The sequence below is a fragment of the Schistocerca gregaria genome, chromosome 2, assembly GCF_023897955.1.
Source record: "Schistocerca gregaria isolate iqSchGreg1 chromosome 2, iqSchGreg1.2, whole genome shotgun sequence".
Lineage (NCBI taxonomy): Eukaryota > Metazoa > Arthropoda > Insecta > Orthoptera > Acrididae > Schistocerca > Schistocerca gregaria.
The window spans coordinates 176,118,448-176,173,843 of record NC_064921.1 but is presented as its reverse complement, the minus strand read 5'-3'; the positions used below and the strand labels follow the sequence as shown (position 1 = coordinate 176,173,843).

The window sequence follows — 55,396 nt, the reverse complement described above, 5'->3', positions numbered from 1 at the left end:
AATATTAAAACTGTCAAACGATATAGTGAACTATCAATATTTTTTGCCACAATAATATCGGTTTCTTATATCAGTAATGATAGAATATAAGTAGACATTTGCCCATCCCTAGTCCAGCCCGGATTAGCACCGCACGGGCCGCTGCTGCTACACTACACTGCTCTGCATGGGGCAACAAGAGTCTCTGACGAAGAGAGCAAATGGCGTCAACACTTGGGTCGGGCAGCGCGGCGCTCTCTGATCGATGTGCTTTGGGCTCCTGGTAACTCTGACTGCAATTGGGAGCAGCAGTCTGTAGAAAGCGAACACGTTTAATTGGACTGTGGAGTGTAGTTTAGTTTACATTATCAACTTTTTTAGTTTTGCTTGTCATAGAAAATGAGTGAAGAACATACGGGTACACTGCGGGTATATCAGATCACTCGGTCAATCTGGGAGCGATCTTAGGTGAGCTCTTAAGTTTCATGGAATAGCTTACGTATCTTCAAGAACATTACCTTTAGTTTTTAGTGGCAATTCCACTTCAGACTATCATGTTTAGAGACAAGGTAAGACGAACTTTTGACACTAATTGAGGGGTTGACGTGTGGAAGGGAGTAAGTCATGAAAACAAATTTGACATAAGACATAAAAAACAGTTTCGACACTACGAAATGCGAAGTTATATTTACAAAATGGTTACACAAGCACCAAATTAACTTTGCACCACCAATCATGGGCCTTCAACGTTGTACTCCCTTCAACTGTTCCATTTCGTTGAGCGAATCTTTTATTTCTGTGATGGGCAGCTCATCCCTCACATATCTAATCCAAGAAGCAGAACTTTATCTTCACTATGTCTTTGATAACAAAATCTGAAAAATGAATTAGTTTTGACTTACTACCTTTCCCATGTCAGTGCCCCAACTGAGGAACACCAACCTCCTAGCTCTTTATTCCATCGACTAAACTCTTCAGCAAAATGGTTACCCTCATATTGCCGCTATTCCATGTAGACCTAAATACTAGAGTACTGGTCTGGAATCTTGCAAATACTAGGATCCGTAGTCCTAACACGTCAAGCATCTGGCTCTGTAAGCCGAAAAAGTGACTTTCTGTGCTAAGAAAAACAAGCATGCGTCACACATTCAGCCTGGTGCAAGACTCTCGACGTTACGCTATCTCGGTGACTTGCGCGTCATTTTCGATACTTATGTATTCAAGGAACTTTCACTTATCTTCAGAAGGCTGACTGCATCTCTTTCCAAACCTTTCCTCACGAGAAACATGTGCAGTGGTCAACAGGAATGGAATCACAGACCTCAGCGTTACTAGAGAAAAACGGTGACATTTATACCTAGCTTTTATTTTGCTGAAATGTTTTTATTATACTTAAACGCAATTAATTACATCTTTTTACAAATGTTGGTGCATAGCTTAAAAATCGTCATCATACCTTTTTAAATTATTTAAATTAAGCAAGGAATTAATAATAATAACAATACAGATGGAAGAGGATGTAGATGAGATGAGGGGTATGACACTGCGCAAAGAATTTGAGAGATCACTGAAAGACCTAAATCAACGCAAGACCCCGGGTGTAAACAACATTCCGTCAGCATTACTAATAGTGGGAGAGCCAGCAACGACATAGTTATTCCCTCTGATGTGCAAGATGTGTGCCCGCATCTCGTGGTCGCGCAGTAGCGTTCTCGCTTCCCGCGTCCGGGTTCGATTCCCGGCAGGGTCAGGGATTTTCTCTCCCTCGTGATGGCTGGGTGTTGTTTGTTGTCCTTAGAGTAGTTAGGTTTAAGTAGTTCTAAGTTCTAGGGGACTGAAGACCATAGCTGTTAAGTTCCATAGTGCTCAGAGCCATTTGAACTTCTTTTTTTTTTTTTTTTTTTTTTGCAAGATGTGTGAGACAGGCGAAAGAATCTCAGACACCTCAGACTTTAAGAAGAATGTAATAATGGCGATTCCAAACGAAGCAGGCTCTGACAGGTGTAAAAATTACCGAATTATCAGTTAAACAAGTCACGGTTGCAAATTACTAATACGAATTCTTTGCAAAACAGTGGAAAAATTGGTAGAAGCCAACATCACGGAAGATCATTTTGGGTTCCGTAGAAGTGTAGGAACACGCGAGGCAATACTAACCCTATAACGTACCTTAGAAGACAGGCTGAGGAAAGGTAAACCTACAATTGTAGCACTTATAAACTATGAAAAGGCTTTGGTAGTGCTAACTGGAGGACTCTCTTTGAAATTCTGAAGGTAGCTGTGGTAAAAAGGCTATTTACAACTTGTTCAGAAACCATATGGCAGTTATAATAATCGAGGGGCCTGAAAGTGAAGCCGTGGTTGAGTCAAACAGGATTGTAGCCTACCCCCGATGTTATTAAATCAGTAAACCGAGCAAGCAGTAAAGGAACCCAGAAAAAAATTTGGAATAGGAATTGAAGTTCAGGGATAATAAATAAAAATTTTGAGTTTTGCCGATGACACTGTAATTCTGTCAGAGACAGCAAAGTACTTGGAAGAGCAGTTAAACGGAATGGACATTGTCTTGAAAGGAGGACAGAAGACGGACATCAACAAAAGGAAGACAAGGATAATGGGACTGTAGTCTAATTACAGCAGGTGATGCTGAGGGAAGCAGATTAGGAAATGAAACACTTAAAGCAGTAGATGAGGTTTTGCTACATGGGCAGCAGAATAACTGATGAAGGGCGAAGTGGAGAGCGTATAAATGTAGACTGGCAAAGGCAAGTAAAGCTTTTTTAAAGAAGAACATCAAATGTAGGTTTAAGCGTTAGGAAGTCTTTCCTGAGGGTATTTGTTTGCGGGGGTAGCCATGTATGGGCGTAAAAGGGGACGATAGATAGTTACATAAGAAGAAAGTGGAACCTTTGAAAGATGGTACCACAAAAGAATTCTAAAGATTAAATGGATAGTTCAGGTAACTGATGAGAAGGTACTGAATAGAATTGGGTAGAAAATAAATTTGTGGCGCAACCTGACTACGAGAAGGGATCGGTTGGTAGACATCAATGGATCACGAATTCAGTATTGGAGGGAAGTGATTGGGTACAAATCGTAGAGGTACACCAAGAGATGAATACAGTAAGCATATTCAGAAGGATTCAATAGTTAGAGTAGCATGGAGAGCTGCATCAAAACAGTTTTATGACTGAAGGTCGCAACAACAATGATAACAAGAAGGCCGACTACAGCAGTGTACAGTTTGTATCCATATGCATATAAGATCTTCTTAAACACACGTAGTGTTTTGCTTTCTTATTGCACATTATTTCCGTTATGCTAAGTTAAGGCCATGTTTGAAATGCTTTAAGATTTAATTTGACAAGGACGCAACACGCCAGTCAGGTGTTTGTAATTTTTTACATTCATGGTACGTGAAGTTCGATACTCAAACATTAGTCTCCCAAAGCAGTCGATGCAGCTTTCAAAATTCCGGAGAAAATAGACTTTGAACTTTTCCGACTACCTTTAATATGCTAAAGTGAAATCGATTATTTTCGACAGGTAGTGTAGCCCTGTGGCAAACTGCTTCACCCCAGTCCTTCGTGAGTTTTTTTTACTGCCCAGTGCAGACTTTTAAACCGAGGTCTGTGTTCTACTATCATTTCCAAGTAGCGTAAAATACATAAAGATAGGAAAAATCGCTAGCACTCGAGACTGGTAGTGATAACAGCTGGATCGAGTCTTGTTTCGCTCTACAGTTTACGCTCTTGTGACATGACTGTTGTGAATAACATCAGAGTAAAATATGTTGTTCCCAGCTGGCCACACGTGGCAAAGGCTAGAACGTTTTATTTCACTTTTGACTTGCGCATAGCTGCTCTAAATGCTTATCATTGCTTTTCACCGGTGTAATTTTACGATGTATCAAAATTTCATTCTGGTTAAAACACCCCTATTAGGTGTCGAAACCTAGGTTAGTGTACCTACAAGTTATGAGCAACCGGTTGGCTGTATAATCCTATATTGAAAATGGGAATATTTAAAATTTTGCATGCCAGCTTGCAAAGGTGTGGAAAGAAATGCTACCACAAATTATACCAGGAAATCAACCTATATGAACCTTAGTTGTTTGTCTTGTCTGTTGTTGGGTGCAGTTTCACCACATCTTCAGAACACATATTGACATTCTTAAATCTGTCATTCTTAAAAACACAGTCTACAAATCTGCTCTTCCTGGACGATCTAGTATTATTCTGTACAAGTACAAAGAGAACCAGAAATCTCTGTAAAACATCTATTGTGAGAATTAAAACAGTGTTCGAGATTTATTTCAACCTAACATGGCAAGTTATCCGAGAACTATTTATCCAAGAATATCCATCCTTCCTGATGTACTTCCTCCAGGCAATATTTTCCCTTGCACTGTCTACCAGCTATTACAGTGATACTTTAAAATAGACTCGGTAGCTTCGTATTATTTCACTTGAAATGGAAATGTGTTCGCAGCGATCACACATTACCAATCAGTGATTGCAGCTGCCCTCGCTAGATTATCCCCGCATCAAACCAGACCGGTTAAAATAATACCAATAAAAAATTGCAATAAACATCTATTCTCTTCGTTCAGTGACACCATGATGGTAGTTGTCCTTTTGTTCATCAATGAGGTGTTTCATCTCACACGATAAAAACTGTTGCTGTCATTAACGCCACACAGAATCGTAACGTCTACGAAACCCTGCAAATGATATTGACGGGAGTTATTTGTTCATTTTGAATAGATTTAACAACTACGTTTACGTGAGACAATCGCATACGTGCAAAAGCTTCACTTACAGAAGACAAATAAAATAAACTACTATTTGGATCGCCATAAACTGTTTCTCGTAAGAAACTGGAAAACAGTGTATGACTCCGTTTATTATAAGAAAACAAAGAACACTTAATTTTCGATGATCAATAATTTATATTCTTCTTCTCTTCGTCCACGCCAGTGCCTTTATGGACCAGCGTATACTTTATGGATCACCCCAGATCTATTCGATTGGTCGCGTTGGCTAACGAGTTCAGCCTTCGCTTCGATACAAGAGCTATTGACAGCCCAGCAGCCCAGCGGCCAAGCACATATTATAACAAAATACATTTCGTGATCTGTCATTAGCTGCTGTCGCTTTAGTCCTTCACTGTTCGTATATAAACATGTTACTGAACGATCACGCATGATTGGCAAATTAAAAAAGCAGATTTGGAAAGGACTAAAATCTTTGTGGCATTGTTACAATCTACTATCTGTTGAAAAACCGAGATTCAGATCTCTTCTAAACATTCACCGTACTTGGCTTAATTTCTTTTGGTCCAAAAATAAGCAAAACAAAAAAATTTGTATATAAAACACTTACCACAACTACTTTGAAAACATCCATAACAATATTAGTCCACAGACCGAGCTGACACATGACATATGCCACTGCACATCTCAACAAAAGATAATTTCAATGATACCAGAACCCTCTCTTCACCACTTCAAGATATCTCCTGCTGATAAAATTTCCTGTGAAATTACTGACATTGATCCAAGAAACTCTGCCGTATTTTGAGAACCTACATGCCTGAACAATTTAAAGCTCACCATTGTCGTTTTTAAATACATGCTGACACATTTTGCAAATATAGTGTGGTCATGTGACAATTATGTGTTATCAGTGGGACAAGGCTCATGGCAAGAGGAAAGTACTCTGTTTACAAGAACAACACAAGTACCGTAGTCTTCACTGCAAGTTTCAGCCGTCTTACTATAAGCATGGTTTGTGAGCCATTGTTGGCAGTCTTGCATAATGAGTGACTGAAATAGTTAGCAGTTCCTGCAGTTTCACAAGAAAGTTTTTAATGTGCTTTTCCTTTCTCATTTGCCTCTTCCTACAAAAATTTAATCCCACTCCGAATAATCTCACATGCCTAGTTATGGACAACTTTCTTGGACCTACAGCTGGTTAAGAATGCTGTCATGCTGTATGCTAAAAAAGATACCTAAAGGTGTAGAGGTCGCCAGGTTGCAGTCAATTGAGACGGCCAAACGTTCAGAAAAAAAGGGATGGGCTAGCCCAGCGCTCAGGACGAGAATGCATTTCTTCTCTGAGTCACGTCATTTTGTTGGAGCTGTACATGTACCCGCACAATTACTAAAGCTTATGTTACACCTAGGATGACTAAAGCACTTCGCTGATCGCCATTAAAGCTATGATGAGCTTGCGTGAACAGAATGGTCCACACATATATGTCCATACATATAGGTCTCCTTTCAATTCCTGCAACATATTAGATGCTGAGGCTGTCACAGTTACGTACAAAAGCAAAGCTTATAAATAGCTGCAACAAAAAATGGAGACGTGAATGCCAGAGCTGAAAACATCTCAACTGATAATGTTATGAGAACGATGGAGACAGCATGCTTAATAGAAAAGGGAAATTGCTATAAGATTCTCAAGTTGAATATATTTTTTTCACGTAAAGAGATGCACGGAATACCTGGGATAAAAAAGGACAGCAGTCGATAACAGATTACTTTTTTTGGAAATCAGAAAATAGCTGTAATATTTACAGATGTGACAATATACAGGAGCGAGGCAGAAGTGAATACAAATCATTATATTTTAGTGGCAGTGATACAGGTTAAATCATAACGGACGAAGTACATCACTTCCAAAAACCATGTGAAAAGGAAATGGAAAATATATTTTCTAGAAGAAAATGCCCTCAAGAAAACATACAGCGAGAGCCTGAATTAACTGTGAGGCCAGCATCTATAGATAGAACAGGAAACTGCAGAGAGGCCCTAAAATATACGTCAAAGGAAGGACAAAAAAGAGATTGAACTACTGGAACGGCGATATAGATAGATTGATGAAGAGGATAAAAAGGCATATTTGAAACGGTTACAATACAGGACAACTGAGAATAGAGAGGAATCCAAAATACTATCTAAACAAGCTAAGAAAACTGTGTTGGAATATTACTCTAGAAAGCTCTGAGCTACCCATTCTGTAACTGGAAAACGATGTCCATGGTAGATGGAAATTTGCTAATAAAACGATAAAGAACTTGAATAAAAGTATAAAAGACGATGCATTCAGCTCATATGAAATCCATTCACATAATAATTTCAAACTACCTATAAATTTCATAAAAATGTCATTTTTTGGAGGCTCCAATAAAAAGCAGAACACCTCACAACGCTAGAGCTGACTGCTGTCGCTGTTGTGATTTTATTGAACAAACACGTGCTGCCATCACTATGTCCACTATGACTTCTCTGGCATTGTTAAGTGATAAGATGTTACAAAACGACCTTTAAAATCGCTTTTTCTTATGATACGGAACCAAGTGTAATTACGAGCGCGCTTGCCTTTTGTAGCTAAAACGTTACTAGGAGAGCATACTTATTCTCACACAGTCTACATACGCCGTTAAATTTCTTCAGGCTTATGTGGCACAGTGGGACACCGTAGTACATGAAGAGCTTCCAACTAACGGGCGATATTGGCCATCATACATTGTTCAATTCCGTTTCTGTGTTCTCAGCTGAGTGGGGAAGGTCTGCAAAGGTAACCATTCAAAGTTATTGACTCTCACAGTTACGAGTGGCACTCAGTGCCACAGTAATATTTTTCATGCTTACTGCATCGCTCGAGATCAAATTGAGAACTTAGTACAACTCACTAGACAACAACTATCAAAAATGACTTTCAGCTTCTCAAAAGAAGTTATTCAATTAATAGCAGAACAAGAGGCACAATATATTCAATATTCTACTCAAGAGTGCTGCAAATGATTGAATGTGTCCCATTAGCAAGATTTAAAGGTGAATTACAAGAGCCAGACGTTGTGGCCGAGCGGTTCTAGGCGCTTCAGTCCGGAACCACGTGACTGCTACCGTCGCAGGTTCGAATCCTCCCTCGGCCATGGATGTGTGTGATGTCCTTAGGTTAGTTAGGTTTAAGTAGGTCTAAGTCTAGGGGACTGATGACCTCAGATGTGAAGTCCCATAATGCTTAGAGCCATTTGAACCATTTGAATTACAAAAGTCTATTTAATCATAAAATGCAGTTGAGAATGGGCAATAGTTCAATTTTCACACTCTTTGCTGGTCACAGTTTTGTGATTGTAGTGAATATCATTAGTGCTGTGTTCGGCGAGTCGACTTCTGCAGATAACCTACTTGCTCATTGGTTACCCTCCGCTGGTTCAGAATTGAGTGGAACCATATCATTCAACACCTGAATTGAATAATAAGGACAAAAAATAATTGAAGCCACACATATATAGTAGCAAGACAATATTATTTGACTTGGTTCTTGAGATAACACAATGACAGTATGAACCATCCTACTCAGATGTGAGTAGTTAAAAGCACTCTCCAGTCATTAATGTCTGATAGCTATAACGGTTTTAAAGATGTAAATGATGTCCTTCCTTGATGCTGCTGTGGAAACGGGAGCCATCACTATCCACGACACTGTCTGATCATCATTACCACAGATGATACGACTTAAACACTCGTGTTTTGTACTGCTGCCTTGTGTTTGTTCCTCTCTCACGGGTGACTTTTCACATGAGACAGACTGATTCTTCAGCACTGTGTGTGTTTTAGACCGGGGACCTAGAAACGACGGAAAGGTTTCGTCGCGCCCTAGCTCTCAGTGCTTCACAACCCCACAACAGGCCACAGCAGTCTACCCATCCCGCCGCCGCTCCACACCGAAGCCAGGGTTATTGTACGATTCGGCCCCAGTGGACCCCCCCCCCCCCCCCCGCCCCGCCCCGCCCCCCAGGAACGTCTCATACCATACAAATCTAACCCCAAACATTTGTGTGGATTATGGTATACGCGTACATGGAGACAGTGTTTGCGCATCAATCGCCGAAGTAGTGTAGTTGAGGCGGGCTAAAGGGAACCAGCGCGCATTCGGAGAGGCAGATGGAAAGCCGCCTTAAAAACCATCTACAGGCTGGCCGACACGCCGGCCTAGACACAAATCAGCCGGGTGGATTCGTACCGGGGTCCGGCACGCCTTCCTAATCGGGAAGCAGCGCGGTAGACCGCGCAGCTGGCCGGGTGGGCAACCTTCAGCATTAGGCCCACCAATCTGCCCCACAGAGAAGCATCCAGACCGGTTGCTTTTCCTTACACATCTTAATCATTTGTATGGCTCATGTTCTTACAAAAATTTGCTATATTACTACTTTATCTATTTTTGTTTTTATCCGTCTATATTCAACATCAGTTTAAATGTTCAAATGAATATGGAACGATGTCGTATTAACGTTGCCTCCCAATGGCTTCAGATACATCAGTCTCTCTGTCTGTTAATTGATGTAATAGAATATTAAGTAACATTTTGAAAAAAAATAATATGATGTCATAGCAGGATTCTTACAATGTTTTCATGGCTATTTTCATTGGGAAATTGTTTCAAACAGTAACAGAGTTCTTAATATAGTAATGGGGAAAAATCGCAACACCAATGGGTTGTGCGGCGAAAAGAAAGTTGATAAGCGTGTTTCTACATCTGGAAGATGACGTCTACTCAAATTTCATGCCAGTCGCTGACGAATGGCACCACTACGAGGACTCCAATCAGGTTTGCTTTAAATACACGCTATAACTGTCGTAAGCATTAGTAACCTTTGAGATTGGACGTGGTGAGTTGAAGTTATTCAAGAATACCTTTAAGGCGACAAAGACGCCTTCATCAGCACTTCACTGAATTTGAATGAGGTCGTGTAATAAGGCTAGGAGAAGTTGAATGTTGTTTTGCTATACTGCAGAAGAACTTGGCAGGAATGTAGCCACTGTGTATGATTGCTGGCAGAGGTGGTCACGAGAATGTACGATCGAAAAAAGACCGAACTGCAGATAGCCACGTGGCACTACCTAAAGGGAAGACCATCATGTTTGGCCGGTAGTTTTGGCGCATCGTACTGCATCTGCACCAGGAGTTTGAGCAGCAGCTGGAACGCAGTGACACAACAAACTGTTACAAATCTGTTACTTAGAGGACAGCTCCGAGACAGACGTCCTATAGCGTGCATTCCACTGACCCCACACCACCGTTGAGTTCAGTGGGGTCAAGCGAGGGCTCATTTGAGGGCAAGGTGGTGGTCGTATTTTATGATGAAAGCTGGGTCTGTCTCAGTGCAAGTAACGGCCATGTGTTTGTTGGAAAGAGGCCGAGTTAGGGCCTGCTACCAAAATGTCTATGTCTTAGACATACTGGACCTACACCTGGAGTTATGGTTTCAGATTGCGATTTCATATGACAGCATTAGCACTCTAGTGGCTATACCACGCACACTGAACGCAAAATTGTACGTCAATCTGTAACTGAACAGAATTCCATGGGGTATTTTCCAACAGGATAAACCTCATAACGCTGTTGTAACCAAACATACTCTAGAGAGTATCGACATATTGCCTTGGCCTGCTTGAGCATCAGATCTTTTTCCTGTCAAGCACATATGGGGCACCATCAGACAACAAATCCAGTGCCACCCAGAAACAGCGGTAACTGTCCCTGTACTGACCGACCATGTTCAACAGGTATGAAACTCCACTTCACAAAGTGAAATCTGGCACCTGTACGACACAATGCGTGCAGTTTTGGATGCTTGCTTTCAATATTCTGGCGGTTACACATGTTATCAATGTACTAGCATTTCACGTTTACAATGGCTCATCTCACATTTACATCATCCTGTGATCCAGCTATGTTAATCACTTAAATATGTTACCTAGACAAATGTATTCTCGAAATGTCATTACTCTACATTAACTATTTTTTATGTTTGCGATTTTCTTTCCGTCACTGTACCATTCCTCAGTATTAGTTGCAGTAAATTTCCCACAACATTTATGGTATCTGTCAAATCATAGAATCAGAATATGATTTTTATGTTTTAGCTTGACATGTGTTACAGATATGCTTTGCGTCGACTCTGAAGAAATAAAATAGGTCTTGAAACTATGTTCCATACATACTTGCCGCAATGTATTGTCGGATTTTCACACCAAAGATATTTTCAGATACAAATACTGGTGCACTGCCACATTTTTCATTGAAACCACTCAGCTTTTATCCTCACTTTTAAATGTTAAGAGGAGCTGGACAAGTCTGCGAAGAGATATGCATGAAAGATAGACAGCAATGGCGGCGACCAGAAGGAGGAACGCTATGACGTCGAGCAGCAGCCGCTGCCACCAGTGCAGGTCGAGGGCGGCACTGAGCATGTGCGGGGCCCCCTTGTGACGTATCACGTACTCCAGCCACCACACGGCGCGCTCCAGAGTCCACCCAGTGCTCGCGGAATATCGACGACAGAGTCCTCATGCTGTCCATGTACCTAAAAAAAAAGATACAGATCAGAAAATGACATTTCAGAACGAAGAATATGAGTATATTCATCTCCTTCTGTAAATCTTTCAAGTTGTTAAAATTCTATATCGATTTAGTAATTATGCTTACCTCAGAATAGTTAAGCGCTTAATCTAATGTTCCTTGAAACAGAAACAAATGTTTTTCTTGATGCAATAATTTACCAACAGCCGTATATATTGTAGGAATTTATTTTATTTTATGAACTTCCATGTGCTATCAGTTTTGGCATTATATTGGTGCCATCTTCAGGCCCCACTCGTCATAGTCGTAAAATCGCCATACACGGAAGGAGCCATGTAACTGGATCCCTGAATCAATCGTCCTGTAACAGCTCTTGGTGGCCAGGCGACACAGACCGAGGCAAACCGCTTGAAACATTTTGTAGTTAGCATCTGGACAAACAGTTGCTTAGGGTAGTCAAGATAAACGGGACACCTTATACACACACACACACACACACACACACACACACACACACACGCACACGCACACACGGGAGCGCGCCTTACGCCATCTCATTGCGAGGATCCGTAAGCCCGCTTGATACCACTCTATTGCCCGACGTCGGAGCCAGCGTCTTACATAATCAATAACCTCCCCAACATCCACGTACTGCTTCCCGTGGAACGTATCTTACATTGGGTCAAGTTCGCCCGTGGTAGCTAAATGGTCAGCGCGACGGAATGTCATACCTAAAGGCCCGGGTTCGATTCCCGGCTGGGTCAAAGATTTTCTCCGATCAGGGTCTGGGTGTTATGTTGTCCTAATCATCATAATTTCATCCCCATCGTCAAGCAAGTCGCCGAAGTGGCGTCAGCTCGAAAGACTTACACCAGGCGAACGGTCTACCCGACGGGAGGCCCTAGCCACACGGCAATTGTTTTATTTTATTGGCTCAAACAGATGGAAGTCGGAAAGTGCGAGATTCAAGGTGTAGGGTGGATGAGGAGGAACAGTTCAGTGAAGATTTGTGATCTCCTCTGTGGTGCAAAGACTTGTGTGAGGCCTTGCGTTGTCATGGAGAAGTTCGTATGCATATGTGTGGCGACGAACGCATTGCATCACTGAGAACTGACTACGGTCGGCCGGCACGCAGGATATCCGACAGGTTAGCGCGACCTTGTTGCTATGACAATAGGCATCCCGCCCAACGATTCACCGTGCATTTGTTCACTGACAGGTCTCCACAGACATCCTGCAAGCGCTTATGAATATCTGCAATGCTCGAGTTTTCCGCCAAAAGAAACTCAAGGACAGCTCTCTGACTGGAAATCACACCCCTTGCAGACGACAGTCTGAAGGCTATATAGAGCGCAGCCACATATCGGAACTTCATGAAACTATAGGAGCTGAAGGGGGAATATTCCACGTTGTCTCAAAAACAAAACATAAAAAATTTCAACAGAAAATGGTCGATAAAAAAGGTGTTTTTCATTACTTACTGAACGCGCCTCCCTGTGATAGTGCTGCTTTGAGTCGATATGTTACACGCATTCAAGTCTGGGCTACTGCTGATGTTACCACTACATGCTTTTGGTTTAAGGAAAGTATTGCTGTTTCAGTCTGCTGCACTCACTTGAGACGAGAATTTTCATTTCCGATGTAGTGGTTATGCACAGTAAATTCTTTCATTTTTATTTGGCTTTTTGATTCAGCTCCAATGGCCAGAACGTAGATTTTGCGAACGAGTTTAATTCCTGTGGCCAGGCAGGCTAAGATATCCACTCATTCCATCAAAATTTGCACCATTACTCTAAGTTTGTATTCTTTCTCAATTAGCAAGCAGTTGGACTTACGGAAACTGTTACTTGAAGTCCTTTTCTTGATATACGAGGCTTGAATGAAAATTAATGCCTCCACCTTCGTTAATTGGGTTTACATGGGAATATTTTAATAAAATTAATAAAACGCAAAAATGATCCTTAGAATGTGATGTTTAATTACCAACATTCACATTTTGACCTAATGACCAGCCAATTGGATACATTTCTGCCAACGATGAAAAAGGTTTTCTGAAGCTGTCACGGAAGAAGCCGACACTTTGTTTCCGCAACCACAGTCTCACAGTACTCTTAATGTTTTCATCAGAAGCATAATGGTGCCCCGCAGATCGTCTTTCGGTATTAGGAAGAGATGAAAATCAGACGGTGCCAAATCTGGACTGTAAGGAGGATGCCGTACGTTGGTGAGATTTAGTCTCTGAGGTTCTGCTGTGATGGCACGTGAAGCGTGTGGTTTGGCATTGTCATGCTGCAGGAAAACATTTCCCTTTTCCTTTCGGACACTTGTTAGCCCTCGTTTCAGAGTTCGCAGCATTGTGATGTAACGCTCTGAATTTATTGTTGTTCCACGAGGAAGGAAATCAACATGGATAACACCATCTGCGTCCCAGAACACTGTGGCTATGATTTTCCAGCTGAGGGCTGGGTCTTGAATTTTTTTCTGGAGCGATTCTTCGGGTTGATACTCCATAGACTGAAGTTTCGTCTCCGGATCGTAATGGTGTACCCACGTTTCGTCTCCTGTCACAATTGAATGGAGAAAGGCGTCACCTTCATTCTCTTAACGCGAGAGGAGTTCCTGGCAAATTTCAAGTCTGTGCTTTTTCATTTCAGGTGTCAGCATCCGGGGCACCCATCGTTCACAGATCTTCCGATAGCCCACCAAAGCAATAATGTGACACACACGTGCTTGTGAAATGCCGATTCTGCTTGCAGTTTCTCTCTCAGTGATACAATGATCGCCATGAATCAATCTGTCAACATTTTGCTTGTGTAACTCGGTGGTTGCTGTCACAGGACGTCGTACTCTTTGTTTGTCATGCAGGTCAGTTGTTCCCGCCTCAACATCTTTAGACTTACTCGCCCAACGGTGCCCAGTATTCACATAAACACAATCACCATAAACTGCTTTCAATCTCTGACGAATCTCCTTTGGGGTGACACCTTCTGCTGTCAAGAATTTAATGACTGCACGTTGCTTAAATCGTGTGGACCGACCGTATGCGCAGGGTTCCCAACTTTACACTGTTAAAACACAACCGTTCAATGCTAAGGCTTCCCGCCAACTGGAGCTGTAGAGAAGAGGCTACGGAACAAGCCAGTACCAGCCGTATATCAATGCTGCCAACTCTTGAAGAGTTACATAGGTGAAGGCATTACTTTTCAGTCAACTCTCGTATTTCACTTAATTGGTTCACGTAATATTGAGTAATAGCCTTCGGGGTGTTATTGATTGTCCTGTGAGAGATAGTTTCATGAACGGAGTGAATTTGGAACGATTATTGTGTCCATATAACCGCTTTCTTCCGATATATATTGCTGTTTTTCAGCAGTTAAACGTCAGTCGCCGAACAGGAAAACCGGCGGCAACATAGACGGCATTTAATGCATTGTCTTTTATCAAATATTGAATAAATACAGTCTATTTATACTATCAGCGTCCTTAAGCAATGCTCACGTATGTTGGTACATCTTCTCGCAGAAATGTATATGTATTTATTTATTTTGGGTGGGGAGGGTGTTTTGCGACAATGCCTAGCAACAGTGTGATATCATATTGCCGATTATTGACTCAGAAAATGCTCTGTGTTATATGAGGTTTGGCGTTCGCCAGCTCTGGTATAAAAGTATTGCTGGATTTTTTTAAATTTTATTTCTACTGTGCATGTTTGCATTTACCGACATGGTTAAAACTCATTAATGAACCTCTAGAAAGAAAAATTGCATCTAGGTTTTATTCAACAAACGAATAAACAACACTGAAATTGCGAAGAGCCAAAAGTGTCTGATGTCAGCAGTGTGGCGGAATCTGCAAAGCTGACGGCCAAGGGAAGCTGGAAAATTTTACTACGAAGCGAGCTCCCACTCATTTCTTCGCCCTGGAAGGATAGAATACTTCGTCGACTACGCCGAAAAAAAAGGAGTGATAGTTCAACTGAACTGGCAAAAGCATATGAAATGTGAAGAAGCAACGCAAATTGATTCTGGCTCATCATTTGTGAGGAAAAGACTTTGTGCAACGGAGATCAAGGCTAGAGCTGCCAAAAAGAAGCAATTTGTAACTGCTGCAGTGAGGAAAGAGGGGCTGGCATGGGACAGACTCCAAATAAAATGGACTAAAGGGCTATGGAGAACTGTGATATTTTCAAATGAAAGCCGATTTTCCATGATGAGTGACAGATCACAGATCGTCAGGTGTGAACCCATTGAAAGGATAGATCCTGACTGCCTTGTGAGAACCATGAAATATATTCCACTGATAATGGTATGGGGAGCAATGACATACCAAGGTGTTGGAAGGCTGTATTTTGTTCAGGGGACGACAGACAGTGATCAGTACCTAGTTGTGATTTGGCGATCTCTGATGTTCACTGTATGGGTTTTCCGACAGTATATGGCTCCATGCCACTCATCAAAAAACGTCAATTTTGGTTATTTTTGTAATAGCAGTTTCCAATGTTATTGCTGTTATATATCGTGCAAATCTATCATTTCAGATTCGTTATGCTATGCCTGAACTGAGTATCACAGAAATTCTGTAGCCGAGACATTCGCCAGACCTTAATCCAACTCAGAATTTGTGGCTACTGCTCAGTAGAAGAAGCCTGCGACAAAACAGGAGTTGTTCGAGGCGACTGTGAAAGTGTGGCACCATCAAATTGACATCAGCACCATCAGAAAATTGATCGACTCCATTCCTAACAGAGTGAAGCTGTTGTAAGTGGCAAGAAGATCCAACAAAACACTAAGATCGTTTAAAATATGGCTACTGAATAATGCACTTGTGGTACACAATATTTTACACTGTGATCAAATTAAATGGATATTTCATCAAAATATTTAATATTTGAATTCGATATCATCAGTGATATGGCATGTCGTTATATAGATATGTACGTACTGCTGTCATATTTCCTTGAATTAAAATATTAGAAACAATCTTTTTATTCATAACAATGTTCCTTCTCACTTGTATACTGTCCCTACTTAACAAATATTCAAGTTTCAAAGACGAATTGGTTCTTGAAAGTTTTGTTCCAAAATTCTATGGGAATGTACAAAAATTTTGAACAGTAGTATATGTTTATTTTCTGCGCTAAAACATCATTCTTGCTATTAATCATTTAAAGTGATACAGTAGATTGTGTTCCACTGCACCTTACATTGCGAATGCTAAATGTTCTTGCTACATCGTATTGTCATACGTATGTCAAATGGCAGCAAGCAAGCACTCCGTCTGCAAGCCACAAGTGGACCATGGGGACCATCCGACCGCCGTGTCATCCTCAGCTGACGATGCAGGTAGGAGGGGCGTATGGTCAGCACACCGCTCTCCCGGTCGCTATGAGGGGTTTCTTTGACTAGAGCCGCTACTGTTCGGTCGAGTAGATCCTCAACTGGCATCACGAGGCTAACTGCACCTCGAAACATGGCAACAGCGTAAGGTATCTCAGATGGTCACCCATCCAAGTGGCGGCCACGCCCGACAGCGCTTAACTGCGGTGATATGACGGGAACCGGTGTATCCACTGCGCCAAAGCCGTTACCTAATTAAATGGACCTGCGGGGAAAACGGCTTCACACAAATGATGAGCACTGTTACCCTAATATCAAATAGTAGAGAACTGTTAGGTTCCTATATTTTTAAAATTAAGTAGAGCAATGATTAGACAGCTTGGTTTCATTTGGAGGGGGGCATGAGTGCAACAATGAGACGCTTCTCCGCGTAATGCCACATACCAGTTGGTGTGCAACGAAGTTAATCATCCAAGCACTACTTGGCTAGCATAATGAGGAAATTATTGCGAACAAAATATGCTTTACTTATCTTTCTCTCTTGCTTCCTAGTCGTTGTCCAAGGTCGGGTTCGTTATGTGATGACTGAAATACGTGCCTCCCCCCCTTTTTCGTCATTTACTTACATAAGATCAACTGCTCGAGACAAGTGAAGCAAATGACAAACAACTTCAGACGAGTTGTGGAGTAAATTTCAAGTTGTAAGTTAATAACAGACTGAGTGGCACAATATCTTCACTGGTCGAAAGCTAAATAGCGTCGCAGAATTATCGCTCAAGGCCCATACTTACAACCTTGCATTTCTCACGACAGTTTTATCAAACAGAAAGTTTTAAACCTCAGTAATTTAATAATCATTTCATAAATTTTGATAAAAGTATATATGTTTATAAAAACATGAAAATTAACGCTACAAAAATAGAGTATGATATTCGTTATTCATATTCACTCAATTTTATAAAAGAATATTCTAGAATGCGTACGTTATTACCATCGATAACTACCGAAATAAATTACTATTGGAAAGAAAATTGTTCTTTGAAATGTGGAGACAAGCGAGATTTCAATTTTGGTATTCCAAACCTGACGCAAAAAACTTTCACCTCTAGAAATTTTACGTAATACATGCATTGTAAGTATTGTAATTTTAATGTATTTGTTTAAATAAAATGTTTTGAAACACCATTATGTATACTATTCCAGTTGGAGACTGGTAACTAAACACTGAATAATAAAGCTTAATGTCAAAAATCCATAATAAAATTTTAACAATTTCTGGAACATATTGATTACAGACTACGTATTTAATGTGGAGTATAAAACAAAAATTAATGTGTTATTTGGATCATCAGTTACGTTTAAATTACCTCTTTCGTTTTAAAGTGAAGGATGTGATGACGAATCTTTATTACTATACGTTAAACATACCTTTGATACCTGACTGCATCTCAAACGAAATGCTTTTATTAGATACAACACATGCTGAGTGAAACAATTACTTATATCTCATCATATGTATCGCATAATTCAAATATGAGTTACTACCGAGAAGCTTCATGAACATTGGCATTGACTGCTCCAGTAACGGAAATTTACCTACCCCGCCCAGATACAGTTCAATCTGACGAATTTAAAACTGAACATGAATGTATGTATTACATAAACAAGTGATCGTGCTACCCAACAAGCATCAACAACTATGTTGGAGGTATTGAAAAAAAAATTTGTCTTGATGACACCTCCCTCAACCACGCCCAAGATGGTCAGTTTAAATGTTACGAAAAAACACCTCAATGTTAGCTTACTTGGAGTCGTGAAGGACGGTCCGTATGTCCCTCAGAAGGGTGTCTTTGGTGACGTCACTGTACTCTAGCCGGACGGCGGCCCCGGTTTGTCACACCTTGGCGGCGTTGTGGTCGCAGAAGAACGGGATGACGAGCTACGGAATGGCGTGGTACGTGGCTTCATTCAGACTCTGCACGCCGCCTTGCGTAATGAAAAGTCGCACATTGGGATGGGCTGTAATACACACAAAGATAAGAATAATTCAGTTGATATTTCTTTGCCGTATAACTTTATTCTCACCCTCCAGTGAAGCTATGTGTCCTTGTATCCGACAGCTGGCTGCTGTATGGAATGAGCGCAGCGAGGTGGTCCACGTGCAAACTTGAGATAATGGCAGAAAGAAGCCCGTGACTAGTGATAGTAGTTGCCCAGTACTCCCTCTTTATCAGATCATAAATAATGGAAGCCTGTAAAACTGTGGCTGTGTTTATAAGTACATCATTCGAAATAGGGTTAGTCCGAGAGAGTTGGACCATCGGCTGAGACGGACCAGTGGCATATTTCACAAATGCGCCGCTAAAGACCAGTTTCCGCTACTTGAAAAGTAAGCTCTTATCGTGAACAAACGTTGTGCAGAAGTGTTGCTGTCATTTTAGTGTTAGTTCTGGAGGAAAATCAGATTTTCTGTCCTTGTAAGATTAAAAGAAATATCGTGTAGTTAAATAATTGGTAATATTAAGCCTTAGTTTTCACAGTATTGATGCAGTTTTTTTAGTGCGAGCTTGACAAATGAGTATGCATGAACCTAACATAAAATGGCCACCGAGTTCACTGCCAACAGACAGAAGTCCAGGTGGTCCATCTTTCCCAGAAAACTGGGAGCGATGGATAAATGTTATTTTGGAGAGATGGAGCACTAATTTTAATGTGAGACAGATGGAGCACAATTAAATTTGGCTAAAGGCATTAACAGTAATCGCACTGAAGATGGCCGCAGACATGGACTATACTTTCTTGTCGGAAGATATGTGTGTGTCAACAAATGGAGGAGTAAAATCTTATGCAGAGGCCAACTAAGCACTTCAAAGCTCATGAAAAGAACCATTCATCCCAAACAAATCAAGAAAGCTGAGTTACATACGCAAGTCAGATTCCTTTACTGGCACAACTTCGCACTCCTGCTAAACCTAAGACTTTCAAGAGTATCACCTCAAAACTGACTACTCCTAACCCAGCAAGAAGAAATATCACACGTCCCTTCTATCGATAAAACCATGAATTTTAAGAGGAAGACAGCAATTATATCCAAAGGTTTAAACTCTGTTGAAATTGTAGAACCTGTAAGAGAAAATAGAGATGGAAAAAGAAAGGAAAGAGAAAAAAGGCACAAAAAATCAACAAAGGGAAATAGTAACGGAGAAAAAAACAGAGTGAAGAAGTTCAGTCTGAAAATTCCGGCAAATAGCTCACCGGTGTAGACACTGTAGAAGATTACGTAAATAACAAAACTAATAAAAATTACGATTCGATTCCGTACGTTGCCTGTTCAGAACGATCAGCATTTGGTGATAAGTGCTGTCGAGAAGACAAAAACAGGCGAATACTTGAGAAAAAACCGACAGCTAGTTAGGGTAGCCAATATTAAGTCAACATTTTTAATAAACTGATAAAATTGTAATGGACAACATTTAATAATACAATTCTGTATTCATTACAACATATTCAAAACAAAAATATTAAATTTTTACTCACTCTTTCCTTCATGTACAGCCATTTTTAAGTGGTCCTCTCACCCAGACCACTGATCCATCTCACCCATGCACGTATGTGTGAGACGGATCACGCATGTATATTTTCATTTTACGATACCTCTCGTATTTTAAGGAGCAGTGCTTCAATAATATATTGTAGTTAAGTCTGTATGACACTCTATACAAATATTCCACCAAAAGTCAAAACAGGTGAAAAACACAGAAATTTCATGCTGAAGATAAGAAGTGGTCCAACTGTCCGAGACTCACCCTAACGGATTAAAGAAGACAAAGTGTATATATAGTCTTACGATGGCTTTGCTTCAGCAACAAACAAAAGGAATACGAGCGTGTGCATCAGCTCAATACGTGAGACATTCAGCAATTCTTCTTTTAGCTCCCGAATTTGGTGACGATCACAATCAGCTTCCTCCACTTTACATGTGATATTATATTCCGGCAATATCCGACAAAGTTCCCTCAGCGCTGGCACTAGTTTCTTTAAACAACAGTAACTTCTCAGTACTCGGTGCAAAGCTTCTTTCAATGCTCTGTCGTTCAACAATAAAATCACTGAACATCAGTTGTTAGTTGTGACTTCATTTCGTTTACAGCAGCCTGCGATGGCTGTTCATGTACGAGTAATAACTAACGTCGTCAACGGTAATGGCTGAAACGAGCTGGAGGAATAATTTCAAATGTTTCATAACAAAATAAAGCGAGGAGCGAAGCTGCTCTCAGCAAACTGTTTTCTTTCCTCTTGTCTCCATCGAACAGACCAGGCGTATTTTATGCGTGTCTCTCTGTAGTAGTATTTGTTTTGATTTATAATTTAAAATGTTAAAAATTTATGTTTCATTTAAAAGTAAATCTACTCTCCACAATTATTAAGTGCTACGTCATTTATCAGCTATGTATTTTTTTTTAGGACAACTAGCTGGATCCTTGAGCGGTGCAGATCATGGTAAAGAGACGCAATGTGTCAAAAAAACGAATTTGTGAGATTATTCGCTGATCATTTAATTGTGATTTGCGATTATTTTGAGCAAGCACAAATTACAAGGGAAGATCGGAAAGTAACGCACAATAATTTTTTCTCCCCTGGTAGTAGAGTTGGAATGTTGAAATTTCACGACGATATAGTTTGAAACGAAGGTTATAGAGATAATTTTTTTATGCAGCTCTGTCGCGAGAAACCTGAGCCACGAAACAAAAAAAAGCGCCCACGTTACTTTCGTGAAATTGTGACGAGCAGCGAAGTATAGCTCGATATTTGTGTGCCAAAGGTATAAACCGAGTGAAACTCACACGGACATGGGTGTCGTTTATGTGAACCACTGTATGGATCGCAGCAATGTCTCCAGGTGCTGTGCAACCTTAGCGATTCACCACGCTCCGGGTGTCCAATAAAAGCTGCAACCACACAGCACTTTTGAACGACTGGCATGTGCAGCTGCGAACCTTGGCGGTTCACCATTTCCTATGGTGTACTGTACACTACAGTTCACAGTATGTAAAGTTAGTGCTCGCCCCCAAGTTTCTGCTCCTGTTCGTCTGTAAATCGCCAAATTTAGGTGGGAGGTGCTCCAGCACTCACCATAATGTACGGACCTTGTACCGTCGGACTCTCATCTGTTTGTTCCCATGAGGAAATTCGTGGCCGACCAACGCTTTGCGATGTGAAGTCAGCCGTCGGCAGATGCCTGTATTCCAACCAAACGGACTTCTGCGAACAAGCATACTGAAACTCGTACCACGATGGGATAACTGTCCTGAGAACGTTGATGACTACGTAGAAAAGTAGGTGAGAGGTGTAAGTTCATTTGTAATTTTTTTGTTACCTCTTAAAATTTTTGTTAGCAAAATTATTGTGAGTTATTTTCCGATATTCCCTGGTACATATGATCTGCCCATTGTCTCAGAAGAGCGAGTCTGCTCCTCTCGCACGTGTCAGATATGGGATCTACAGAACTGAAGGCAGTGTTAAATTACTGCGGCACGTGAATGGTAAAAACTTCTGGAACCAATTTCATTTTGAACTTAACCCATTCTCTTTAGATGCGTATCAGATGCAATGGGAAGAAATAGGCGCTACCTTCAACAGTGACCGCTCTTCCATTGCTCAATGAGAAGGAAACTATACTCATACGCTAATTTTATTTTCACAAATTCTGTCATTTTATTCAAATACCGCAGCCAACAATGTGTCAATCAATCCATTTCCGATATAAATGAGAGTATGTGCTAATTAGTTGCCTCTGACTCCATAGTGAAGCATTGTCTTAATTAATGCAAATGCGTTTGTGCTTTTCAATTAAGACCACATGTAATTGAGCTCAGATTTCACCCTTTTGCTACCTATTCTCGAAGCATCGATAACCGCACGATTGGTCAACGCCTTTGAAGTGCTCTCAAGGTCAACCAGTACAAATCACATGAAATTACTGACATGTAAGGTTTTTTGCGTTAATTGGCCCCATGCTGCTAAATCTCAAATGCAATGTTGATATACTGGGAAATTTTTATTTGAGACATATAATGCAGTGTACGGAAACAGGAATGTTGTGTAATGTGCGATAAACTGAACTTAATGGTTCAAATGGCTCTGAGTACTATGGGACTTAACATCGGAGGTCATCAGTCCCCTGGAACATAGAACTACTTAAACCTAACTAACCTAAGGATATCACACACATCCATGCCAGAGGCAGGATTCGAACCTGCGACCGTAGAGATCCTGCAGTTCCAGACTGAAACGCCTATAACCGCTCGGCCACTCCGGCCGGCAAACTGAACTTAATATAAGTTGTATCGTGATCACACATTTGGTGCACGAGTGATCATGTGAAACGATTGAGAAATACGTTTTCTTGTCTCCTATTGGCAAGTCCTTTTCTGGCATCTGATTGGCTGATCGTGTAATTACTTGTTAAGAGATTCTAATTACAACTGGTACACATTGCAAGATCATAGTTAGAAGTGTGTGAATAGAGTGTTTTTGACTGTGATGGGTATTGCCAGCAATAACGGTCAAATGAGCAATACAGGCAGTCACTAACAACGTAGTGTAACAATGTATGGATTTATAATTGCCGCTACCGAATTGTTTAAGCGATCAGTGGCTTTGAACAGTAGCAGAAGTCAACACTACTATTATCGTTAAGAGAAGACTGTACGATAAAACTGCGAATCTGATGATACGTAAGTCAATAAAGGTAACGTGAAGTTGTAATTTGCTCAAAACAGTATCGATAAATATGCTGATGAGAAGTGATAGAGGACAGCAAATGTCTGGCAAAAAATGCTTGATATGTTCAACATTCAGTAGTAATGATGAGGGGAGCTGTTGGAAAGAGGCTACAATGTAAATGAAGCAACTTTATCATCTGTGCAGAAAAGACTGTTTCATCTGTGAGATTATTGTTTAGAGTGTCACCGATTACCCTTAGGCTAAGATAGATACGATATGCAGATATAGTTACGTGCCTAGGACGTCCTGCTGTGCTGACCATGATGTTCTCAGGTCGACCGGGAAGGGAGTCGTTCTCCCACTGCCAGAGGACCTTCTGGGGCAGCTCCCGGAACGCTTCAATGAATTCCTGTCGGCTCCAGTCTGACATCGCATTGCTGCGCAGATTGGTTCCTAGGCAGAAGTAGATGACGCCGTGTTCTGCCCCATCTAGGAACAGCTTGATGTCCTGACGACAATTCACTAGAGATCAGAAATGAGCTCTGTATACTCGCTGTAAGCACGTCAGCGGGTCCTATGACGTCATGCCCCTACTTACCGCCCCTGTATGCTCCGAGACTCGATTCGCCAGTGTCTGCCACTGAATACGCTTGGGAGTGTTGTCGGGTACAAATAGACTATATCAGCGTAGAAAGGATGGCGAGTACACGAGACAACGAGTATAACCAAGGACTCGTGGTATTGCCACTACATACGCAACAATTGGCCATAACATTGTATACCAATATACAGGATTAAGAAAAATTCGCGCGCTCGGACATGGCAGAGGTTATTCCTTACCTACTAACAATACAAAAAGATCTGTCACAAAATTTCTTCCTGCGTATATTTCCGGCCGTAAATGGACATTAAAGACTGGCAATCTGGCAACACTGTAAGCACATGTACGGTAACTACACCTGTCAGCATATGTATTAGTGCTGTGCTTTTTGTTTAGCACGCAGGAGGTCGAGTTTTCGAATCCACGCCGAGGCGTATTTGCTTTTATGTACCAATTTTATTATGGCGTATAATACTGTTATATACATCGTTTCTTAAGCCATACGTTTCGATCATTCACATAGTTCAGTGTTCAGTAGAGGTGAACATAACAAAAACGTGGTCAGACAAGACTGAAAAAAAATAGACAACTAAAACTAATTACCTTTCGTGGAATAAGATAACAAAACAAAAAATCAATTTCGAGATGCTAAAGATGATTGTACAGCTGAAGAACACGCCAGCCGGAGTGGCCGAGTGGTTCTCGGCGCTACAGTCTGGAACCGCGCGACCACTACGGTCGCAAGTTCGAATCCTGCCTCGTTCATGGATGTGTGTAATGACCTTAGCTTAGTTAGGTTTAAGTGGTTCTAACTTCTAGGGGACTGATGATCTCAGAAGCTACGTCCCATAGTGCTCATAGCCATTTGAACCATTTGAAGAACACATCTACTAGTCATTTGTACTATATGCAGTAAGTCTGTATAGATGTAACACATTAACGACAAGTGACAATAAGGATTTCCATGTTAAAGATTCCATGACGTTTTAAAAATGAATACACTACTCAAAGTGACTCCCCTGCACCTGAAAACACTGCCGGACCCGCTGGATCATACAGCTCTGGACTCTTCGCAACTGTCTGCCTCCACAGACACAAGAGAAGCTTCAACATGCGCTATCAGTTCTTCCACCTGTGTCAGCGGAGTAGATTTCACGTGCAACTTCAAGTGCCCTACAGGAAGATATCCGGGGAATTGAGTCAGGTGAGCCCGAGGGCTAAACAAATGGATCTACATCTACACCCATACTCCACAAGCAACCTGACGGTGTGTGGCGGAGGGAACTTTGAGTACCTCTATCAGTTCTCCCTTCTATTCCAGTCATGTATTCTTCCTGGAAACAAAAATTGACGGTATGCCTCCGTGTGGGCTCTAATCTCTCTGATTTTATCCTCATGGTCTCTTCACGAGATATACGTAAGGGGGAACAATATACTGCTTGACTCGACGATGAAGGTATCTTCTCGAAACTTCAACAAAAGCCAGTACCGAGCTACTGAGCGTCTCTCCTGCAGAGTCTTCCACTGGAGATTATCTATCACCTCAGTAACGCTTTCGCGATTGCTAAGTGATCCTGTAACGAAGGGCGCTGCTCTCCGTTGGATCTTCTCTATCTCTTCTATCTACCCTATCTGGTACGGATCCCACATTGGTAAGCAATATTCAAGCAGTGGGCGAACAAGTGTACTGTAACCTACTACCTTTGTTTTCGGATTGCATTTCCTTAGGATTCTTCCAATGAATCTCAGTTTTTTGTGGGGGTTGGAAAAATTACCCACTTACTACATCCAAAAATTCATTTAATGGGTGTAAGGAGTTGCCATTAAGAAATTCTTTTAGTTTCCTTTTAAATGGTATATGGCTATCTGTCACACTTTTGATGCTGGCATCTGCTTTACCGACGATCAACTTTATATGATCATTCCATTTTAAATCACTCCTAATGCCTACTTCCAGATAATTTATGGAATTAACTGCTTCCAGTTGCTGACCTGCTTTATTGTAGCTAAATGATAAAGGATCTTTCTTTCTATGTATTCGCAGCACATTACACCTGTCTACATTGAGATTCAGTTGCCATTCGCTGCACCATGCTTCAATTCGTTGCAGATCCTCCTGCGTTTCAATACAATTTTCCATTGTTACAACCTCTCAATATACTACAGCATCATCCGTAAAAAGCCTCAGTGAACTTCACTTGTTATCCACAAGGTCATTTACGTATATTGTGCATAGCAACGTTCCTACTACACTCCCCTGCGGCACACCTTAAAACACTCTTACTTCGGAAGACTTCTCTCCACTGAGAATGACATGGTGCGTTGTTATCTAGGAACTCTTCAATTCAATCACACAATTGTTCTGATACACCATATGCTTTTACTTTGTTCATTAAACGACTGTGGGGAATTGTATCGAACGCCTTGCGGAAGTCATCTCCCTGCCAGAGCCGTTTCACTTTAAATATTATGTCTAAATACCGTCGGACATTAATTCCAAAGTGTGGAGATGAACCGTCATGTTGGAAGCATAACCTCTTCCGAAAATGAAATGGAACATCTCGCAATACATCAGGCAAATACTTTGAGAGGAATGGACGATACCTTCGTGCAGTCAACATGTCAGGCAACAAGTAGGGACAGAAATTGCAGTCGCCAAATATTCCGGCCCAGACGTTGACGCCAAAGTGAAATTGATATCCACGGTCGAGGGTTACGTGCGGGTTAACGTCACACCAATGATGGGCATTGTGCATACTGAAGACACCGTCGCGAGAGAACGCTGCTTCATTCGACAGAAATACGGTGTTTAGGAAGTGTCGTTGGCATCCTGTTGTTGTTGGAACTACTCACAGAATTGCATCCACAGACGGCGATCTGCAGTATGCAGGTGTTACGTTAAAGAATAGTGACAGGGGTGCAACCCACGTTCGTGAGACGTCAATGGCAGTGCGTTGCGAGACACGCAGCTGCCTTGCCACTTCGCTGGGGTTCTTGGTGTATGGCCTCCAGAATAGCTTCCTCAGTAGGTAGAGTGCGGTCAGTCTGCGGACGATCTCTGTCAATGATGGTGGGAGGAGAGAAGCTGTCTCCCGAAGGCTAAGCTCCATACGGCTAAACATATCAAGTCCAAGCCCACCGTGGTGATTAATTGAATCTCCCAACAAGCGTTGTAGTTCCATGATTTTCTTTCAATTTAATACAAAAGATATCTGGTATGTTCCTTGGCCCGCACTAGCGGTTAGAGGTCAACTGGATGACGTCGACCAGGATATCTAACAGGGTCAGTAATTCAAGAACAGCCTTAATCGCATTTATTATTGTTATAATACTACCAACCGGTTTCAGCCTGACGTAGGGGTGATAGTTTCCTGCCGTTATGTAGACAGATGTGACACCACCATCAATCTACCAATGGTGTAAACGCCCAGAAGATGACCCCTACGTCGGGTTGAAACTGGTTGGCGGTATTAGAAAAAATAACTGTTCCTCAATTATTGATTAATCGTACTAATAGCTGCTTCTCTCCACAACCATGTTGTCCAAAAATCTATCTAACAGAGTATCCACGAGCGGAAACACTAGTCCGGTTATCAGTTGCTCCAAGGACCTGAAGCATATCCACATATTCATCGTCTGTATATGCCATACCTCTGCCTCACCGCTTCAGAATAACACGAGGAGAAAATACGATATGTGTACGAATGGAAATGGAGTGTCACGGGTGCGTTATTCCGCTAGCACCTAGTTACAGTCTGGGGAACAGCGCACACAGTATGAACCCGTATCAGTCGCAACGGGCTCTTCGACCTAAAGTGCATCATCTCCCTTACCGCGTTTGTTCTGCATGATTCACCCCAACACTACTAATCGTCAAATTTTCGTTTTTGATATTACTCTGTTTCACCAACGGTAATGAAAGTGATGTTTTCACATTTCCATAAAAAAAGGTAGTAGTAATAGTAACGTATGGAGATACTAAACAGCATGAGGTTATCAGACTCATTGTTAAAAGGCATAATTAGCGGTTACATAACGGTAATACATACAAATAGTAACTGAGTTTGGAAATTACACTACTGGCCATTACAATTTCTACACCACGAAGATGACGTGCTACAGACGCGAAATTTAACCGACACGAAGAACATGCTGGGATATGCAAATGATTAGCTTTTCAGAGCATTCACACAAGGTTGGCACCGGTGGCGACACCTACAACGTGCTCACATGAGGAAAGTTTCCAAACGATTTCTCATACACAATCAGCAGTTGACCGGTGTTGCCTGGTGAAACGTTGTTGTGATGCCTCGTCTAAGGAGGAGAAATTCGTACCATCACGTCTTCCACTTTGATAAAGGTCGGATTGTAGACTATCGCGATTGCGGATTATCGCATCGCGACATTGCTGCTGCGTTGGTCGAGATCCAATGACTGTTGGCAGAATATGGAATTTGTGGGTTCAGGAGAGTTGTGCGCAACGCCGTACTGGATCCCAACGGCCTCGTATCACAAGCAGTCGAGATGACAGCCATCTCATCCGCATGGCTGTAACGGATCGTGCAGCCACGTCTCCATCCCTGAGTCAACAGATGGGGACGTTTTCAAGACAACAACCATCTGCACGAACCGTTCGACCATGGATGCGGCTACCCTTGACGCTGCATCACAGACAGAAACGCCTGCGATGGTGTACTCAGCTACGAACCTGGGTGCACGAATGGCAAAAAGTCATTTTTTCGGATGAATCCAGGTTCTGTTTACAGCATCATGATGGTCGCATCCATGTTTGGCGACATCGCGGCGAACGCACATTCTAAACGTGTATTCGTCATCGCCATCACCCGGCGTGATGGTATGGGATGAAATTGGTTACACGTCTCGGTCACCTCTTGTTCTCATTGACGGCACTTTGAACAGTGGGCGTAACATTTCAGATGTGTTACTACCCGTGGCTCTACCCTTCATTCGATCCCTGGGAAACCCTACATTTCAGCAGGATAATGAACGACCGCATGTTGCAGGTGCTGTACGGGCCTTTCTGGATAAAGAAAATGTTCGACTGCTGCGCTGTGCAGCACATTCTTAGATCTTTCACCAATGGTGGCCGAGCAACTGGCTCGTCGCAATACGCCAGTAACACCTCTTGATGAAATATGGTATCGTGTTGAAGCTGCATGGGCAGCTGTACCTGTACATGCCATCCAAGCTCTGTTCTGCTCAATGGCCAGGCGTATCAAGGCCGTTATTGCGGCCAGAGATGGTTGTTCTGGGTAGTGATTTCTCAGGATCTCTGCACCCAAATTGCGTGAAAATGTAATCACATGTCAGTTCTAGTATAATATGTTCGTCCAATGAATACCAGTTTATCATCTGAATTTCTGCTTGGTGTAGCAATTTTAATGTCCAGTTGAGTATTTGGAAAGCATGTTTCTAGCGCTACTGGTGACGTTAGGATCTAACGAAATGTAACGAAAGTGATCCTGGCAAGAATGCACTGAAAACATGTTTGGAATCCAGTAGATGCAGTGGTGCAAAACCGTTCATTTGCACAACATAGGAAAGACTTCTTTAAACGCTGACCAATGGATACGATTGTACATTCATTTCTGCGTTCGTAGAACGTAAGTGCAAATATTTTGTGGAAGACCACTCTACGTGCTGTGTGACGGTTAACGCAGATTACATTTACCAAAAAAAAACTAATACGCCTCGATCCAGAATCGAACTCTCGATCTCTTGCATGCCAGAACAAAACACTATCTATTGCAAGTACTGCGCAGTACTCCTGTTATATTCTGACAGAGGTAGTTACCGTACATGTGTCCGCCCCCGGTAGCTGAGTGGTGGGGGTACAATTTTGCCGGCACAGTAGCTCAGTGTGTTCGGTCAAAGAGGCGGTGGCCCTCTGTAATAAAAAAACTAAGTAAAGAAATCAACGATCAACTTGAACGGATGTCATGTGACGCCCGCAGAGACCGAACACAACGAGCAACACGGAAAAAAAAGAAAGAAAAAAGTGGTCGGCGCGACGGAATGTCAATCCTAAGGGCCCGGGTTCGATTCCCGGCTGGGTCGGAGATTTTTCTCCGCTCAGGGACTGGGTGTTGTGTTGTCCTAATCATCATCATTTCATCACCATCGACGCGCAAGTCGCCGAAGTGGCATCAAATCGAAAGACTTGAACCCGGCGAACGGTCTACCCGATGGGAGGCCCTAGTCACACGACATTTATTTATTTATTTTGCCATACATGTGATTACAGTATTGCAAGCCTGTCTCTGTAATGCCCATTTACTGCCAGAAACAAACGCATGGCGAAATCTGTGACAAACATTTTTGTATTGCTAGTATGTCAGGAATCGCTCTGAGATGTCCGAATGTGCGAATTTTTCTTCACCCTGTATATGGAGTGTAACTAAATTCCCTTTATAGACTCTAAGGACAGATTCCTTACACCATAAGAAGAAAAAGTACCTAGTGAACATGGCCTCTAAAATGCATACCTTAAGAGCTCTGAGCACTACTTCATCTTCGGCACTGTGAAACAGATCTCTTCTATTGAACAAGTGTTGATAGCTCTTATGCCATGCCTTCTAGAGCCCTTGTTTGCTAGATCGTTTTTTTTATTTTGGTGCGAGGAACCTGGCTTCAAAGTCCGTAAAGGGAATTTAATTACACCCTGTATATGTTTGCAAGTGTGTACATATATGAAATTTTTCGAAGACTTTGTAAATTTATCTTAACATTTAATACCTAACAATAACATTAACATACGCACATCTTCGAGTCTGTAACGACAGTACAGGAAAACAAGGCGCAAGGGTGAGGTGCATTCTCTAAATGGTGATTGATTATAAATTTACAATATTCTCGGGAAAAGAACCATAAGCTATTCAACTGCTATTAACTCACAACCACAAGTTCCCATGACAAAAAGAACTCACAAATAGCGCACTTCTTTGGTTGCAGACACACGGCAGTGAAACAACTCTCTACCCTCTTTTCGTTTGACAGAGCATATATGTTTTCCCTAGGTGGTGGTGGAATAAACAAGAGTACAACCAATTTCATCCACTGGACGGAATTTGTATGTTTTTCGTCAGAGGTGTGTGTTATAGCTTACTCTCGTCAGCAAACACTCTTTCGCTTATGGAGCAAATTAGCAATTATATACACTGTTTCACTTAATTTTGGTCTTGAACCCTGGACAGTGTAACGTTAAGCTTATGTAGGCGAGATAACTGTCCTCGTAGAATTGTTTCAAGACGAAGTGAATTTGATTGTGCAGGTGAACGCTACCGGGCAGCCCCAGGGCACAACCGACCAGCCGGAGCGAAAGTTGCTGGTCAGAACAAGCCCAAAGGTGGCCAGCACGTAGTCGGAAATGGGTAAACCTCAAAGCTGGGAATCTGAACGGCAGTTGCTCGCATAACTTTGTGCAAGAAACAAAAATGTTCAAATGTGTGTGAAATCTTATTGGACTTAACTGCTAAGGCAATCAGTCTCTAAACCGAGCGAGGTGGCGCAGTGGTTAGACACTGGACTCCCGTTCGGGAGGACGACGGTTCAATCCCGTGTCCGGCCATCCTGATTTAGGTTTTCCGTGATTTCCGTAAATCGATCCAGCCAAATGCCGGGATGGTTCCTTTCAAAGGGCACGGCCGACTTTCTTTCCTGTCCTTCTCTAATCCGATGAGACCGATGACCTCGCTGTCTGCTCTCCTTCCCCAAAACAACCAACCAACCATCAGTCCCTAAGCTTACACACTACTTAACCTAAATTATCCTAAGAACAAACACACACACACACACATATGCCCCATGGAGGACTCGAACCTCCGCCAGTACCTTTGTGCAAGAGACGCACCAAAAACAGCTGAGTGTCAGAGAAGCTAAAAAAATGATTCTTACAGCTCTTTGAAATTCGACAATAATTCACAGTCAAACATTAAAGCATATCTGAGTAGATCAGCAGTCTCAGAAAATGAAGCACATACTATGATCCAACAGTATTTTCAATATCTCTAAGACTTCATAAGTTAGTTGATCACAGCGATAAACATTTTCACAATGAAACTTTGCATTAACAGCTTTTAATTAAAACCTCCTTGCGATTTCAACAAACGATATCTCAAATGATAGCATTGGCTTTAGTTATCAGCCCTGAGAGCTATGTATCTGTATCTACTTTATTTTTTGATTTATTACATTTTTAAACCTTTTCATTATGCAAAAGTTTCTCAGAGGATCCAAAATAACACAGAAAATGAATGCAGTACGAATACCTCATATCTTGTTGTACTCACGTAGTTAATTACGGAAAGTTTTACTATTTCACATATTTATTCAACTACTATCACAACCGCTAGTACAAAATGAAGGTAATTTAAGAAGCTGTCAATCGCATATGTTAGCTATCACCACAATTGAAAGGCGATCGAGTCAAATCACGTCTGTAGAAAATAAGAACGATGTGTTTTGGTGGGGATGGCCTTCATTCGACAGAAAAGGAGACAGTGGCGGAACACCATTGGAGCCAAATGAAGACTGTGAGGAGTTCACACTTCACATGAAGATCTGATGGAGGCAGATTTGCCAATTAAAACATGTAATATTCGGTCATGTCGATGATAGACTCTTTACAGTGAATGGCCATTACAATAATAATCCAACTTTTGAGGCGACTTTGACTCACGTGAGCCCTGAGTGTACTTCAGTATAGAACTCTTTCTCCGTTTGTATTGCGGAATTGAGAACAGACAGAGCATGAGTTACTTCTCTCTGTATAGCGCTGAACTCTGAATTATCTGTGCTGGTGAATATTACAAGTATTGTGATCATGAAGTGGACTTCGTTTTCTCGTATCTTTGATGACTGTTTAGTTTGGGGACTATACTACCGTTCTTGTAATGCTCTCAACGTATCGTTAACGCATTTCAGACGAGTATTTCTCCCTGTATTATATTTGCTTGTCGTAGGACAACTTTCCGTTTCCAGAATGAAATTTTCACTCTGCACCGGAGTGTGCGCTAATATGAAACTTCCTGGCAGATTAAAACTGCGTGGTAGGCTGAGACTTTTTTCGTAGAGAGCCGGTGGCCCTCTGTAATAAAAAAGACTGAGTAAATGAATCAACCATCAAATTGAACGGATCTCAACTGACGTTCGCCTAGACCAAACGCAACGAACAATACCGAAAAAAATGAGAGAAAAGTCGTTACAACGTTTGCCCTCGAAAGGCAGAGGTCCCGAGTTCGAGTCTTGGTTCAGTTTTAATCTGCCAGGAAGTTTCATCTTACTGTTTGTAGAGTTTGGTTTTTATAATTTGTGTTTATTCATATGCTGGCTTAAATATAATTCGATATTATTTTGGAATTGATTATTTTTCTTTTTAATTTTGTTGGGTTTTTGAATTTGAAAGAGATGACGTCAAGCAGAAGAGGCTTATACCCAGCAACAATGAGAGTGTACTGTTCTAGATAGGGTAGCTGATTTTAACTTATCATTTTTTAAATTTTCTTAGTGGTCCGACTCGTCGACTTTTGGATCAAAATATTACTACTTATCTCAAACTTAAAGGAACAATAGACATTTTTTTTTACTTTCTATAGTTTTTTTAGGTCGGTGTTTTTTTTTTAAATTTAAGTTTTATGTACCATGTGTTACTGACTCTTTAAATTTTGTAGTAGCATATGCCGGCGATACATCCGCCGGGCATCAAACTTTTTTGGAACTGTCCATCATTTATATCTGTTCTTTGTAGCAGCAGTTTCAAGATGAGGAGTCCTCCAAAAACACGTGTCCACAACCCTGAAATCCCAGATCAAGTGTAGGTGCTCTGCAAGACTAAAGGTGGTCGTAGCTGTTAATAAGCATTTTGATAAAAATAAACATTATTCATTATACGGTATTTCTCTGTCGTGTACATCAATAACAGTTGTTAGAAGGGAACCATTTTTACTAAATTATTCATTTATCTTATATTTTATTTTTCTGTGTATTTCATTAAGTTGAAAGTCTAGCCAATGCACTGACTGCAGGATCACATCTACAGGTTATTATCTGCAGCGAGTTAGCTGCTGGGCATAAAAGCAGACATGCGCAGTTCGATCCTATGACTACATCGAGCTATTTCTTATAAACAGCGCAGTGCATAGCTCAATTACCTAAGTTACAACTGATTTGTTCACTGAATATCTTAATACATTTTTCTCGGTTTTCAAGCCGCGACAATTCGAATGAAATTCTCGACCTTTCGATAGCCGTCTCATTCATCATCTCCAAGACAAGTGTGTACCCTGGTCTCTTTTAAAACTGTTACTGTTCATTCTGATCTCAACTGCCTCTTTTAACAGAGAACAGGGGCACAAACACAGTAGGGCGTGTGGCGGTCTTTGGATGTCGAAAAGAAGCAACGGCGAATGCTTGCGCTTGACCTTTATGGGAAGGGGGGCGGGAGCGGCAGATTTCGCCCTCGAGTCACCTGGCGTCACTTGGTCACGCGGGCGGTCGGAGATGCTTTTTCTTATAATTTTTTTACGTGGGGTAGGCCTGAAGTCTTACCACCGTCAGCGGTGTCAGCTTCCACGATAAGTGGCAGAAGGAAATTTTCTCTTTGTCACTTTCAGAGGGGAGTGGGCATGCAAGTGGGTCCTTTTCAGCTCTGGAATCGTAAATGGAAGTGGGTTGAACACTGAACTGTACACAGGCTGAACGTGAGTGAATGTCTCGGTGGACAGAGCAGGATAGATTCTTGTGTTAATGGATTATCAGTTGTTGGGGAACGTTGAACCTGTTCCGCGGACATATTTCGATGGTGCCAACGTGTACAAATTGCCGGACAACATGTACACTCCTGGAAATTGAAATAAGAACACCGTGAATTCATTGACCCAGGAAGGGGAAACTTTATTGACACATTCCTGGGGTCAGATACATCACATGATCACACTGACAGAACCACAGGCACATAGACACAGGCAACAGAGCATGCACAATGTCGGCACTAGTACAGTGTATATCCACCTTTCGCAGCAATGCAGGCTGCTATTCTCCCATGGAGACGATCGTAGAGATGCTGGATGTAGTCCTGTGGAACGGCTTGCCATGCCATTTCCACCTGGCGCCTCAGTTGGACCAGTGTTAGTGCTGGACGTGCAGACCGCGTGAGACGACGCTTCATCCAGTCCCAAACATGCTCAATGGGGGACAGATCCGGAGATCTTGCTGGCCAGGGTAGTTGACTTACACCTTCTAGAGCACGTTGGGTGCCACAGGATACATGTGGACGTGCATTGTCCTGTTGGAACAGCAAGTTCCCTTGCCGGTCTAGGAATGGTAGAACGATGGGTTCGATGACGGTTTGGATGTACTGTGCACTATTCAGGGTCCCCTCGACGATCACCAGAGGTGTACGGCCAGTGTAGGAGATCGCTCCCCACACCATGATGCCGCGTGTTGGCCCTGTGTGCCTCGGTCGTATGCAGTCCTGATTGTGGCGCTCACCTGCACGGCGCCAAACACGCATACGACCATATTGGCACCAAGGCAGAAGCGACTCTCATCACTGAAGACGACACGTCTCCATTCGTCCCTCCATTCACGCCTGTCGCGTCACCACTGGAGGCGGGCTGCACGATGTTGGGGCGTGAGCGGAAGACGGCCTAACGGTGTGCGGGACCGTAGCCCAGCTTCATGGAGACGGTTGCGAATGGTCCTCGCCGATACCCCAGAAGCAACAGTGTCCCTAATTTGCTGGGAAGTGGCGGTGCGGTCCCCTACGACACTGCGTAGGATCCTACGGTCTTGGCGTGCATCCGTGCGTCGCTGCGGTCCGGTCCCAGGTCGACGGGCACGTGCACCTTCCGCCGACCACTGGCGACAACATCGATGTACTGTGGAGACCTCACGCCCCACGTGTTGAGCAATTCGGCGGTACGTCCACCTGGCCTCCCGCATGCCCACTATACGCCCTCGCTCAAAGTCCGTCAACTGCACATACGGTTCACGTCCACGCTGTCGCGGCATGCTGCCAGTGTTAAAGACTGCGATGGAGCTCCGTATGCCACGGCAAACTGGCTAACACTGACGGCGGCGGTGCACAAATGCTGCGCAGCTAGCGCCATTCGACGGCCAACACCGCGATTCCTGGTGTGTCCGCAGTGCCGTGCGTGTGATCATTGCTTGTACAGCCCTCTCGCAGTGTCCGGAGCAAGTATGGTGGGTCTGACACACTGGTGTCAATGTGTTCTTTTTTCCATTTCCAGGAGTGTAGTAAGGCGTCTTTTCTTTGGTCGCTTATCTTTAAGCTAAGGCAGTTTTCTTAAAGAGTTCTGCGAATCGCTCATGTACTCGTCCAGCATGAGAAACCTAACCACCACTTAAGGCATATCTTCTAGAGAATCTGAAGTTCTTTAATGTTAGAGTTTCAGGTAGTGCCCCATGCGCCACGGCCATATAAGAACCTGGGCTGTAGTGTCGCCTTGAAGAGTTTCAACATTGTTGACAGGTTGAGATCTTTGCTCAGATAAGTTGGCATCAGGGCATATTACATCTTTAGTGTCGTCTTTTTCTTCTCCTTAACGTGCATTATGAAGAGATTCTCGAGCCATACACCAAGGTTCTTCCTGGGTATCGCCGGCATTGGTGGCCGAGCGGTTCTAGGCGCTTCAGTCTGGAACCGCGAGAACGCTACGGTCGCAGGTTCGAATCCTGCCTCGGGCATTGGATATATGTGATGTCCTCAGGTTAGTTAGGTTTAAGTAGTTCTAAGTTCTAGGGGACTGATGACCTCAGATGTTAAGTACCATAGTGCTCAGAGCCATTTGAACCATTTCCAGGCTATCCTGTCCTCGTTGATCATTAAGTCCACGTCCAGTATCTGCTGTTTCTTCGGAAATAAGTCTTAGAAAAGATAAGATTTAGAAAAGATACCTGAATGGTGTGAAAAGTGGCAGTACACCCTAAATAACAAAAGTGTGAGCTCATTCACATGAGTGCTAAAAGGAACTGGTTAAACTTCGGTTACACGATAAATGAGTCTAATCTAAAAGCCGCAAATTCAACTAAATACCCAGGCATTGCAATTACGAACAACTTAACTTGGAAGGAACACATATAAAGCATTGTGGGGAAGGCTAACCAAAGACTGTTTTTTGTTGGCAGGACACTTGGAAAATGTAACAGACCTACTAAGGAGACTGCCTACACTACGCTTGTCCGTCCTCTTTTAGAATACTGCTGCGCGGTGTGGGATCCTTACCATGTAGGACCGACAGAGTACATCGAAAAAGTTCAAACAAATGTAGCACGTTCTGTATAATCGCGAAATATGGGAGAGAGTGTCACAGAAATGATACAGCATTTGGGCTGAGACGTAATCTTTTCACGAAATTCCGATCACCAACTTTCTCCTCCGAATGCGAAAATATTTTGTTGACACCGACCTACATAGGGAGGAACGATCACCACGATAAAATAAGGGAAATCAGAGCTCGTACGGAAAGATATAGGGGTTCATTCTTTCCGCCCGCTATACGAGATTGCAATAATAGAGAATTGTGAAGGTGGTTCGATGAACCCTCTGGCAGGTACTTAAATGTGATTTGCAGAGTATCCATGTATATGAAGATGTAGACTGCTGCAGTTTTGGTTGCGGTAATGACTGTTTTGTTGTAGAAAGACCATGTTCAAAGTCGATCCTGTTGTCGCCGCATTCGGGTAATCAGCTTCGGTATAACACGACCCGTAGTTAAGAAAGCTGTGTTATGGGCGTAAAGACTTGTGGACACGTTGCGTTCCAATGGCATGACGTTAATATAAGTATTAAACAGTAACATAGACAACACAGAGCCCTGAGGGATGTTTCGTGACAATTTCTTTCCTTCAAGCTGAACGGAGAGTTGTCGGTCTTCACGTAACAATCCTGAATAGGCGTATTGGTGAGAAGCTTCTCCAACATCTTCAGGCGTCAAACTTTTGTCGTACGTTTTCTATATGTCTATGAAGACACTGAGGGTAGAGCTGGACCGGTTAAAATTATAGTGGATAAATTCGGTGATCTGTATAAGTTGAAGTTCTGTGGACAACTCTGCCTGGAAACCAGACTGTTCAGGGAGTATGATGTGATGTTGTTCTAATTGAGCGATGATCCTGTTAAGGAGAATTCGTTCCAGCACTTTCCTCATAGTGAGCAATAAGCTTATCGGGCGATAGTTGTCTGGTTGAGAATGATCTTTCCCAGGCTTCGGAATTGGGATAACGCGAGCTGTCTTCCACGTGTCTGGGAAGCACTCCACTAAAATACAGCTGTTAATAATCCTGGCAAGCAGTACCAGCGACTTTCGAGGGAGATGTTTGAGTTCAGCATTGCTGATGTAGTCCTGGCCAGGTGGACTGACCTTAGTTTTGCCGATAACATCCGTGACCTCTTGGGGCGTCGTCAGGAGAGGGCGGTCCTGCGTCGATCGCCGCCAGAAGTCAGCGATTGGTTGCAGCAGTCTGTCCTCTTCTTGTTGAAGCTGTTGGGCAAGCCTTGCTGGTGGTTGTGAAGTCAACATCTGCTGGTCACAGTCAGTCGTGTAAAGCTCAGCCTTCTCCAATGGATCACACAGAAGGCAGTCAGGACCTTGAATAGCACGTTTGACAGGCGTGAGTTGTCGGAGTCGTCGGACGAGTTGCCATTCTTCCTTGATGTTGAGGAGAAATTGCGCCATTTTGTCCTTCCAACAGCCCTGTCTCCATTCTACGGGTCGTCGGTGGAGTATCCGTGAAAGGCGGTTCATATCGTGCCTGTCTGGTCGATAGGTTTCGATATCGCTTCCAGAGTGGAGTGTTTCTGTTCCTTTGGATCTTTAGTTCTTGTGAAACTGTTCAACATTCGGTTCCAGCAGGGCTACCACTGTGGACGCCCGTTTGCTAGCTGCCTGAATTTTACTGGTTAACATTTGAATGGCGCCGTCAATGCGTTGCTTGTCTGGTCGACCGCACATTATAGTTCAGGTGAGAACTGAACTGATCCCAGTTCAGTGTTCTCGTTATTTAGTGACGCCTACAACCGGCAGATGGTCTGAGGAAAAGTCATTTATAGGCTGCAGCTGTAGGATGGGTGCAGATTCTTGACTACAGCTGTGGTGTGCGTACTGTAATACCTTCGGTACACACACCATCAGATTATTTGACTTGTCGCTCTAACGAAGTAGGCGAGTGTCAGCAATATGTCTCGTGGTCTTATCGTGGCGTGTTTATCTTCTGCTGTTAGGTCAGACGATAGAAATGCCACTTGCACGCTTAGAGTAGCAGATTGACGGTGACCAACTTTAAACAGAACTTGATTAATTTTCACACACATTTATTAAAATAATAACAGCCATAAACCTTACTTAACTTGATTCTGGATGCTATTTACAAATGACAATCTGAAGTTCCTTTGGTCTTGGTACGTTAATCTTATTCTCACATATCTCTGATACTTGACAAAGTGTCTATACGTTTATCTTCATGGCTATGTACAGGAATATGATAATCTTATTAGGCGCAGACTGGAACTTGACTATAGACTGGTACATACAAATGCAGATTAATGCAGACTGATGCAGACTGACTAATTGGAGGTCTGTACACTCGTTATAATACCTCGAGCGTTCAGATATCACTGCGCGAGTGTGATACGTGAGGAGAAAAGGTTCTACGTTAGCAGCAATCTCATTGGCTGCGAGACATATTAATACGCGGATCGGCGGAAGCAGAATTTGGTCCGTCTCGTAGTGCGGAGACGGACGAGCGCTGCGCCTGCGCTGTTGTGCTTAGTGGGGCGTGCTGTAGTGGAAAGTGTGCGCGCGCTGACTACGCGGAACTATGTACACAACAATACCACTATCCAGTTCATCACCGTTTGGTGCTGGAAATAGGGTATCCTGGTCAGCTGCGGTGGACCATAGACAGCTGCATCTTAGTTCCAGATCGTACAGGATGCGGCCCTTGGGGTTGCTGCCAAGCGAATTGCAGGCCGTACTCTTCGTAATCAAATCGCCGCCCAGAACACCTCGTCGTGCGTATGGAATATGTGGCCGATGTCATCTGGGATAATATCCTTGTTTGGATGTAGATAAGTCGCGACAAGTCACTTTCCCAACTGTCATGTTGCCTGTGACAGTTACCGCTTCCAAAGACATCGCAGGCGGTAAAACATTCACAGAGTGAAAAAAGTTATTTTTGATGAAGACTGCAGTGCCCCCCTCCCCTGCTGCCAACTCTGTCCGTCCGATAGCCTTTCGTGTTACGCAGCTTCAACTGCGTCGTTGCCGTTAAATGCGTCTCTGAGATAAGGACGACTTCTAGGCGTTGAGTGGTGATGAAACTGTCAAGTTCTACCTCACTGGTCTTCAACCCATTAGCGCTCCATATACTAAAATGGAGGTGTGTCGTATGTTGCCTGTGGGCCATTTTAACCCTGTTGTGCATGAATTTCACTGCAGTGGACAACTTTTAATGGTCAGTTCCCTGGCGTTTCCAATCAGTCATGAGGCTACAAATGCATGCAGGACCCAACACCAGTAGGGAGTGCCCACTGCAGTGAACTGTGTGCCTTTGCATCCTCAGGACTGATCTAAAATGACAAGTGACCATTAACAGCTGTCCACTGTAGTGGACGCTATGTGCCACAGGGTTAAGGCGAGACGAACGCTTTAACAAGACCCGCCACTAGAGACAGTGTGCTCATGAGTTTTTGTTGTAACATGATCATCAACTTTCTGATATCTGTGAGTGTTTGCGTGATAGGTCCCATGAAGTACTTAAAATCGTCGTCAGGTGTTGCTGGTGAGATTCAGGGCTGGCAGATTGTGTATAAGTGTGTCATCGAGTCTGAGAGGTAATTCGCGGAAAATTTTGATGTTGCTAAGATTGAGGCAGAGACCGGTGTAGTGGCTGAAGTGGCTGGGGTAGTCAACAGATAAGTGGCAAACGTCCTGAGAGGTCAGCCTGATGCTTGTTGCGCGCCGAGGAGATTGTCGTTGGGCAGCAGCTCGTCGTTGGTAGGCTTGGAACAATTCTTGGTACTACTGGCGGCTCAAATATGAGGCAGAGTGCTCTTGCTCACAATTATGGCACTAAGATTTTTCCGTTCTTGGGAGTGATGGTACCCAGCACATCTCACGCATTTCGGTGGTAGGTGGCAATGATTCGCTATGTGCTGAAAGAACTGTCATAGCTTACACTTGGATGGTCCCTCCTTCGGCCAATTAACTGCGACCCACACCCTGGTGCCAAAGACATACTGAACATTATTGATACGGTTATTGTCCTTTTTCGACAGCATGATGAAGTAAGTAGCAAGAGGTCGCAGGTTCTTGGACAAATCCTCTCGCTCTTGTATACTTATTGTCAGTGGCTGCAGGAAAACCTTTCCCACTCATTTCCTTCGTCAATTAGCCCACCGTGACTTGCCCTGGAAAACCAAAACAACTTTCAGCCACTTTTCTTCAGGGAGTTGATGTGTCAAACAGTCAAGTTGAGATTGTTGGAAGAAAGCGATGGCTTTCTGTTAGTCAGTGTAAGTTTCAAAGTGGTACTTGACTCTGTTTCTTTGCTAAACAGTCTTCAGTGCACCCTACTTTTATGTTTTTAGCGCGGCGTTTAGTTCGAGGTATTTTCTGTGTAATAAATTGTAACAGGCAGTACTTTCTTCAACGGTCTGGGCATCGGCCGCCGCGGGTTCTTGTTGCGATGGGCGAGTGTACTATAGATCTTCCTGTGTGTCGTCATTTTGGGCCCTCGGCTGCATGAGTGGCTGGAAGCGACTGGATGTTTCTAGTATCTCCAGTCCCCAAATACAAGGGTTTGAATTCTGCGGCAGTGAACCAGATTAATGTTGGTGCTTATATTGCCCCGTAATTAAACCTTCGTCGTCGACAGTTTCCTGCGCCGGTGCATTATTCGTGAAATCAACGTCTTCATGTTGTATCTTTTCAATCACCATTGACGTCCGGGATTGAATCGAAGTCGAAGAGGTGTTCCTTTGCCTGGTAATGGTATGTTTCACGTGGCGTCGTATATTGACTGCTTGGTAGTTGCTGGACAACGGTTTCGGTAGGTTGCTCCTTTGCCTCAGGTCGAAAGTAGAGCCGAGTGGCTGTCAGTAGCGACTCGGTCAAATTCTTGTGGGCAGACCTGTGCAGCAGACTGCGAAGCAGTGAGCCGTAATTTCTGTTTCCGTCGTGGGGCCTCAGACTTTGCCTTCCGGAACAGTGAGTAGTGTGCAGCGGTTTGACAGCTCTCTTTTTGGACGCAGCGCCTGGCTTTGCCCCAGGAGTCGTGACCTGCCTTAGGGAAGGCGGGCTGACCAACCTCGGGCGGGGCCTTGGCTCCCCCTCATGCCCTAAGCTAGCCATTTCCTAGCAGTCTAGACCAGGCTATCTCGCCCGTAACTATGGCGGTGTTGAGACGGAAACAAGCAGGTGAATGATAGACAAGTTGAGGAAACAAGTCCGCTGCGCAGCAGAGGGCGATCCGCGATAGGGAAATAACCTCATAGTGTAAAAGTGCAACGTGAACACGCTCGCGCAACTTGCTAGTACTTCGGCGAACTCCAACCGGACAGTGCTGGAACTGCTAAGAGCTGTCTTATATTCCGGGCAACCACAGCTGCTGAAAGGCATGATGTTAGAAACAGGTAATATTGTTTATTAAAATTTATAATATATTGCATAGTAGAATTGCTTGTGATAAAATGCCATGCACGGAAAGGAGGGCGTCTTAGAAATTTATTAATTTAAGCAAGACACTAGTGATCCCAAAAGCTAATTCAAACTTTAACAAGGTATGCCTTAAACGACGCTGTATCCCGAATCATATTAAACGTATGCTGAATAGTAAATATAGACTCACTGACAACAGCCGTAAGCGGATTATACTTTTTTCCATTACTTTGAGGTGAGGGCATTGTATACCAAGAAAGATTGATTGAAACTATGTGTGGCATTTTCATTTTACACCTAGATTATGTAACCTAATTAAAATTACATTCGATGACAATGAGGAGATGTTATAAAGAAAATGTTTCTCCTACAGTTTACTAATTACATGCTCTCGGGGGTAAACAGGTAGCATAACAGCTCTGTGAGGTAAACGGACAGCAAAATAGCTCATAGTATGGCCGCTTTGGGTGATGCTCGACTGTCGTCATGAACTTGCAGTCAAGGTTAACCAGCTTATATCTACCGAGGTAAAGGAAGGAAAATCAAAAGCAGATAATTAAAAAAGTGTCGTTACAAGGTCAATTAATAGTAAGTTATCAGAACATAAAGCACTCATAGTACAGGCTGACAAAAGTAAGTCAGTGGTAGTGATCTTAGAGGCGGATGGGTGGTTGGTTGGTAGATTTGGAGGAGGGGACCAGACAACATGGTCGTCCATCCTATCAGATTAGGGAAGGATGGGGAAGGATATCGGCCGTGTCGTTTCAAACGACCTACCCTGGTATTTGGCTGAAGCGATTTATGGTAACCACGGAAAACCTAAATCAGGATGGCCGGACGCGAGCTCGAACCGTCGTCCTCCCGAATGCGAGTCCAGTGTGCTAACAACTGGACCACCTCACTCGGTGGCGGACTAGAGAAATAAATTTCAATTTTTTTTAGCAGAGTAATATAACGAAAATATGATATGGCTTAACTGCAAAATACGTAGCGAACCTAAAAAAGTTTTTTAGTAAACCGGGAACGTTTCCTCATAAAACACAAAGAAACGACTTTTGCCAATGCACCAAACAGCACCAAAATTACGTGGTACTATGAAGATTCACAAAACATGTAAATCGTTAACCCCGACTGTGAATGCTAGGGGGGGGGGGGGGGGGGGATGGACGCTGGTTATGAACTAGAAAAGTTGCTCGACTGCCCGAAGAGTATCTGAATAAACATTTCCGACATACTACTAATTTCAGTATAAAAAATAGGAAACAGCTTATAAACAATTTGCAGGATGTAATCATACCGCCAACCACACGTATGTCATGTGACGTCAGTAACACGTACGCTAATATACCTATTGTTCAGGTGCAAAGAAATACCACGGAGAATCTGAGTACCTTTCGGAGAGACCATCTAAGGAGGTGGTAGAAACTCTGGCATTACTAAAAATTGTTTTAACTACAATTATTTTAAACTCGAGGATGAATTTTATTCACTACAAGAAAACTTAGCCATGGGCCCTATACTTGCCTATTGTGTATCAAATATTTTTATGACCAACTTTGAGCAATAATTTTAAAAAATCCCTCAACATTCTAGAAGGTTAATGTTATGGAATGGATAATTTGACGATGTTTCTTATGTGATGCTAATAATGTTGAAAGAGAGCAGTTTCTGCGGGATCTAAACAGTTTGAACCAGAAGGTACAGTTCACTGGACAGTGCTCTGAGAATGACACTTACCGTTTTTGGACCTCCAAGTGTAAATGTAGGCTTCGGTATTTACCGAAAGCCAACCACGACCGATCTTGTTATACACAGGCAGCCACCTCACCCAGCATAAATCCACAGCATTCCGAGACATGTTAAACCGTATTTATGAAGTGCCCCCTATCAGAGAATCCCAAGTAGCTGACTATGAGGCTATACAGTATATTGCGTATCAAAACTGTTACGATCCAGGATTTGTTAAGGCAGTTAACAGAAAGTATATTGAAAAAGAAAAATCTTCCTTTCCATAGCGGATTAAAGGTAGTTTTCATAACACTTAGATCAACTGAGCAGACAAATGAACGCTCTCTTTTTGTAGAATACCATATCAGGGTGCAACATCCGAAAAATTGGCAGACGTATGAGGTCCAAAAACATTATTCCACCGAAGTTTACATTCTCATATCGAGGCTGAAAACCCAGGCACAAGGAAAGAGCTGAGGTAAACAAATATAACGAATACATGTAATGATTGCCCTAAGAAATATATAGGACAAACCGTAGGTGATTTCGAATAATATTTCAGAAACACCTTAAATAACTCGCGATCTGCATTAACAGAGCACGTACGCGATAAGGACCACAGCATCAAAAGCCCTACAGAAATTTTAAAGATATATCTCAAAAAAGAAAGAGGCCAAATTTTGAATATATTAAAGGATGGGGAAATATTTAGACATGAAAAAGACAACGCACAGTTCACGTTAAAGACCAATTGGAATAAAAGCAGCATAACATCTAGCTAATTTTGATTGTTTAAATCATCAGGTGTTAGTATGTACACCACTGTCCATTAAAATTGCTGCACCACGAAGATGACGTGCTACAGACGCGAAATTTAACCGACAGAAAGAAGATACTGTGATAAGCAAATGATTAGCTTTTCAGAGCATTCAAACAAGGTTGGTGCCACTGGCGACACCTACAACGTGCTGACATGAGGAAAGTTTCCAACCGATTTCTCATACACAAACAGCAGTTGACCGGCGTTGCCTGGTGAAACGTTGTTGTGATGCCTCGTGTAAGGAGGAGAAATGCGTACCATCACGTTTCCGACTTCGATAAAGGTCGGATTGTAGCCTATCGCGATTGCGGTTTATCGTATCGCGACATTGCTGCTAACGATGGTCGAGATCCAATGGCCGTTAGCAGAATGTGGAATCGGTGGGTTCAGGAGGGTAATACGGAACGCCGTGCTGGATCCCAACGGCCTCGTATTACTAGTAGTCGAGATGACAGGCATCTTATCCATATGGCTGTAACAGATCGTGCAGCCACGTCTCGATCCCTGAGTCAACAGATGGGGACGTTTGCAAGACAACAACCATCTGCACATACAGTTCGACGACGTTTGCAACAGCGTGGACTATCTGCTCGGAGACCATGGCTGCGGATACCCTTGACGCTGCATCACAGACAGGAGCGCTTGCGATCGTGTACTCAACGAGGGACCTGGGTGCATTAATGGCAAAACGTCATTTTATTGGATGAATTCAGGTTCTGTATACAGCATCATGATGGTCGGATCCGTGTTTGGCGACATCGCGCACATTGGAAGCGTGTATTCGTCATCGCCATATTGGCGTATCACCTGGCGTGATGGTATAGGATGAAATTGGTTACACGTCTCAGACACCTCTTGTTCGCATTGACTGCACTTTGAACAGTGGACGTTACATTTCAGATGTGTCACGACCCGTGGCTCCACCCTTTATTCGATCCCTCCGAAACCCACCATTTCAGCAGGATAATGCACGACCGCATGTTGCAGGTCCTGTACGGGCCTTTCTGGATATAGTAAATGTTCGACTGCTGCCCTGGCCATCACATTCTCCAGATCTCCAACGAACTGAAAACGTCTGGTCAAAGGTGGCCGAGCAACTGGCTCGTCACAATACGCCAGTCACTACCTTTGATGAACTGTGGTATCGTGTTGAAACTCCATGGGCAGCTGTACCTGTACGCACCATCCAAGCCCTGTTTGACTCAATGCCCAGGCGTATCAAGGCCGTTATTACGGCCTGAGGTGGTTCTTCTGGGTACTGATTTCTCGGGATCTATGCACCCAAATTTCATGTAATCACATGTCAGTTCTAGTATAATATATTTGTCCAATGAATACCCGTTTATCATCTGCATTTCTTCTTGGTGTAGCAATTTTAATGGCCTGTAGTGTATTAAATTCTGCATTATTCGCGCCTGTAAAGGTAACGACCCAGCACTTCCAGTCATGAGTATATGACGTTACACTGTCCACATGGATATCTTCCGTTGAGCCAACCAGCTAGTCTCTCTTCCTCGTCCGTGCGGGTCGCTTTTGCCTTACCCTCACTGAACTGACCTGCTGTCACACTGTTGACACACTGCCATGCCACACCTTTCACTTCGTCCGCTCACTATAAATATTTCCTTTTTTCTTTTTAGCTGCAGGCAAATTTTAGAGGATGGAACACGTCTTCGTTACCTTTCGGTCGCCATAGTATTGATGAGCGCTTGGTATGCCTATGATCTTTTACCGTTGTGAGTATATTTTAGACATTTCTTTATTATCTTTAATATCCACAAAATGTTGTGACGCTGCACTTTGCATTTTACCCTGTAGGTTCACATGATGGTGCGGCTTGAAGCCGCGAAACCGGTCGTATTTGAATAAACAACACCCAACACTTTTAAAGCGGAGTTCTTCCTAACATCGTGCTGTGATTTGCCCAATGACCTTCCGCGCACGCGTCGTTTCGCCCTCTCTGATAGGTCCCAGAGTCCGCAGTCGTGGAAAACAGTGCTAACTCCGATAGTCAGTGGTTTTACTCCTGACGACGATGGCGGAGACGGCCATCTAAAACTCGAGAATTTTATTCGTATTGACGTGGCTTGAAAACCGAGAATATTTTATCCTTACAACTGGTTTGTTCGTTGTTGTTGTTGTTGTTGTCTTCAGTCCAGCAGCTCTCCATGCTACTCTATCCTATTCAGGCTCCTTCATCTCCCAGTACCTACTGCAACCTACATCCTTCTGAATCTGTTTAGTGTATTCATCTCTTGGTCTCCCTCTACGATTTTTTCCCCTCTGCGCTGCCCACCAATACTAAATTGGTGATCATTCTATTCTCTTCTTGTCTAAAGTATTTATCGTCCACGTTTCACTTCCATACATGACTACAGTCCATACAAATACTTTCAGAAACGGCTTCCTGACACTTAAATCTATACTCGATGTTAACAAATTTATCTTCAGAAACGCTTTGCTTGCCATTGCCAGTCAACATTTTATATCCTCTCTACTTCGACCATCATCAGTTATTTTGCTCACCAAATAGCTAAACTCCTTAACTACTTTAAGTGCCTCATTTTCTAATCTAATTTCCTCAGCATCACCCGACTTAATTGGACTAGATTCCATTATCCTCGTTTTGCTTTGTTGATGCTCATCTTATATCCTCCTTTCAAGACACTGTCCATTCCGTTCGGCTGCTCTTCCAGGTCCTTTGCTGTCTCTGACAGGATTACGATGTCATCGGCGAACAGTTCGCATAAGAATGGTGTGTTATACAAGATGGCAGTTGATTCTCATATTTGTGGATTCTTGTTTGATAGAGAGGCAGAGACTCCACACAGAGATCACTGTCATCTAACAGAGACGTTCTGCACCACAGAACACAATGCTTGCTAGATGAAATACCAACTGCTACACTATACTTAGATGTAACTTACTTAGACAGGCATGCCATGCTACATTCTCTGCCAGTTGGAAGATTTCAGTAGCTGTTCGATAAGGAAGGTCGAACTGGTTAAGTCCAAATCGTGATGTGATTTCCCACTAGTATGTATGATGCACACAGTGACTTGCTGCTATGTCCAGAGCTACTAGTTCCAAGGAATGGTTCCATCCTCAAGCTGACGAAGGCAGGTAATAAACAAGATATGTTATTCAGTACAGAAACGTCTATCAACGTCTGAGTTGGGGCTGAAACATATTAGAATGACCAGCATCGTCTCCTTGTATCAGTCACGCTGCTCGAAGGAGTATTCAGATGCACCGAAAAGAGGGATCTCACTGTGTGTTATTCTTATATAAAGCAAACGGTTCAATATTCAAACTTCTTGGATTCTTATAAAAAATAAAAAGAACTCTTATTATTCGAGTTCGCGAAAATTACAATTTTTATAATCATTTATAACAAGTTATTACCAAAAAATTTAGCCACCTTTAGATCTGAAGTTTTATAGAAAACTGCACATGAGGGAGTCTAGCGTGACATAATCTGTAATTATGACAAAGGGTATACAAAAATCAGTATATATCAAATAAGACAAGCACTGTTGTACCTGATTACCAGGTCAGTAAGAGACACAATGTCATCAATAAAATCCATACTTTGGCATAACAGTATTTGTAGCCCAACGTTTCTATACAATCTGAATACAAAATATGATGTGATGTGTTACTATTACAGATGTTCAAAACAATCCATTCTTACCCAAATATATGAGATCATTGAAAACATTGTACAACATTGTGTGAATAAGTATCTACATTAGAAATGGCTTATCACAAACTAGAAGACAAATTTACCTCTACCACGTAGCAGCAGCGATCAACAGAGTCATATGTCTGTGTCAGAGCAATCAGAACACTGACTCGTACTATGTGCTGAGCCTTACAGGAAAATTACATACTACCATTTGGCACTGCAGTTACAATATTTTAATAACTGCATATTTTAATAACTGCATCAGTATTATGCAATGTGCACAGAAGGTAATAATAATAACTACAGTTAAAGAAGTAGACATATACCAGATAAAATTTAATGCTAATGTACATTCATATTTCAAAGTGACAAAATGCCGCTAGGCGACACACAGTAATTATAAAATGTAATCCAGAATGGTAACCAAACATGTATTATCACTGATATTAACGAGTTAGGTGTAACCAACAAAATACCTTTAAGTATTCAACATTAAATGATAAAAACTCATACATAAATGAGGAATGAAGCTGAGACCCACCTGCCATAGGTGTTTTGGCGGCATATAAAGGTATTGCATTCCAACATTAATAGCAACATAGTTCGCATAGTGAATATTACAAATTAAAAATTCGATATTTTGGAAATAAATGTAAAATTTAAGGAAACTCCGAGAAATTCATTGTTTAGGGCATTGGGATGGGCATCATGGCGCAAGGAGCTATATTGCCAAGCCATGCTTCAAGTGAACCACTGTTTTCAAGCAAGGATTAGTAGCTCTGGAGATCTATAACCTTTTGTCAGACTTTACAAAGCTTACTTATGTCAGTACGTCTGTGTTGTACCTATCCAAATTCCACATATACTAATTTCACTATGAGTTTACGAAACCTAATTTCGATTAGTCAAAGTTACTTTACATGGATACATACAGCTGCATCTACTGACAAAGTATGAAGTAATCAGATGCCACATTTACACACTCAATGCGCCTGGCTAAGTATCCGATCCTTTTGGAATAACACCTCGAAACAAGGAGATTATCAGTCTGATGAAGGATGATGCGAACTGTTCACAGACTGAGGAGTTTGTAGGTCTACGATCGAAGATATATGCTTAACATACAAGTGCAGACACAGCTGACACCCAAATTTGGGCTAAGGTTGTGCACTGTGAGCCGCCAATGGCTCTAGCGATCGACTGCTAGAAAGAGCGCCTGCTCAATGGTATTGCAGTGCCGTGTTCCCTCATGACCTCATGATATTCTGAACCGCGTACCTTATTTAATCACGAGAGCATATTGTGTACGCTATATAGCAACTGAAAGTTGGTCAGTGGTGCCACCATGACAAACAGTTCATCTGCATGGATGGGGTCAGAACATTTTTGTTCTAATACTCTTCACATGAGTGATTGACAGTGGATGGGTATTTATTTGTAAATATTGCATGTGTGGGCAAGTATGTCAAATAATAATAAGGACCACGTGTCATCGGTATGTATGTGTGTATACTAAAATATTAGAAAACTAATCATAACGTAATTATTAAATATTTTCAATATGGGAAATGTATTATGTTGTTTCTTCTCCACTAATATTTGTTTTAATGCTCAAATAAATTACAAACATTGAGAGCAAGTCATCTCTTTTCCTTCGGACATGTCCAAATGGACAGTCGCCATATATACATAAAATTAACGTCAGACAGCCAGTGATCTCTTCAGTGCACACTCGAATACGCATAGGAATCGGCGAACAGTCGCGAGTAATGGAGATCATGGGCAAATGGCAATCATTAGAAGTGTCCAAATAAGTTGAGGCTTTGGGTCTGACGGTAGATATGCTAGTGTAATCCGCGCAACTGCAATGATCACAGTGTCCAGATGGCTCAGTCGTCAGAGCATCTACCAAGTAAGCCCCAATTGCTTATATGAGATCATATGTATCGTATAATTCAAATATAAGGTAGTACCCAGAAGCTTTATAAACAATGGTGTTGACTGTTCCAATAATGGAAATTTACCTACGCCCCACCTAGATACAGATCAACCAGACGAGTTTAAAACTGAATCTGAAGATATGTAATACATAAGCAAGTGCAATATGCATCAGAAAACGAAACTGGTATAAGTAATCGTCGGAGGTACTGAACAAACTGGAGTCATCAAGCCTTTGTATCATCATCTGAGCAAGCTGGGCCACAACTGCTGTAACTGGGCCTTGATATCCTGGATACCATCATTGAAATGGTGTTGGCATCTGAGCTGCTCCCACACAGTTTCTGTCAGGGTCAGATCTTGGGAACTGCTGGCCTGAAGAGTGCCTAAACGTCATGCAGACAGTTCATAGCGACACATCTCTTGAAGGACCGATGCCTTGAATGGACGAGCACTGTCCTATTAGAAAATGTCACCATGATCCTGTTGCATAAGAGGTAATACATGGGGGTGCAGGATGACTGTGATGACCACTGCTCTGCCAAAGTATCCTCAGCCAGAACTAGCTGAAGGCATGGCGTGAAAAACATAGGAAAAATTGGATGTTTCCCGAGTTTCCTGTCATATTCGACAACGATGCTCATCAGAGGTGGTGCAGATCCACATTTCATCGCTGAAAACAATGTGACGCCATTATCAGCAGTCCATGCTTCCCATTCACGTCTTTCATGATGTAGTATTAATGTTCGGCTACTCATGAGTGGTAACTCCCGATTCCGCATCGTACTAGTCTCTAGGCAATCGTCTGGAACAACACAGAACGACGCAGGGCACCCCCTACTAGTTCTCAAATGCCAGGAGAGGAAATGAAGTGGTTAAAATGTGTTTGGTGCACAGTGCTACGATCCCCCTTGTGGTAGTCAGATGAAGTCGGCCAGAACATTAACAACCAGAATGCTTGCCCTCACATTCCCATGCAGCACATCGTCAGGACACCGTTGTAACTGAATGCCCCACAAATGTGGCTACTGCGTGATTCGGCCAGTTGTCGAAATGAAGAGCCACAATGAAACACTGTTCAAACTCTTTCATGTGCTGATAATACTGCCTCAGACGAGTGTGCAGCATCTCAGTGTCGTTCACAGTGATCACTCAACATATCGTGCTGTCATCAGACCTGCTACAGGGAACTGCAACTGTAATCATGTACATGCTCGATGATGGTGTGTGTGTGTGTGTGTGTGTGTGTGTGTGTGTGTGTGTGTGTGTGTTTACATATTTTCGATCTGTAATACAGATTGTTAAAACTACTTCTGAACATGGCGCAAAATTCTGTTCAGTTAGATAGTTTTGAACTTGACGCTATTTTACTAATTCAGTTAAATGTTACAGGTTTTTGACAAATAGTACACATCTGGAAATGCTATAAACTTCAGCCTTTATAGGCTTTTGATAAATAATTCAGGCCATTCCAATACTTTTCAACATGATATAAAATGCAAGTCGTTCGGAGACTTTTGAATTTGATACGATAATGGCCAATAGAACAAGTGAGATATTTATGCCATCTCGCATATTTTTATTTCTAACTCAAGGTGTCTAGTTCCACTATGTTGTATTTTTATAATTTCTCGGCACCGCCATCCTGATTTTATAATTTCCTGCTAGTATCCTCTTTCATTTTCTGCCATCATTCTGCATTTTTGAATTTCCCACCAGCACCATCTTACATTTTTTTTAAATTTCCTACCATTGCCACTACCATCTTGGACTTTTCATAGGCTAATGTGCTAACTAGCGACAGCCACTTGTACTATGGCCCAAGACCCCCACAGCTGTTTTACTCATAGTTGTACAGATGTTTTTGCTTTAATGCAACTAGTGATAAATAATGGTAAGAAAGTAAATGAAATGAACAAGAGGGAACACCAGTTGCATTTTTCCAAAACACTCGGACAGTATCCTTGAACAGCCTCTGAAAGTTTATCAGTGCAGCTCGGATTCGCCTCGTATATGCAATTTTGAATTTATATCAGTTTCCAATTCACTTTCTTTGCTTTCAAGATGCTCGTTAATGTATTAAATACATTTAAAATTGGTTATAAAGTTATCGTGCAGTGACAAATGAAACACGAACAGTAAAAGGTGTTGATGGCAAATTATTTGAGCCGCAATAGGTGTAAGAGGATGTTACATGAAGAAACTGATAGAAAGTATAAGCAAGTACAAAATAACTAATAACTTACTGCAGAGACTATCTACTCGCTTTAGTTTTATTAATGATTCTAATATCTACCCTTCAAATAATTCTTAGCGATGTTTGCATAAGTGGACCAAACTGTGGAGAAAGTAAACCAATAGTAGTACCTTTGGCAGAGGCTTCTGTTCTGTGGCAACGTGGATTCCGGTGATCTCGATGATGTTGGGCAAGTGCGGGCGAGGATATTCCATGACGAAGTGGTTGGTGGTTATGAGGAGACTGACGTTCCTGTCCGCTTCGTACACAGATGGAGGATCTGGACCAAAGTGTTTCCTCATAAGTGCTTCATGAACTGGCATCGCCTGACAGAACCACATGTGCATCAGCCTTAAATAGAAGTACGTGTTGTACAGCCGCTGCCAGAAATTCATACCGTCTGAGTAGCCGAGCCACATATCAGGCATGTAGGCGGGGTTCATGGGGTTTCCGAAGTTGTAGTAGACTGACGAGGGAGCCGTCATCGTCAGAACCTTCACGACAGGAGGCGAGCCCATTATGTGTACGAGTCCATAATAACACATGTATATGAAGCCCTCCAGAATCGCAAGATCGTACGTTTCACCAGACCTAGAAGTAGAAAGATTATTTATTTTATTTCTTTAGTATTTGGCAGACTACAGGAAAAGGTGATATGTAAAACAGAAAAATAAAATAGATCAAAAATACAAAAATATCAATAGACTAGTATAAAATTCTGGCAAGAGAATTTCATAATTTCGTCGTAGATCTATAACCATTAATTCAACTATGCAAAAGTCGTAGGAGAGAACTCCATGTACCAGTATCCTTCACGTCTTCTTATTCGGCACTCCTGCTCCAAATTTTACTTTGGTTTCTTTTATTGGTTGATCAATATACAGACTGAATAACATCTGGGATAGGCTACAACCCCTTATCACTGCCTTCTCAACCACTTTTTTCCTTTTCATGCCCCTCTACTCTTATAACTGCCATCTGGTTTCTGTATAAAGTGTGTATAGCCTTTCGCTCCCTGTATATTGCCCCTGCCACCTTCGGAATTTTAAAGACAGTGTTGCAAACGAACATTGTCAAAAGCTTTCTCCAAGTATACAAATGGTAGAAACGTAGGTTTGCGTTTCCTTAATCTATCTTCTAAGATAAATCGTAGGGTCAGTATTGCTGTGCGTGTTCCAACATTTCTACGGAATCCAAACTGAACTTCCCTGATTTCGGCTGTTACCAGCTTTCCCATTCGTATGTAAAGAATTCGTGTTAGTATATTGCAGCAGTGACTTATCAAAAAGGTTTCTGTAATTTTCACACACTTGTCGACACCTGCTGTTTTTTGGAATTATATTTTTTGAAGTCTGAGGGTATTTCGCCTCATACATGTTGCTCACCAGATGGTAGTGTTTTGTCATGGCTAGCTCTCCCAAGGCTATCAGTAGCTGTAATGGAATGTTATCTATTCTCGGTGCCTTTTTTTTGGTATAGGTGTTTCAGTGCTCTGTCAAATTCATCACGCATTATCATATCTCCCATCTCATCTTTATCTACGTCGTCTTCCGTTTCCGTAACGTTGCCCTCAAATACATCGCCCTTCTATAGACTATATACTCCTCCCAACTTTCTGCTTTCCCGTCTTTGCTTAGGACTGGTTCTCCATCTGCGCTCTTGATATTGATACAGGTGTTTCTCTTTTCTCCAAAGGTCTCTTTAATTTTCCTGTAGGCAATATCTATCATACCCCTAGTGATTTATGCCTCTATCTCCTTGCATTTGTCCTCTAACCATCCTTGCTTAGCTATTTTGCACTTCCTGTCGATCTCATTTATAAGACGTTTTTATTCCTTTTCGCCTGCTTCATTTACTGCATTTTTATATTTTCTCCTTTCATCTATTAAATTCAATATATCTGCTGTCACCCAAGGATTTCTACTAGCCCTCGTCTTTTTACCTACTTCGTTCTCTGCTGCCTTTACCACTTCATCCCTCAAAGCTACCCATTCTTCTTCTACTGTATTTCTTTCCCCCATTCTTGTCAATTGTTCCCTTATGCTCTCCCTGAAACTCTGTATGAACTCTGGTTTAGTCAGATTATCCAGGTCCCATCTAATTAAATTCCCACCTTTTTGCAGTTTCTTCAGTTTTAATCTACAGTTCATAACCAATAGACTGCGGTCAGAGTCCACATCTGCCCCTGGAAATGTCTTACAATTTAGAAACTGGTTACTAAATCTCTGTCTTACCATTATATAATCTATCTGAAACCTGTCAGTACCT

At 42.4% G+C, this 55,396-nt stretch overlaps 1 protein-coding gene across 1 annotated transcript; it reads right to left on the bottom strand.

Moving 5' to 3' along the window:
• Window positions 1-11,086: 11,086 nt before the first annotated feature.
• On the bottom strand, window positions 11,087-53,646 carry LOC126335687 (UDP-glucosyltransferase 2-like). Its single transcript, XM_049999145.1, has 4 exons — window positions 53,260-53,646; window positions 38,423-38,617; window positions 23,716-23,927; window positions 11,087-11,318 (listed from the first exon to the last, which is right to left on the bottom strand). The coding sequence occupies exons 1-4, from the start codon at window positions 53,644-53,646 to the stop codon at window positions 11,087-11,089; spliced, it is 1,026 nt and encodes a 341-aa protein (XP_049855102.1).
• Between the last annotated feature and the right edge of the window lie 1,750 nt (window positions 53,647-55,396).

Excerpts from the sequence above, each read along its gene's own strand:
- LOC126335687 (XM_049999145.1), bottom strand. The coding sequence starts at position 53,646 with ATGGGCTCGCCTCCTGTCGTGAAGGTTCTGACGATGACGGCTCCCTCG. Across the intron at positions 38,618-53,259 it reads AACAGAAGCCTCTGCCAAAG|AAGGCTGAGCTTTACACGAC; the intron begins GTACTACTATTG and ends GATCCATTGGAG. Across the intron at positions 11,319-23,715 it reads AGCACAGCAGGACGTCCTAG|CACTGGGTGGACTCTGGAGC; the intron begins GCACGTAACTAT and ends ATATTCCGCGAG.